At 42.0% G+C, this 72,089-nt stretch overlaps 1 long non-coding RNA gene and 1 other non-coding gene across 2 annotated transcripts; both read right to left on the minus strand.

Annotated features, from left to right (window-relative positions):
• Positions 1 to 27,974: 27,974 nt before the first annotated feature.
• On the minus strand, positions 27,975 to 28,048 carry trnat-cgu (transfer RNA threonine (anticodon CGU)). Its single transcript has one exon. It is a non-coding gene; the product is annotated as a tRNA-Thr (tRNA).
• Positions 28,049 to 36,866: 8,818 nt separating this feature from the next.
• On the minus strand, positions 36,867 to 50,576 carry LOC115252400 (uncharacterized). The gene is made up of 3 exons (XR_003890849.1): positions 50,514 to 50,576; positions 38,973 to 39,097; positions 36,867 to 37,119 (listed from the first exon to the last, which is right to left on the minus strand). It is a non-coding gene; the product is annotated as an uncharacterized lncRNA (long non-coding RNA).
• Positions 50,577 to 72,089: the final 21,513 nt, after the last annotated feature.

Genomic DNA, 72,089 nt, shown 5'->3' on the forward strand with positions numbered 1-72,089 from the left:
GTAAATATTTTTGAATGACCAATGTCATTAAAAGAAAAACTGTAAAAGAAGCAAAGAGAACTCAACATTCCAGTTTTGGGAGTTAGAATCACGAATGTTCAGTCTTTCTTAGTTTTACTCTAAATGTTTTAAAGTGTTTTTCGCTGTTTACCTATTGGAATATGGATTCTGTATACTGAATATTGAGCAGAAGGTCATTTCATGTTAAATCTGCAAATGGGCTTTAAAGTCTAAACAATAAACATCAGATCTCAAGACATGTTGTTCAAGGACGGTAATCATTTTAAGCAGAATGTGAAGATCAACACCCCCTGATTGAGGAGTTCAGTCAGAGTTATTTATTGTTTATTGTCATATATTGTTTGCTAAGTTGAACATATACTTATTTTCAAAGACAAAACTGTCATGATGACATTGCTAAGAACGTTCCAAGGGATCATAACCAAAGTGATGAGTATTTCTTACATCTAATGACATTTTGCTTGAATTTCAGGCAGCTTATCCAAGCATGACTAAACTGTCCAGCTGTACATTCAAGCATTGTGCCCTGCCTGGGGTGGCAGGGAGAAAGCCAATAAATCATCTCAGCTCCTGTCGGACACCTGTAAGCGGCACATCAAACCCAGATAAAGCTGGTCAGCTTCAAAAAGCTTTCCTAATCCTTCACAGGCATTCTTTCCAGCAACTCCCCTGAGGTTTCGTCTGCTAAAAGTATAGTTACCTACATGAACAATAAACCTGCAAAAATACAATCATTGTGGCATCTACCCAAGGAGCAAAAGCGATGGAAAAGCACAGAAGAGTGAGAGTAACAGAGGGAAAAACAGGGATTGCCACTCCAACACCTCCACTCAGATTCTATCACTGAGAACGTTCAAGCTTTAATTAAAATGTATGGCCTTACATCCAAAAGGCTGGTTCATGCCGGTTCATAAAAAAACAATATATATTTACTTCCTTCATTTTGGGATATGGACCAAAGGTTGTGTGCCACAGGATGTGCAAAATAATTTGCTAAAGGTCAACTAAACTCCTCAAAAACTGTCCAATGTAAAATTATGCCAAATTAAATGCACATATGTCCTTTTCTTGACTGTTTTATCCTTTTTGGGGGTCACTCAGAGGGTGCTGGCATATCCCAGCTGCATATATAGACAGAGTACATCCCTGAATGAGTCGCCAGCTCATCCCAGGGCCCAATGTGAGCGTTTCAGGCTGCAGTACCTTGCTCAAGGGTACCTTGGCGGCACTATGACGGTATCCTGGTACCTCACCCTACAATAAAACACCTTCCATTGAATCCTCTGCTTCTCAGCCCAGTGCCCAACAGACTGGCACATATGTAGTTTATGCCAAATGTAAAGTCTAGTCTCTTTGGGCCTGTCAAGACAGCATTCATTAATGCTTTAAATATTTTATTCAACTTGATGCTCTAAAGTAGGGTTCATTGTTGTTTTGTTGTGTGGGGCAGATCGTTTCTACTCTGTCTAAAATCAATTAAATATAAAATGATCAACCATGACATAAGGTCCACCTATTGTGTTGGACCCTCTTCTGCTGCAAAACATGACTAGAAATTAGACTCCTGAAGGTGAGCTGTTGCACCAAGATGTTAGCAGCAGATCCTTTAAGTCCTGTAAGCTGTAAAGGGGAACCTTTATGGATTGGCCTTATTTGTCCAGCACATCCTACAGATGCTCCACTGGGCTGAGGAATTTGGAGGCTCAGTCAGCACTTCAAACTTGATATTGTGCTCCTCAAATCATTCATGGACCATTTCTGGCGGCGTCAGCAGCTACGCAGGCTCATCCATATACTGACGTGTATTCTGACACCTTTTGAGCATTGAGTTCTATTGGAGTAACAATAAAAACCACCCTTTGCTCTACACAGACACTGATGAGCTTTTGCTACCCATGAGCCTGTTCCCTCACCCAGTCTTCTAGCATCACGACTCAACTCTCTTCAAAGTTTAAAGCCTTAAACTTTTCTTTTTTTCTACTTCTAACTCATCAACATTGAGAACAAAATGTTGCCCAATATACCCCGGATGCCAGGATGAAGAGAGACTCGCTATTATTCACTTCACACCTGTCAGTTGTCATAAAGTTGTGCGATATTAATATTTTTTTAAAGAAATAGTTAAAGTTTTGCAAGTAGCTTAGAATACCAGACAGTATTTCCTAAGTGATAACAGTCTCCTGAGGTCTGAACTCATCATTTGAAACATGTAAAGATGGACAGTGATTGTTTTTTGGTAACCATCGTCGTAGCAATGCTTTATTCCACCCAGAAGCTCGGCCTGTTTCCAGACCTCAAAGTCAAACCACAACATGGAGCTGTGTTTCAGTCTCTGAGCATCACTCAACATGGATTATCCCCAGATGCTAAAGTATGCGCACCAGCCGACAACAGGGATTGGGTTGTGACCTTGGCCAATCTGCGACGAGCTATTTTCTCCCTCACAAGTCAGGTTACGTTGAGAGTTACGTCCTGTGCCAGGCAAAACTTTCTTACCACCCCCAGATCCATCAACTTGCTCTTCTCTTACCCTTCCTCCCTTTAGCTCCTGCTGCTGTCACTTTGCATTTCCCAGTGTGTCATTTTGGTCAGGACATCGTATCCAGCAGGGGCAAAAGTGAAATCTCCTCAGACTGCAAGCATCCTGTGAAGTATGAGTGCCAGCTTTAGCATCTTGTTCTGCCAAAAGCCAGTGAGTGGGAAGGGGAATAACAATCTGCTAACTCTCCTTCATTGTACATTTCCTCCATGCTCATTTTCTCGAAAGCTCCTCGCGTGTTTTGCCAGCCAACTTCGTTCAAAGAGGTTGCCTTGTTAAATTAGGCAATTAGTTTTGTTGCTGAGCCCTGAAATATTACTGCCTCTTTTTATGTGTGGCTGTGAATTGAAAAGCTGACCTGAATGTGTGGAAAACAACCCAAACGAAGGAGGCTTCCATGCGAAACAAAGACCAAATCTTGATTGTCACTAAAATTGCGATTCGTCATCCTAAAAGTGCTTCTGTTATGATGCTAAATCATAAAAACAGGGTTGGTGGGGAAATGTTTTTTTTTTTTAAATCCCTCAAAAACCTTTTCAAGCACTTGTTTTTTTCTCTTAGGTGGAAGACATTAAGATGAAGACGAGAAGACGAGAACGTTGAAGCTCTAATGTAGCCAATAATGAGCTCGTGTGATGGTTGTTTCCACTTGTTTTGTGCGCATAATTATCTTGGCATTTCATCTTCATCTTCTGATAAGTGCACACATGACCGGATCAGAGGACAAACACTGGCTGCCAAAAATAAGTCAGCCTGAGTTTGTTTGGCAGCCATGTTTTCTCTGTAGTTTTTTTCCATTTTGGGGCTTCCTTGACTTCTTTTAAATTAGATTTTATCACAGTCATGTTCCCCATCCAATCAAAATGATCTTTGTTGGTGAATTTTGGATATTTTTATATCTTTTGTTGACTATATTGATTTTTTTCCTCGAACATCAACTTATTAAAATGAAAGACTCATGCATTATTCTGCTCAGCTAAACAAACGTTGAGTCAGTGATGACTGCCTGTCCATGTCGCATCACTTTCCACTGTGGTTTAAACCCTTTAATATCCTTTTGTTTCTGCACCAGCCACAAGACGCTCTCCTTTTTTTAGCCAATCACATTTCTAATTTGCTACCTCATCCGTGGTCATCCAGCCCAGGAGATATACTACATTTTGCACCTACATAAAACAAAAAGAGGCAGCTTTGTGATTAATTTGGGGTTTGGGATCCTGCTCAAGGACACTGTGAGAGGAAGACTGCAGTTCCCTGAGACAGAGCCAATGACTTTTGTGGAACCTGAGCTCCCATGCTAACACCTAAACCACAACTTGTGGACCAACCAAAGTGGGCCTTTATTAGCTTCCAAATTAAACTTTTATAGTGTCTCAGCAAAGGAGGCCTGAGCTGTGTCCCAAATCACGCACTAGTTTCCTATTTCTTACTTACTATATAGGGAGAGGATGTAAGTGGACAACTGTGTGTTCAGTGATAAACTCAGAATTTGCAGGCAGCATCATACTGTAGCGTTACATAAAGAATACGTAGCAGATTTATAGACACACAACACTCAGTGGTCAATAGTATACTGGCATGCCCTTAATGATTTACCTTTTTAATAATTAATGCAAGTTTCTGATATGTGACTGCAAAGAATGATGGTAAATATTGCTTGGTTACAGAGCATCGATTGTGCACTACTTGCCACAGTGCATTATGGGATACATTGAGTGTACATTGAGTGTACTGCATAGCAATCCTCATTTAACTTCACTTGACACCCATAGAAAGTGATGTATAGCGACTGTGATATATAGGGAAGTGGGATCCTTTTGGACACACAGATGTAAGGAAGCAAAAGCAGGAAGCAAAGCCTAATGCATCATTGGTAAATGGTGGTTAAAGTTGCGTAACCAGGACAGCACTTGTATGAGAGGCAAATGTCTTATACAAGCAGATATAGACAGGTAACAGCTGCAGAGAGTTCTGCTCATACAGCCAATGAAATAGGTACGAAATTGACAATAACCGAGATGTGGACCACAAAGGAGCAGAATCACATGAGAAGCAGATAGCCACGGGGTTAAGATTAGGTCAATGCTTGTTGAAAGCTTTCTCTGATACTCTGTGTGATGTACGCAACTGACATTTGGAACAGCTGCATTGCCTCCTCAGCTATCACTCATTAGCATTCTATTCTATCTATGCTTTCTTACTGATATTGATTTGACGGTAGAAATTAGCACATGTTTTTTTGCAGCCCACACTCTTTCTTGTCTTCCATTATCATGCTTCTAATTCCACACTGTCTCTCTTTTTTTTCTCCCTCCAGCGCTCCCCCTTTGTCTCTCTGGGTTAATGCAGTAACATTGGTATTCTTGTGCTTAACACAAGACAGAAGATGGGATATGTACCGGGTCAAATTTGCCTTGCTTTCATCCCTGTGTCTTTGAACTGATAAAGAGACGCTAATTACATTTGCATAATCATGCCAAGACAAAGTCACACACATTCTGAGCACAGAGACTCCTCAAGGATGGGAAGGACTGTCTTGAACTCTTACAGAAGATAATTCATGAGCTGGTGTGCAGGGACTCTATGAAAAGAAACATCTAAATATGGTCCAGCTCTGTAAATGTCTTTTTTAATGGTATGTTCCATTTTATATTGGCATCTGAGAGTAACCTTGGGTTAAAAAAGATCCCAGAAAGGCTGCCAGATACACATTATACAGACGAATGATGACTAAAATGTGTATATCGCACTGTAATAATGTGTGTGTGTGTGTGTGTGTCCAAATGTGCCCTTTCTCGCCTTTCTGATGTGTTGTAAGACTAGATTGATTCAAATAAGGGTTACTGTCAAACTTAAACACAGTATTGTTAAAAACTGTCCTGGTGTTGAAACATGCTGATACTCTGTGTTAGTGTTCAATACCCTCAATACCTTCAACCCTCAAGTGGCTGAATTTGGTTGTTCCTCCAAAAACTGGGTGGGTTTAAACTCTGAGAAGCTCAGCCGTCGGAGCTGAGATCATGGAGAATCCTGACCAGATGCCCTGAAGCAGCCGAGGTGTTTAGAGGAACCCGGGACACTCTGGGGGGATTATACCTCCCATCTAGCTGAGAGGTGGGTTAGTGTCCTCCCAGAGGAGCTGGAGATAAGACAGATTTCCTGCCAATACCTGCCAGATGCACCCAATCATTTTGCATAAGCCACAACATTAAAGGTGACTGGAATCGTCAGCTCAACACGCAGCAGTTGTCTGAACCTTCAGGAATGCACAGAGCACATTTACATAATCACCACATGGATTTTAGCATGACTGCTCTCCTGCTAGCATAAAGAGAGAGGAAGTGGGCCAGTTACTGTAAATGACCAAAGGTTTCTTTATCTGAATTATTTCGCTAATAATTTGGCTGTTGACCACGTGTCAAAACAATGTGTCAAAGCTCCTATATACCTGTCATTTCATTCTAAAAGAATAATAGCTACACTTTCACTTCATATCCCCAGGTAACTGTAGAGTTCGACGCCATTAACTTTTCAAAAAAAAATTGTCATTTAATCATGAAATGTTCTCAATGAAAGGTCAGAAAATTAATGGAAGGAAGCATGTCTTGGATTAATTAAAATTATCATAATATTTAAATAGACTACCAACCTAATTAAGATAATAGCCGCGTCCATAGAGGCTTCTTAAAGTAAAGGTGTCTAACAAAACGTCTCAGTCCGAGCAGTCAAAAAGTCACAAATACTCTGGCCCAAATACACTTTTTCAAGTTCAGGAAAGGACATGAACCTTTTATACCCCTATATGTCACAGGTGTGGAACTGTTGCACAGAAACCTTTCAATCGGTCCCACAGCAGCTGATTTAATAATCTGACATTTTCCTGAAGCAGGAAACCTTCATCCGCAATCTCACACAACCACCAACTCAAATTTATCAAGAAACTTTAATACATTTTACATCTTTCATCTCTCCACAGTCTCTGCAGATACTGACTGTTTGGTCCAATATCTATGTTTTCACAATTGTAGCCATTTTGGGATGATCATCACTCAGAACAGTCAGATTTAGACAGAGCGACTGATAATTATCACCGTTGCTGCCGGATGCTCACATGCTCAGAGACAGGAGGAAAACAGAGACACAAGGGAAAGAGACTGTGGGTGAGCACTAGAAGAACATGTGAGGGGTTACCACGTCATGAAACATCACGATTTTCTAGATCAGGTTTACAAGGACATGATGAAGTGGCCAAAGACAATGTGGTAGCCCAGTCTTTTGGGAACTGAGTTGAGAAGCAGAGGGGTTTTGGGGGTTTTTCGAGCCCCAGGGAAGACTAAACATGGAAGGTGTTGTTGTAGTAGTAGTAGGGGAAGGAACACCTTAAGAGCACTGCTGAGGTACCCTTGAGCATGGTACCAAACCCAAAAATGCTTACATAGGGCCCTGTGATGAGCTGGTGACTCATCCAGGGGTGGACCCGCCTCCACACATATGTGCACCCTCCCCAAGGCATAAAGGGGTTAAGAAGATGAGAAGAGACATTAATAAGATCCAGACTGGCTGCAGATTTCCTAATTCTCACTGTCCTCATCCTGCTCATTCTCATTGTTCCTTATCATAATTGTGGTCAGTATTCCTGTAAAATAACATCACAACTATCCACAATCAAACGAACTAACCTGATATGCTCTACACTCTGCAGATCTATGTTTTCCACCCTGAATGACCTGAAAGGTGAATCTTTGTCCTGGGGGAGAGACACTGAATACTTCTCCACATATACAAATCGTTCCCGTCAGGAACTAAACAACCGTTCTCACAAGAGCTTCTTTTCCCTGGAAATATTTACAGTGTGAACCAAAGGAAGCTCCCAGCTAGAGCTCAGTACATCCCAATACTCTCTGGCGTGTTACTGTGTCCCTGTTTTGGTCAGTTTTCTGTGTTACAGCTTTGTCACAATCACAAAAGCAGCCAACTGGCCTACTCAGCAGTTCTCATTTATCTTCTAGTTTGTGTTTACATCCTCTTTCCCGACATCCTCCTCTGGCCGGGCACCGAGGTGCAGAGAGAGTGGTGATATTTTAAGCCTGTTAACCTATTAAATGATTGATCACCACATTTAACTGTGTTTCATTTTTAATCACCGCTCCAATGATGTATTTAATGGGCCTGGACCTTGATGAAGATGCCTGTTAAAATAAGGTGGGTGTTTGGGGGGGGCGGGGGGGGGGGGGGGGGGGGGGGGGGGTGAGAAGACTTAATATGCAACGCTCCTTCTTCACTTCATAATTCACTTCATTATTTCACTACCAGCAAAGTGTAAAAAAAAATCTGGTGGAAATTTTATGACCTTACATGTTTATCTTTCAGTGCCATCCATCCATCATCTATGGCCATTCCTTTTATCTTTTCCTGGTGGGGAGGGGGGGGGCTTTCCCAGCTGCCTTTGGGTGAGAGGCAGGACACACCCAGGGACAATAACACTTCTGACGTATAGAAAAGTGTTAGAACCATTATAATAAAGTTATCTCTTATTTGCTTTTACCTTGTTATATTCTTTATTCTTGTTATATTGTTTCTCATTACTTAATGTTTCTTATTATTTGTTAATGCTTAATGTTCATGATGCTTGATGTGTGAACTCGTACTCCTCTGGTCAAGGACGACAGAAATGCAGCTTCTGTAAGGAAGTGACTTTGACTGGAGATAGAGCTGCAGAGCATGACACAGGAGGTGTTCTTTTAATCTGTCTGATATGGAAGAATGTGCTGTGTGCGAGCTAAGCTAATCAAATCAGTGAAGACCTATGTATTATCTCACCATTATGATTTACAGTCTTTTGATTTGTATGGGACCTGTTATCTTGTGTTTCCCCCTCCCTTTAGGCACATTTGATTTCTGTGTAACTAGGGACCTCCTAATTTCAATAAAAGAAGGATGGCGGGAGGTGTGCGTCAGAACATGCTGGAGATCTGTAACTGAGCACATCTCTCCGTCCTCCTCGCTGCAAGTAAAATTCAAAACTGCTGTCTTTGCCTCATTTGTTTCTGTCATGTTTTAGGTCATTTGAACCTAACACTTTGGTCCTTCGAGCCGGATTCCAACACACCTGAAGGGTCCAGTGGGTGAGGCTGAACCTCAGGAAAGACCGTGGCCACGGCAGGTCGCCTAGGTGCGACCTAAGAGATCCTTTCCGGGACTGGGCTTCAGGTCCCTGCTTGGACCCTGACGGTTGACAGATATCCAGGAGGAAAAGGCAACAGTGGTGAGCATGTTTTGAATTCTAAAGTGTGTGTGTGATGATTGTCATTCACAGCCATTCACACTCTCATTCACACCTAAGGTCAGTTTAGGGTCACCAGTCTGCCTTTCCCCAAATGCATGTCTTTGGAAGCTGGAGAGAATCCAGACAGACACGGGGAGGACATGGAATTCCTCACAGAATAGGCCCCTGGCCCTAGGGCGATAAAAACCAGGGGAAAAAAATCTTCCTTCTGCCTCTCACACACTTTTATTCCAAGGCTGTCCAACTGTAATCTTCTCTTTTCTTTTATTCTGAAGGCAAATTCAAAAAATGCAATCTTTTCACTTTTCTCATCTCTTTGATCTCCACATTGGCAGGTGTAAAGCATTTTGATTTGCACATCAAATGTCCAATTATTTGACAAAATGTCCGTAATCTGCTGTTCTAATGGCAGCAGAAACTTTCACCCCAGAGAGCCATTTTTACTTGTTTCCCTACAAACATGCGACTGGTGTTTCCTCCTGAGAGCTATGATGTCATCACTACCATCCGGAGCTACTGCTGCTGGCTCGATCGTCTTCTCAGTCCCCAGCAGGGACATCGAGACAGCAGCTCCTTGGAAAACGTCGCCTTCTCCCAATCTCATCAACCGGCTGAGTTGTTCCATTAAATATTTAATGGGAAGTTATTTGTTTTGTAAAGTAGCAACGGTACTGAGAACTAATCTTAAGATTGTAATGAGCCAGGTCACTGTCACACACACACACACACACACACACACACTCTCTCTCTGCAACCGCAGTAGGGGCCGTTGGATTTGGAATGATTACGTTTCACTCTTAATCCCACCTAAATTCAGCGTAATAAAGTTCCACTGCTGCCACCGGTCCTCCTGAAGTGATGAAGCCGGGCTTCAGTGACTGCTGAATCCTGGCAGGATCATCACTCTTTTGTCCATGAAATACTGCCTTCCTCTCTTCTACTTGGCTTCAGTCCTTTCCCAGATGATGCTGGCACTTCTCTTCAGCATTCATGTGACTGAAGTCCGCTCTCTTCTCTCTCACTGCTTTTTCATGGTGAACAACTGTGACAACAACAACGAACAAGTGACTCATTGCTCCTCCTTTCTGTGGACCATTTGTAAGATCTTCTGTGCTGTGTCTGTCTCCTCTCTCTCATACTCTTTCCCTGTTCATCTTTCACTCACTATTTCTTTCTGTCTCTCTCCCATTTCTCTGTCTGTCTTCTATGTCATGAGTGCATGTGTGTGTGCTCACAGTTATTAAAACAACTGTACATTTACTCTAATGTGGCCATGTTGCTTTCTTGTAACAGTAGAAAGCATCATTAAGAAGAATGCGCAGCACAGTGGTGCAACTCTTCCATCATACTCCTCCATCCCAACAATGTCCTTCTCTCCCCTTCATCTCGCTCTGATGAGAGCTCCTCGCAATGGCAATGACAAGACGGAGCTGAATGGAGGCTCCCACCACTCGGCGATTCTTGGACGTGTTCCAAAATGAATCAAAGCTTGTTTGACATAGTAAAGCTGCTCCTGCTGGATGGTTTAGTTGTGCACTTAATGTCAAGTTAGGCTCTGGAAATAAACAGAGGACGAATCTTTGGTCAGCACTGCAACGTACGGGATGTTGGTGCAGTCTTTTTGGGAAGTAGAGCTTCCAGGATGTTAGATGCGGGTGAATGTCAGGGAAGCGCTCATTTGAAGGTCCCTGCTTTTTTATTCTAGCTCTTGACAGCAACCCTCCAAAACCGCGTCGCTTATGTTGCGATGAATATTTTCTTCAACAGTGATGCTTTCTCTTTCAGGCGTGTTTGAACCAAGACATAATGTTTCCTACTTCAACATGAAGGTTTTGTCATCGAGCAAGAACGTCTCCTTTCCTGCTCTCATGTGCAGCTTGAGTGTACATGTTCTCTAAAACTATTATACAACATTCTACTGCATTCACTCTCTTGGGTGTTGTTCCTCAACCCAACAACCAGACAAGTGCTTCTTAGACCTTTGATAGATATATACATAATTTCCCACTGGCATTTGATGTCGTGCATGGCAAACATTTAGACAAAATGTAAAATGTTTGCATCTTTTAGCATGCATTGATGCATTGATATTTCTCTTTCTATTAATGCACACGTTTAATGGGAAATGTGGAGCAATTTAAGCTGCTGGCTCCAGGTGTACTGTAAAGTTTTCAGGAAGGAGAAAGTGGAGATATGGTGCATGAAAAAGTGTTTGTGACTGACTGCGTCCGCGATGCCGCGGTGAGGAAGACAACTGCCACAACAGCCTCACCCCCGAATATTTGACATTTGACAGGAGAACACACAAACGCACCCCGCGTCAAAGACTCTCTGCAGATAAAGGAACAGAAAGCGCAGAGAAGAAATTCTGCAGGTCCCTTTTGGTTCAATCCAGCTGTAATACAAAATAATGAGGTTCTCTTGAAAGTCTTCTCCACAGTAACTGTTGAGAGGAGGATGAGAGGTTAAAGGAGTCTGGAGGTCTGTCACTCGAGATGCTGATGATGAGACGGACTGGTCAAGTGAAGATGACAAAAGGAATGGATGAGGGAGGAGATGCATCCCTCTGAACAATTCTCTCTTCATACATACGTACATGACACGCATCACCAGAGCCATAGAAGAGAGACTGTCAAAGTAAGCGGAAACAAACAACCTCATCAGACCACAAATATAGTTTTTCCTGCATTTATTCCACTTCAGCTCCCTCATCCAGGGTTTATTCAGCATGGGTATACATGTTAATCCATTGTTATTTATGTCAGTTTGGGTCATTATTAGGTAGAAAGTAGTAAAATATGCACTGCTACTGTGTTGCTTTTCTTCATATATCCAAATTCTTATTAATTCTTTTTAATTAAGTGAAATATGTAGAAGTACAAAGTTTATTTGAAAGTTGCTAGACTTCTGCAGCAAACAGGAAATATACGTTCATGCTGAATGTTATGATTTATTTCCTTTTCAGATAAAAATACAGCTTGCTAGATAGTTGACTTAGTTTGAATCCGTACAGCTGCGTGCCGCTTCCATCATTTCCGTCTTTCTCCTGCCTCCAGCCGCAGGCTTCTTTGTTGGCTCTGTTCAGAAACGAGCCCGGTGTCCCACCCCTCTGCCGACTCCAGCCTTTTCACCGGTGTGTCCTGTTCTCCTCCCCTTCCTCTCTCTTCACTTTTTCGCTCGCCCCCTCGTTCTCCTCCTTTGCTGCTCAGATGCACAGCCTGTGTATAACTCATGTCGTAGATGACTAAAGTCGCAGCACCCTGACACTTCACTTGCTGGCATGAATAGGAAAATATAGGGCAGTGGAGGAGCGAAGCATTCATCAGAGGGCTTTCATTCCTATAGCGGTGTGCATACTCACAGAGAAATAACTTTTTCTTTCACTAAAGCGGTTCTGCGCTTGCAGAAATGAACGCTCATCAACTTTAGATGAATAATCACCAGTGAATGCAGTGAGGCTCACAACGGGAGTGGAAATGGAATATAGAAAAACAAAAAATTGGAGGGGGGGAAACAAAATAAAGCATTCCATGAAGGCGCAGGGAGGTATATCTAGATGAGGAAAGGAAATTGCTGTTATGGAGCACTTTTGGTCTGACTCCATGCCTGGGGCTCAGATCGTCTCCGAAGGGCTCGTTCGTTTCTCAACCTTATCATATTTCTGTTGCCACCGAGGTGAACACATACATAAAGTCAGAGTAAAGGTACACAGAACATGACAGAGCCATAAACAAGCAGGAGGAAATAATAAATGTTTCTGAAATCCAATACCCCGTCTGTGGGGGCTCAGCGCCGTGCTCGGTGATAAAAGCACGGCGTTTTGGAGAATGCAATTCAATTTATTCACGTTGACACACACGTACACGCACGCAGTGACCCCTCAACCTTAATCATAATGCACAGTCTCTAAATACATGCACCCCCGCCAATCCCACATTTAATGCCCAGCCTCAGGGGCCTCAAACCCAATTAGCCAGGAATGTGAGCTACATATACGATAATGGTGGCACTGTGTCACTGTCGGATGCGTTAACATCGGACAAACACAAAAACAAGGGGAGCTGGTTTGGAAACTAGTCACCACAGCCTGAACAAAGACACCTAAAGCAGGCACGGTTTATGTCTGGCGCTTACGTTTTTATCTGCTGGCCTTCCTTTGGACCTAACTTTACATACAGAGAGTTTGAGGACATGTTATAATAAATGTGGCCCCGTTATTCCATCTAAAAGCATGTCCTGAAGTCTACAGTGCAAATCCATATGAAGCGGGGCATCTCCAAGCCTATAATTCCTAAATACTTTGTCTCTTCATTAATCAGGGGTGCTTTAAGCATAACATGCAAGACGCCAATCGCTGGGTCCTCTTCATTCCTTTTAAAAGCCGAGTGTGTCTTGTGTCAGCTTTAATATTCAGTTTTTCTTGTTTTATTAGACGTGAGTCAGCACCTACCCTACTTCGCATTGACCTGCATTGATTCTCTGTTTTTGCATCAATGCATCACATGCAGCCAAATCCCCCACTGTCACTGATGCTGTGGGACTAAATGAATGGCAACGGAAGATTTGAGTGCGCGCCTTGCCTTTCCGATGATGAATTAAATGACCTAAGCGTTGCGTGTAATTGATGGTGTTGTCACATACAATGGCTTTGCATTATTATGTAGATTGGTAACGCAAAAGCTTTTGGAGTTATTATCCACTTGTGTAATGTAATTGCTTTTTAGGCATATATTCACCGCGTTGTTTGAGACAGACCAGCATCCACATGTGGATCGTCTTGTTGTTGACCACTAAATTCATTCAAATGTCTACTGGACTGATTTGTTTTGGGCTGGAGATGCTCCCCTCTGGGAAGAAAGTCACAGTTTCTGTGCCCACATCAGTCAATAAGCTTAAATCCCACAGTGCATTTCCAGTCTTCCTGCACTGACGGATGATTTAATGAAGGATATCCAGTTTTACAGATCTTTTTTTATTAATTCCATCCCAATCATCGAAAGAGTCTTGACTGTGTTGGAATAGAACAAGTCAAACGCATAAATCAGCAGTTATTTACCAGCCTGAGCAGAAAGAGGGCATGCTGGTGTGCGCGGTTGTTTGTCTCTGCATGTCAGCCTCTTGGACAAGTGGTGACTCCTCCAGTGACTCGCAGCCCACTGCTCACCCCAGTGATGAACAGTACTGGATTTCCTTGTCATCCTTACCTTCCATTTTGGCACTTGGGTGAGAAGTGTGAGCTGAGCAGCCAGCAAGAAGGCAACAAAAGGAAAGAAGCCCAGATGAAATGACAAGCCCAGAGGATACGCTGCAGCTTCTTCCGCCATGCAGAGCAAGGCTTGGACTTCTGCAGCAGTCAAAGCTCAGTCTGAGCCAGGAGGACTGAGAACTTTATTCTCAAACCACAAGGTAAAATGTTTCATTGCAAATTACAGATATTTGTGCCTAAAAAGTTCTTTGAAGCTTGACTGTGCATTTTAAACAGATATTGCTCAGCTGCCCTCGAGCAGTCGGAACATTTACATACATGTTCAAAGCAACTGGCTGCCCACAGGAGAACAACAACAACCCAGAGAGGCAGATGTTGAGATCACAAAACCTTAACCTTCAATGTACTCAGACAAAGTTCTGCCCAGAGTCAAATAGCAAAGAAAGATCTGAACACAGGCAGATCAGCTTTTTTTCCAGTGTAGCACAAATGAAGAATAGAGACCCCACAGACCACATCTGGTGGCCGGGCCCTCTCAGAAACATACATACATACAGATGGAGGGGGGCCCGAGACCATCCCACCAAGAAGTACCCGCAGAGGGTGTATTAGCAGAGGCTGGACAGAGCGAGACCCTCGGGATGTGGATATAGTGTACAGGTCTGTCACTTTGATGGACAGATTGTGATACTTTGACCACTGGGGGCAGAGAGGAAACCTATAGACAGACGGAAGCACAAGAAGAGAGTGATGGATGCTCCCTCTCTTGGGTCCACAAGGGTCAGCCATCTCCACGTTTGTCGCGTGATGAGTGCGGTGCAGGCGGAGAGAAACCTCGTTTACAGGTGGACACATTCGTTCCCAATGGGGAGCTGGGAAATGACGGCAGAATTTTTCTGTGCTTCATTTTGTCTATTGCCCTTTTGACATGATAAAGAGCTTTAAAGCCCAGGGAAGGACTGAGTGCTCTCCAGAACTATTACAAATCACGCAGCCGCCATAAATCTGATGGTGCTCACATATACATCAAAGCTTGGTGGCGATACTGATTTGATGGATGAGACAATGATCAGACAATCATAAAGTCTATCTATCAAGCTATCTATTTACTGTTATTAGAGTCTTCGCCACACCAAGACTTGTTTTAACAAGTTGTTTTGTGCAGCGCATTTATTCAAACACCACCTATATTTTTTTAAACTATAGTTTCCTCCTATCTGCTGGGTAATATAAAGGATAAAAATGATGGTTATCTTGTAGAATCCGACCACCTGGAGAGATCATTTGTTGATAAGGTGCATCGCAGAAAGGTGTTCTATCAAGCTTAAGGAGATCTCAGCAGTTGTTCTGTTTCAACACCCCATCCAGAACCTTCTGAACTTGCAAGAACACACAGTCATTTTTTTTTACTTTAACAAAGTTTGGCTAATCTTTTACAAATGTCAATTTATATTGGTGATCTGAACAGCAGGAGAATGATGAGTCATTCCAAAAATGATTTTCTAAAATAAAGGAATTTCATTTTCAAGATTGAAATCAAAACACCAAACCTGATTGAATTATGATCAACACCCACTGCTCCAAATGTCTCAAGCAGGTTTTCTGAACGTTGGTATCAACTATTTGACAATGGGCAAATTAACTGAATGTCATCCAACCACAGCGTGGACTTCAGCGTGACCCAGAAGACGAGTGTAAAGTCTTCACAATCCACTGGAACCTTGAGACACAGCACAATTTATCAATACCAAAGTATTTTATTTTGATGAGAACAAAAAGTGTAATTTGATACAGTGCAAAGAAGAGCGAATATCAGACCACCTTTTTCCGATCTCAGTGCTTGTGGAGTTAGCTGTGACCTACTGATTCTTCTCTTCCTCCTTCATTCACTGTGGATTAGGAAAAAAAATCTCTGTGACATAAGCTCCAATGGATATACTGCACAAGTCTGTGTGTGTGTGGATGTGTGTGTTCCTCTGCACCATTCAATGGAGGGTCTGCATTCAGGCACCTCAATGTGATGAATAAAGAAGGGAGGCTAAATTGAAAGAAATATGGACAGTGGAAATGAAATAATATTGAAAGTCAGAGGAGATTTGGCAGAGGGCTCATAAAGTGATTATTCTTTGAGTCCAAGCAGTTCTCTTTTGTAAACCCTGCCTTATTCATAGACCTAATTTAGGCTTCTTCTTTTTTTACATCTGTCTTTGCATTAAGCACAGTTGATGGCCTTTTGTAAAAATCATAAATGTTGTTTATGAAAAAATCATAAATGTTTATGTATGTGTGTGTATATATATATATATATATATGTGTGTGTGTGTGTGTGTGTGTGTGTGTGTGTGTGTGTGTGTGTGTGTGTGTAAGAAGTTGGAAAGGAAAAGAAGCGCAAACTTATATCACATTCATCATCACTCAAAGAAAATTAAAGTCATCTTTACATAGTTGCCATACTTTTTTGACAGTGGTGTCAAAGAAGCCGAGCTAATTGAGGACATGGGCTAAAGGGAAGAAAACCTGGATAAATGAAAGATATAGAGGATGCCAGTAAAAGGTAGAGGACCTGGGGTAGAATTGGCAAACAGATGAGGGGCCTCCCAGTGATGAATGAGTGCCCATCTCCGTTTTTTTGCCCTTCTTTTCTTTCCCAATAATGAGGACTTCTTTAATGGTTTCACAGAGTGTCAACTCCCAGTCTGCATCCAGCCGAGCCTGGCGGTGTGTGTGGGTGGCAGACACCACAAGGACGGGCTATGGGAGGATGGAGGGAGAGGAAAAGCACAGGAGAAAAGAGTTTGTGCTGGCCTTGCACACTCTTCTAATGAAGTAATCACCGCATGTTTAATGCTGTTTTACACCAACTAATCTTCTTTAGCACGACCGAGCAAAAGGGGGTCAGGTGTGTGTGTGTGTGTGTGTGTGTGTTTGTGTGTGTGTGCATTTAAATGAAAGAAAATTACAAAATGACATACAGTCAAGGACCAATATGTGAAAAACTATTTTGATGGACAGCTTCAGTTTAAAGGTTTTTTAATATTATTATTCTTTCCACATCGCTTGGTAGCAATTTAAAAACTAAATAAAACAACCTTGATTATAGCCTTCACATGAGAATATTTTATTCTATAGTTGTAATAGTTTGTTCCTTCTCACTCTTGAAGTCCAATCAAGTCAAAATTGCACACTGGTTCCATTTTATTCAATGTTACTGGGAGGGAAAAATGCAAAACTAGTGTGGTTAAAAGGAAGAACAGGTCAACTAATTATATATCAATTGTGATTGCCATACTCACTTTTAATATTAAATGTGGATTGCAGATGTTTTAAAGCATATTTTGCCCTAACCTTCAGTTATTACAGTACTGTACAGACACAGGCCCTGTAATTCATTTTCAATTTTCTGGTTAATCTGGTTCTTTTTTTTCACCACTGGGGAAGAAAATGTGGCTCTTAACTGTCAGTCACAGAGGTCAGTGGAAGCACTGAAAGACAAAAAAAATAGACTTTAGAAAGGACACAGTTTAATGAACCAACGAGGGATACCTCAATTAGCTTCTTGAATACGAATTAGCCCCTTCACTAAGAAATGTCAAAATCCTGCAGGTCTAATGAAGATACACAGCACCACAGGGCAGGATTACGGTCTGAAATCAGATGCTTAAAATGTTTTTACTACACGCTTTTATATAATCTGCTGTTAAAATTTGTAAAGTTGTAATTTGGTATGCAATCATGTGTGTGACACACATGGGAATATTATTACATTAGCCTCAAAATGGAAAAAAAAAAACTGTCAACATGCAATAAAGACACACACCAATGCTGAAAATGATTAGGGTTGATTAGGATTTGAATTAAAGATTGCTTCAAGGATAGTTTGAACCATGAGTGAAGCAAGCAGAGAGAGAGTCCAAACTATAGTTTGCTACAGAAAGACCCCCATGCTTCTGTAGGGGTGGTAAAGCTCTTCAAAGATGGAGGAAACCATTTTGGAGAATGGTGTAACTTTACTTCCTAACTTCAACAGCACTCTTTTTATTGGACAGAACCCAATGTGGGTCCATTCCAAATTGCAGTTACTATGTTACTGTGGGCGGCTTGTAGTCAGATCATCAGGTCTCCCTCTCTGTGTGTTAGTGTAATGTACACACATCTGACCCATCAAAACTCATTAATTTGCAAACTGGGACAAAAAAATTAAAGAGCACGCGTGCGCGCGCACCCACACACACACACACACACCCACACCCACACACACACACACACACACACACACAATGTAATCAAGATGCCTGAAAACTGTGGTGCAGAGAGGTTTGGACAGAGAGAATAAAAGAGGCCACCTGCTTCAATTAGTTTGAGGGAAGAGGGTAGATGGAGCGAGGCAATGAGTGCAAAAGAGAGAGAGAGTGGGCGGAGAGACGTTAGAGGGAGACAGAGATTGAGTGAGTGCTCCAGGGGGATGGAAAGGGAGGGAGGAAGGGAGGAGGAAGAGCTACAGAGAGATGTTTGTGGGCGAGAGCACACAGGGAGTAGCTGTTAAGGGTTTTTTGGAGGCTGATAGTCATTCGTCCTGATTTTAAGTGTACTTCAGAATCTCCAGTAGGCCTGCTCTGATTCTTAAACAGAAAAAAAATCACTTTTTGACAAAAAAAAAATAGGTGGTGCATTATTAGAAAAGGTCATTTTAAGGTAGTTTTATAAAATCTATACCTATTCCTGTCTGTCTGTCTGTCTGTCTGTCTGTCTGTCTGTCTGTCTGTCTGTCTGTCTGTCTGTCTGTCTGTCTGTCTATCTATCTATAGGCTATTGTGGAGTCACTCCATCCATCCCTGATGACTGTTGCGTGGCAATGTGGAAGCAAACTGAATGCACGATTGTTCTTGTTTATTAGTAATCTATAGAAAAATAAGGCGTCTCCTCTATTACAGTTCCACTGTATCAATACTGGACATCAGTGCACGCATCCAGACGCTGCCGCCCGCGCCAACGTAATTACGAAAGCAATAATAGTGAGTCAGCACTTCATCTCCATTAAACAAGAGTCAAATCCAGAGGTTTGTTAATCAGGTGATCTGAACTGAGCGATAAAGGTTGTGGCTGTCCTAATAAACACACACACACACACACACACACACACACACACACATATATCACTGTCTTTTTCACAGAGGCCAAGAGATAACTGAAAGCAGACAGTGTCTGGGGAAAAAGCCTCATGAATCTACAGTGAGCAGATCAGACAAAAAGGATCTGGTCTGGTAAATTATCAGAATGAAAGAGTAACCAATTGCTGAAAAAGAAAAATGTTTAAATGAAAAGGTCTAAATTAAGCCAACTGCAAATTCATACCATCAAGTTGGCTGAAGGTAGAGATTTCGTGTGTGTTTGTGTGCACATGTGTATGTGTGTTCCTGTACTTGTGTGTTCCTGCATTCTACTAGCAAAGGGAGAGGGAAGAAAGGACATTTTGGCTGGTCCTCAAAAATTCAAAGGACAGTTTGAAGGTTAATACACATGTTTAAGGTTGTTGTTGTGGTCAGTGTTATGGTCAGAGTCACGGTTAGGGGGTTATTTGTGACGTTAGGGTAGGCTGGTGGCCGAGTTAACCCCTGGCTTTACCCTGGGTTACAGTTAGCAGGTTAGGCCTAGGGTTAGGATTAACCCTACCCACCTCTGAGGGGCAACAGGCTGCTGCTTATGAGCAAAGGCAGCTAGAAAGAAAGCATTCAGAAAGCTAGAATCTAAAATAAATGAACAAACAAAGAAAAAAATCTGAAAGTATTTTTGTTTGTTGGGAGTGAAAATATGAGTTATAATGGAGACTTGGGTCATACAGTTCTGTTTTGCCACAGCTCCCTGATTTCATTTTCCATATCCTAAACATGAACCATTTAATGAGTAACTCACCAAGAGGAAAATTATAGCCTCATGGTGGAGGTAATTATTATGCAGACCGCAGAACGATATTATTAGAAGTAATAAGCAAGGATTATACTTCATACTTGGTGAATTGGCATGGACGAGAGCCCTTCAAATTAAACCAGAATGAGGAGAATTAATCACTGAGAAGTGTCTGTGCTAAATATCAATTATCATCAATGAAATGTTTCAATTCATGCATTTCAACTAAATTCGGTTCACGTTGGTAACATCAGTTGTGCTGATTGTTATAATCAGAAGCAGCAGCACGGAGGATCCACGTGTGCATGCAGGCACCTGGTCTGTCGGCGCCCTTCACTGCATACTTCCATCACGTTAGATCCCATTATCTTTGAGTCAGAGATACGTCCTGTTCATCCTAAAATCAATTTAGTCCATCCACTGTTCCAGTGATGATGGGGAATTCAAATGTCTTCTGTAATTGTGATGATCCAATTTTTGGGGAAATTTCTAGTGTAGCTTGTGTGGATGCTTATAATCACCGACGATGTGTTTATTTCATTTTTATGCAGCATCTTGCTTGGAAACAGGGTGGATCAAGTCAGTTTATCGTCATTTATTTATTATTGTCAATACAAATGAAAGTATCACGTTAGAGTTCATCCACGAACTTTCCAGATTGCTGACTATTTTTGTAGGTTTTTAATCACATATTATTCACCTTAAAAAGGCAAAATCCTGCATGGTGAGGAAGGAATGAAGCAATATGTTTCCTGGAATTACAGGGTTTTATTAGAAAAAATCGCATGTTCACAAAGTGAACAACCAAAACTATTCATTAATCATCCACAACGAACTCATACAGAATCAGAGCTCAAGTTTCACTATTCAAACGAGTCTCTCTAAGAATCTGGACCCCGACTGTAGTTATGGATATGTTCTTATACTGTTCTCGGGAGGACAGCCTCACATAACTCTTGTCTTCCAACTAGCAAATGATCCACCACAGGTATTCATGTACTCTTGGCCTCCCCAACCGATCCACATAGTGTCAACTATAGAAATACCATGATAAGGAACGGATACATAAACACAATCATTATTTCAACGCCACAATGACAACTGATTTCCCATTACACGTCTATTATTCAATATGAGTGAAAGTGTGTTCCTCTAGCTCCAAAGGGCTGCCTGGCCCAGCGTGAACAGCATCTTATTGGATGGCCAGAAGAGCTCAAGTGAAGGATTCGAGGGCAGGCTGTCTTCAAGACTTTCAAAAACTTGCTGCTCTTTTTCACTGTCGCAAATGTTTCACTGTATATATGTTGCTTTATTAATGCGCCTAGTTTATTGAAGACATCTGGAGAACACCTGGAGCTCAGATGATCATGACCATTTGCTTGGACGAAGAGCGTAATCAAGCAGAAAATGTGATACGCTTGAGCCAGAGCTGTGGACAGCTTTGTCTTTTCTCTCGGCGACAGCAGGTCATATTTTGCAAATTGAATTTTGTGCAGCCCGTGAACGTCGTAGATGTGATGACTGGGAAATTTCTGGAGCCTTATTTGATTTCTCTTTTGATTCATTCTAGTTTACTGCCAGGCTGATTTGGTTCATGTTTCTATCCGTCCATGCTCTTGAGTTTCATCTGGTCTCCTCACATTATTTCACACCAGTTCGATATCAGCCGCCACTGGTATTACTGCGCCCACCCCCCCACCCCTCCCATTCAATCATATTCTATTACATCTCATTACTGAATCCAAGAAGCTGGGTGCCACATTTCTATTCATGCCAAAATGTCACCCATGTCCCCGGTGGGTAGATTATCCCTTCAGAGTAAGACATGCTGCTGCTGGCACAGACGCTGCTCTGTTCAAACACGTCTATCTCTTCTTCTCAGCTTTTCGACGTTGCACATATATTTTGTCCCCTTTCATTGTGCTGATGGACAAAGCTGATGCTTTCAGTGCTCCAGATCACAGGAATGACTTCCCCAGAAAGATTCATTAAAAGATCCTTTCCTCCAACTTGAATTCTTTCATTTGAATATCTATATTGCTTAACTGACACTATTATAAGGCTACACTCTGCCGTTTATGGCGTGACCGTTAAATGACCTCCAGTTTTGGACGTGACAGTGTTTTAGCGTTTCAAACCGTGAAACTACTGTGATTAAGAACTTTTTATATTGCTGCCAGGACAAAACAACCTATATTATCAAGACCATACCAATATTTAATTTGATATTATTCATTTTCTACATTTCACACAAATGTACAAATGTGTTTCATCAGCATATTTTATTTAACACTTTCAATTGTCAATTTAAAGGTTGGTAGACAGGAAAAGACAGTAAAAGCTACATTGACAAAAAAACAACCACATTGCAGCTATGACGAAGATCATTGAGCAACAGCTAAAGACAGAAGACAAGATGTGTCATTTTCCACTCAAAAATACCAGTTATGTAGAACTCATGTGTTCCTTGATCCATTCATCTGACAAACTGTTTATGTCCTGACAAAAGGAACCATTAGAACCAAACACTAAATATATTCTGGATGGTACATAAAAAATATTGGAGCGAAAATCAAAGAAAATCCTGCAGTTACTATATGGCAGGCTATGTTCCTGCAGGGGTGGCACACTGTGACTGAAGACAATAGAGACTCAAATGGAAGAAGCAGCAGGGACAAAGAGTATTGTGTGGGCACGTTTCGGATTTCCCCAAGAGGGAATTGTGACATTATCAAGTTGCAATTGGTGTTTGATCATTGCTTCTAATGCAACAGCATTGTAAAAAACTAATGTAAGAAATTCAAATCATTTTTGATCAAAGTCCATGTTTCAGCTTAATTGAAAAAAATGTGGGTAGATCATTTGATGAAGAGTTTTTTTGTAAATACCGGCAAACTGTTATATTGTCTGCGTAAACCGATATATGCACGACTTAAACCGACATGTGGAGAACAAACACACAACTGCACAACCCTGGCTCCCACATGCTTTGTGCTGAGAAAAGATATCAGGTCCTCCTAAAAGACATAAATCTGAAGTGGAAAACAAATACAGACTGAACCGGGTGCAACTGCAGAAAACAATCCAGATGTGAGTGGGTGTGTTTGGTTATCAACACAAAAGACATAATTTACCCATGGTATTGTCGTTGAAATCCACAACCAGCAGTCTAAAAATGTGGTTCAATTCAAAGCAGGTGAGCTCATCTATTTTTCATTTTCAGACAATTCACAAATGGTATCTGGGAAGCTGCTAGAACACAGGAAGCACCGCTGCCCTGATGCCGACAGTATAGACTAATATCCAGGAGGCTGCTCCGCCGGGCTACAGTCGAGGGAGAACTGTCAGAAGAAGATCTTCCTACCAGCACACAGTCAGATAAGACAGATTATTGTCACCGGAGATGCACTTGATGCCAAAGTCAACCAGACGAGATTAGGAGTGACAGCACTTCTAGCTTCATCCATGCTAGAGGAGCCGTCAAGGTTTTGTGGCCTCATCACAATTAGCATAACACAGCAAAGGAAACCTGGAAAAATAATCCAATTTTAAAAGTTTCAAAAGAGACATTTTCTCCAGAGGTTCACAACACAACAGCAGGCGAAAGGTCAAATGTGCGTCGGAACCAAAGGCCCAACTTCAGAGCGGATCCAAACTTGATGGCTGCCCAAGGTGGCTCTCAGTAGATCCACTCAGGTTTAACGTATCACCCTCCCTCTTCAGTGCAAAAATACCTTTTTGAATATCAATATCCCAAAAGTGGGAAACCACTGAGCTGGAACCACTACCGGATCCTGCCAGTCGTCAAAGGGAGATGCTCAAGCAGGGTTGCTCCAGTGGGTCCAGGGAGCCCCACACAGACCTATTATCAGCAGCAACTGAGGCAGTGGCGACTGTCAGAAAGCGATGGAAGCGAGATATGTCCTCGCAGTTTGCTGGAACGCTGCCTTTTTACAATCAGTGTCAATTACAAGAAAGGTTCCCACAGGCAACAACATGGTTGCGCCATGGGAGACGCCACGTCTATTAGAAACACTCACCCACAAGCTAGCTACAGATACACAGGTGCCACCTTAGTCAACATAATCACTACAGGCCTCAACAACCCAGTCGAGAACAACATCAAGAGGTCAGTAGGTTAACTTTCCAGTACTGTATGGTGCCTTCGGAGTAGACGCACGCACAGACCAGTGCCGTCTTCACCTCTTTGACTCCCACAAAATGGGGTAAACAGAACATTACAGCACTGGGCAGAGAGTGTTTCCTGTAAGGCAGAGGGTAATATAAAGGATAGCAGACACATGAAGGAAGCACTGAGGACACAACTGGGCCCTCATCAGGTCACGGACGAGGGCATAAAGAAAGATGTCTGCTCTTGGAGCTAGCTTTTACACCTTCTTTTATATGGAAAGGGGAAAAAATATGTATGACAAAACACTGTCATCTTGAAAAGGTCAGCGTGATAGCTTCATTGGAATCACACAGACCTCAGCTGAGTTCTGACATTCTTGCGCTGATTAAAAGGGCGACCTACCTTAACAAGACTTTTTGTCTTCCTCCGAACTGTGTTTGTACAGCCCACTAAAAGTCACACAATGGTTTAATCAGCTCCACACAGCTAAGGATATCTACCACTGTGCCAAAAGTGATGATCTCGCCTTAATAACCTGCGCGCTATTATAATAAGATCTATAGCAGTGGCGTGTTAAATAGCAGCCACCCTTTATAATTCATGGAGTTTCTCTGCTCTGAGTTTAACTACAATCCTTTTCTTTTAATTTAGAGAGGAAATTTGGCAGTAATTTATAGATTTGCAAACTTTTTTCCAGCAACTAGCTTTAGCAATGCTTTCTTTGGTTATCCCTGAGCGCTCCCCTCACCAGTTCTTTTATTTGATGAAGTGATTACAATCGAAGCGTATTGACAATTGGCATCTGGAATGACTTAAATGTACTTTCTTTATTTGCAATTTGGAAGATGGGCTGTCAGGAAGGAACCCTACTGCCAGGGAAACATAATTTGGTTTCCATTGATAATGGAGATTATTAACATTACACCCACTGACAAATTGTGACAAAGGAAGAAATAAAAAGGCAATAAATAATAGTGTTAATAACAGCGATAGAATGAAAAGACATTTGATTAGAGTTTGCAAGTATGAGTGTGATTAGATGATGGATTTTGCATGTACTTAGTAATGGCCAAAAGATTGATGGCTGTTCCATATTATCCTCTTAATTATGCACATTGATTCACCCACCCGCCGCAGCCTTGTTTACTCCTGAGCTGTAATGCATTTACGTCCACCGCTGCATTGATGAATGTCTCCTAATCTTAACTTGCACATGGCAACATCCATTTGACTAATGCAGGACTCCGGGACAGATTGCTGTGGTCCTGCTCCAAGAGTTGCCGGATGACTACCGTCCCTCCGGTCTCTCTGAGACTTCTGTCTTCCATCTCTTTGTCTTCTGTTGCCAGGAAGCCTCAGAGGCTTTCCGTGCAGACAAAAGGAAAAGAAAAAACGAAACTGGGTTTCAGGAAAGAGAATGTGAATTTCAATTTGGTATTGAGTTGATGATGGAATGAAGACAGCGAACGGCAGCAATAGAGGACAGCGCACGCTGCCGTCTGGTTGTGGATCAGCCACGTTCAATCTGTGATCAGATGATCATGTGTCGCCATCATTTTCTCACAGGACATGGCCAGATATCCACCCCTCCACAGGGTTGATAGCTGTTTAACAGCTGCAGCGCGTATCGGGTGAATATTATAGCTGCTGTTTTACGATCAGACTTTGATCCCCCAAGAAAAATGGAAACAAATTAACTTTATTAATTGAGGCAAGGTGAAGGAAATTGGCAAAACATCAAACCCGACATTAAAATTCATGTATAGTACGACTGAAGGGGAATTGCTGTAGCTAAATGTTGGAAAACATCTTTATTTCTAATGAGCTTTGTGATGTTCAGATGTTGAAACAGATCCCGTTGTCTGTCTGCACTCACAGCTCCTCAGAGATCAATTCTCAGTTCTCACTCCTCAGAGAACAAATCTGGCATGGTGTAAAACCAGTTTCTGTTTCAAGTGATGAGTATCGAATCAAAAGAACGAGAGAAATGAGCTGCAGCCCTTGAATAGAGCCTAACTGTTAAATGTCTGCGTGAGCTCTCGTGATCCGGCTAATATCAGCTCTAAAAAGGGCATCACAGGCAATTTTCCAGTATGACCCCCCGCACACCCCTAATGTCTCTATCATTGCTTGTTTATTTCCCTCACAGCTGAATCAATTGAGATGGTTATTACAAAATATTAGTGTAGACATTTGCTGTAGTAATTCTCCATAGCAGTAATACTAGCGGACTCAGCCATTTTTTAATCTCTTCCTTTTTCATGTGTTCTTATTATTGAATCACTGACTTGCGAGCCTTCAAATGGATTTCATCTTTATTCAACGCACCAGTAGCAACGCGGCTCGTGCGTGCGCCAGTGCACGTGCACGTGTGTGTTCACCTTTAATAAAAAGTCAGAGAACGAAATAGGTGCATAAAACATGAAGCTGTTGAAGCCACATTTTTAACATGTTAATGCTGTTTTTCATTCATTTAAATGTGTATGTGTGTGTGTGTGTGTTATTATTGCATGTTAAGTGATTTATTGACACATTGACAGTCGTGGCCATGGAAAATACTTCCTGTGTGTGGTTATGGTAATAGAGAGATTAATTTAAGCGAGTATCAAAGTGTTCTTACGATAAAAGATAATTTATGCCTTTTAAATAGTTCAGTTTGTGTTCTGGATGAGGAAATGCTTTGCTCTAAAGTTGGCCCTCTGTTTATGTGTGCATGTAAATGATGTGACCTCTTCTCTGAGTGCTGGAGCGTGAGAAGAGATCATTCCGATACACCTCCTGTAATCCAAACGCGTTCAGAAGAAAACGAAGAAAGCGAGAGACAGTTGGAGGTATTGACCTCAATATTTAAAGATGAAGACGGAATAGCTCTGCTCGCGACTGATAGTTCCGTAATGTTTGAGCCCGTGTGTTTGTATATTTTACTGAGAGAATGTCTAAAAAAATCAAAATAAGCAGCGGGATGTGTCGTCCTCCTCTTTCTATGTATTGTCTCTCCTTCATCACCTCATCTATTGCAGTGTAAAAACCTCATTACTCACACAGCTTTGCCTATATGGGCCAAATGTATGTGGAGAGCTCTGCGGTATATCTTCTGGGCCGTGGATGTCTGTGTATTAAAGTGCATTAAAACCTTTACTTACTCCTCGGTGACTCTGATAATATCGTATCTCCCTTTACTTTTCTCACACCTGTGGTATTTGTCTGTTTGCACATGTCCAGAGATGATGAGGATCAGTAGCTATCACACGACATGAGACTTACACATCCACACTTATTTTTTTAACCCCTAAACCCCTTTCAGGGTCATGGGGAGGATGCTAGAGCTGATCCCAGCTGCACATGGGCGAAGGCAGGTACACTCCTGAATGAGTCGCCAGTTCATCCAGGGTCTACAGGAGCATTTGGGGATCGTGGACGTTGCTCGAGGGTACCTTGGCAGTCCTCTGAAGGTGTCCTGGCACCACCTCCTACCACCAGAACAGCTTCCAACCTTCCAAACCGGGGCATGAACCCACAACCCTTGTCGGTCCAGACCCCTGCAGACAGAGTTATCACCATGTGCTAGTTCTTAGCTGTCAATCAAATGTTTTCACAAGACGCTTTCTAAAATCACAACCTACCAATGACACAAAAGTGTGTTTCAGACAAGAATTTAGACTCCAGACATGAAATGTGCCATTCGTGACGGACATTTGAAAGACGCCACTTAACCTTTGAAGACATTTTAGTAACTCATTATATTAGCACCAAGAGAACTCAGTCTGACATCAGTTTAATGACATTTGTCCTTCACAACTATCTGAAGAATAAGAACCAGCAACCTCCTGGTCACAAACTCACCTCTCTAGCCCTTCGGCCACCACTCCACCCAAAAAAATACTAGAGACACTGCTGGGATTCAAACCCAGGCTCGCCTGTTTACGAGACAGGCGCTTTGACCAGCTAAGCGACAGCGCCACACCTGTTGCTAGCACTGTGAATTTTAATGGCTGAATTAATAAAACATGGATTCTCTATGGTGGTAACTATTTCTACAACTTCCTGTTGCAGCAGAAATTGTTGAAACACAGCTGAATACACATTACCCATGCACTCATGCACAACCTAAACGTAGGCAAAATAAAAACCAGCCGCTGACTCCTCCCCCAGCTGGGTCAGCTGTGATCAGTGCATGTAGCTGTTGTGTGTTTTTAACCTCACTCATTTGACTCTGCAACAATTACCGTCCCTGATGGAAAAAACAGGTGTTAGTGTATTTAGCTGGGATTTTTTTTTTTTTTTTTTTTCCATTTGGGGCAGTGCAGACAAAAGGCTCAAGAGATCCATTTCATTATGCTGCAAACAGCTTAAATTTCCACTTAAAACTACCTGTCACACATTTATCAACACAACCAGTGGAACATCTCCCAGGAACACTGAATGATCTGTTTGTGTGTACTCTCTGTCAATGGATCTGGTGAGGTATTCCCAAGAAATCAGAGTTTCTCCACCTCACTGAACAGGAATAATGAGTTACTGGTCCGTTGAGAAAAGGGACAGCTCTCCTTGTCTCGCTCTCCTCAGTCCTGCCCTTATTTGCCAATTACCAGCATGTAAAATGTCATACAGGTACACACCACCAGCAACCACACTCTTAATCTCATAATAGCCTGTAATTTACCAATTAATTGCAAGGATTTAAGTCATTATTTCATTAGCTACTTCAAAATCATCAATTTGAAGAATAGGAAAGCTTGAACAAGGGTGATTCACTTCAATTAAACACTTTACCAACCTTGGCAAAAGTCCCAAGTCCCAAATGTGATTATGCTTTTTCCATTTTTATCATTTGTATTTTTCTCTTGTTATGCACATTGTTATATCAATCCAAGAGCCGTCCTCTGCGTCTACACTCCGCAAAGCTTTAGCAGGAGTGGTGGGGGGAGCATTTCCATTACCATTGAGATTGGCTAGGATAGCAAACCATTATCTTTTTGAGAGGTTTGCATCTGAAAATATCCCCTTGCACAGCCGTGATTTACCAAGAAGCATGTTCCACTCTTCTGTGCAGATAAATAAAATGAGAATTCTAATGAACCTCTGATGCTGTAACATGCTGTCTTAGATTTGAGCTTAGAATAAAGACATTATCAAAACAAACCTTCTTGCAAATAATCTAGAGGTTTTTCAAATATGTTAGAATATAAATAACTGATAAGAAAACATAATAATAGAGGCAATATTTTTGGATTCTTTCCATTAACTTCTTTAAAGTTTTATTGTTGGAGTTTTTATTTGGTTTAAAGCAAATTAAAAGTCCAGGAGGGATTTTGTCTTGTAAAATTGTTAAAAAACATAAACCATGATATCTCTGATTTAATTTGTTTTTTAAGTCAAGCAATGTGTTCAATAAAAAACTCTTTATCAGTTTGCTGCCTTTTGGAGTAAAACTGTCTTATCAGAGTTTAAATTGTGTCCCGGAATCTTATTCACATCAACATTTGTATTCATCCTTTTCATTATGAATATGGTTTTAATCCGATTCCCAGGAAAAATAGTCCATTTGGGGCCAACTTGGGTACTACAGATGCAAAGTGTCACTTATTCGAGTCTTTCAAACAAAGGGGAATTGAGGTGCTATTTAAGGGAAAATACAGAAAAAATGCCTGGGGTAAGGGTCCTGTCAAGGACCATTTTCCATCTCATTGAGATTTGCAACCATAGAAGATCCAACTTTGCTATTGTGCTTGTGTTTAATGACAACTCCTTTGGCTGACCACAAAGGCAGTAACTGATATTAAATGCTTTGAATGCATTGTCAGGATGCGGAATCTTGCCTGCCACCCCTCTTGATGGAATAATGTATCTATATTGCTTGATGAACCAATTATTTCTGCAGCACTCAATATCAGAGCTACTTTAAATGATTAGCTAAAGCCACTATGTTCCAACCGGTCCATTAGCCACATCTTTCAGGGCCATTTTAACCATCACGATGATGTTGGACCTGCATCACCTAAGTTGTCAAATATGCATTAGGGAGAATTTTGATGGATAATTATGAGTTTGTCATAATGATAGGGTTGTATTTCTTTATGTTTATTTAAAAATCAAAACCAAAGGGAGACCACAGACATAAATATGGTTAACGGGATTCTAACATTTTAATCCTCTGATGGCAAACACTGAAATCATTTGGCCAGATGACAATTTCACACCTCCTGGATGTAAGAACAATTTAAATAGGCACCGGATGCTGCATTAGCTCATGTACTCAAACATGATTTCAAGAGTGGAACAAGTGCTTGTTAGTGTTCTGCGTTAAGTAGCCAACCTGTATTTAGAATGCAGGCAAGATAAAGACCGTACCAGTGTGGTTTATACCTTCAGAGTATGACATCAAGATGCTTCGGCTTGCTCTCATGGACGATTTTCTAGACTTGTAGATGTCAAGATCTAGCAGTCTGAAGATGAAAACAGCCTTAATGACGTCACACAATTGGACAAATGTGTCTGGTTTGCTGGCAGCCGAAAAAGCAGCTTCAGGTTCAAAATTGACAGTAGAGAAGTGTGTTAGGTTAACACAATCAAAGGTACCAATTAGTCATGTTATGCTTGGGCCGCTTATATTTAGTACAAAAATAGAGTGCACACACACATGTTTATCATCGGCTCATAACCATAATTTCTAATTTAGAAGATTTTTTTTTTTGGCCTGTTTAACAGGGAACAAAAACAAACAAATTATTCGCCAGACTTTCTGCTTTTTTGTGGTGTTAAACAGAGTTGCTACAATTATGTTTTGTTCTTCCTCACATCCTTTTGTGAAATATGATATTTAAAAAATCCTGGCTTAAGACAATTCAATTTTCGAAGACATTTCACCTCGTATCCAAGAGGCTTCTTCAGTTCTAAATGAACTGGTGGGAATCCCAGAGTTCTATGTAGTGTGCTGCTTAATTGAACGGTGTCGTTACTGGTGGTCGGTGGTCATTTGCATTATTAAAGAGGCGTGGATCGTCCCGGTTCATGAGGTCCAGTGCAGTGAAGAAAGCCGCTACACAGACGCATGGCCCAACACAGAAGAGCCAAGTCCTCGAGACAGAACCTGAGAGCCGTCCGTCTCCACCAAAAAGATAAGGGACGCTCATTTAAAGACTGCATTGATCAGGGAAGAAACATGGTTTGAAAGAGGAGCAAAAGAAGAATCTTTATTTAACTGGGAAAACATTCACTGAACAGAGGAGGAGTCTTACAGCACCAGTTACCAACCAACCTACAACCTGGTGTCCTGGGATCCCTCCCTAGAATATTTCACAATTGTTTAATAATGCAAATGATCACTAACGACAGCATTCAGTTAACAAGGACAATATCCAACTCTTGGATTCCCACCAGATAGTAAGTAGAACTGAAAAAGCCTCTTCAGTTTGACCTGGATGACATTCAGTATTAGTTATCTCCGCTTGTTTAAAGTACATGTTTTGGCTATAATGTGGTTACATTTGGGTAGATTCTAAAGCCAGCAGGACTGAATGTAGAGCCATTAGGGAGTTGAACGGACAGATAGTGTCTGAAGTGAAGCAAATGATCCAGCTTGCATGAAAAAGCCAGAATTCCCATCACTGCATGAAAGGCCAGAGAAGGAACCAGCACATGAAGCATATCAGCCAAGTGTAATGGAACCTGAACTCATGTAGCAGGGAAACACAGTGGAGCGGTCGCTGCAGCTCCACTATCGAGCAGGCGTACAGAGCAGCAGCTCAGCCACGCAGAAAGAGCCCACACGGGACGCAGAACAATGCAAGTGTGCTGGGTGGAGATGATGATACCGTCCAATTTTAGGAAAACATGGCATAAACGGGCATGTGCCACCAACCAGACGTCAGACTACGTCCCTTCTGGGGTGACAGGGAGGGTTCTGGAGCCTATCCCAGCTGCATATGGGTAGGTGGGGCAGGGTCCACCCCTGTATGAGTCGCCAGTTCCCCTGGTGTCCTGGCACAACACTGTCCAGATTTTGACCACGCCGGGGCTTGAACTGAGAACACTTTGTTTTTCACCGTGAGCTACCATCGCCCCAAACCTCCTTTTGAATAACCTTCACATTTCAAAACTCCTGCTTCATCTTTTGATCCTGTGGAGTTGGAACCTTCTTATTGTCTTTATTGGCCATTTACCACCAATACACAAACAAACCAGACGGGCACAGTTGCTCTCTCTCAAAGTCTAGAGAGCAGTTTTAGATTCCATTTAATTTTAAGGATTCTTTAAGAAATAAAAGGGGCTGTGTTTCCTCTCAATCGCTGTTGTTTTTTCAGTCAGGATTAAATGGAGTCAGACTCAAAGTGAAGAAGAAACAGAAACTTTTGTGAGATTCTCCCAAGGAACTTCTTCATTCCCAAACTTTCGTAACAAAAGTCGTAGTTGGTATCACAAACAAAACGATGATACAACAATAAGGCTGCCAGTGTCTGATTAAAAGCCTCTGCTCTGTCACTCTGCCAGCACCCACTATCTGCAGGGCACTTGCAGCTACACAGCAATCCTAAAATCTTTAAATCTTATTTTAATTGCAAAGATGTTGGAAATCACAAAATTAAAGTTTTGCTGATAGACGATTCCCAACAGGCAGAAAGAATTTGGGAAGCAAAGGAGCAATGTAGCAGAGCGTTGTTTTCTCACAACTGTTCGAGGCGCATGTCTGCTGGTGACAAACCTGGAGTCAGATCACCACCGACACCCCCCGCTGCTCCAGAGAAAAGGGGCTGTCACAAACAAAACATGAAGGTGTGAAGCCATGGTGGGGGTAATGATTTGAAAGTGCCTGGGGGCAAATGTTTCGGCTTTCTGACTGTTCCATATCTGTGTGTGTAGGGGTGTCATCATGGGAGCCCCAGGTTAGCTTGTTATTGAAAGGCGGCAAACTAAGGATGTCAATGCAGTCAACATAACTTAGGAGAAACAAATCACCAACACACACTCCAGTCAAGCTGACAGACTGCTGCTCCCTGATGCATGCATGCATGCAGACACTGAGACAGCTAATTAGACTCCTTCTTTAAAAACATCTGTAGGAGCTTTTTTGTGCACCTAACAATGTAAACCGTGGGTGTGGCTCCACTCTGCTGTCACTTACCCACTTCACAGTGTGTGTTTATGCCTTGATGCTGTAAATTTCACCTTCTAGCAAGTTCTGTACACACAAACACACACACACACATCTCTATTTGAGGGGACTTTCATAGACACAGTACATTACCCAGTCTCATCCTAACCCCTAGCCATCCAAACTAACTGTTCAACATATATTTATGGCACAATGATAATAGGAATAGTTGTTTATTGATGATGTTTTGATACCCGTCCTTTTGACGATACAACCCGTCTTCATTAGGTTTTGTTTACAGAGTCCTCAATCTGATGTTCAGACCATGAAAACTCAACAGCATGCCCAAAATTACATCATGACAGTGGCCATCATTAAAATGTTTTCTGTGAGTACACAATATATCTGGCTCTTCCATCCACTCCGCGTCCTTTAAAACCTCCAGGGCCCGTCCGTGAGGGCAAAACTGGGCGAGCTGCATCAGCGACACTCTGCAAAAGGGGGAAAACATCTGAGCTCGAGTTTAGCCCTCCAACAGCCTTGTTCACAATTTTAGCTTCACTTCTTCTTTTGAATTTTAACGATTTTTGTTGTTGTGTAGTTTATTTCAAACCTGTCTCGTCTTGTCTTCTTAACTGCTTTAACCCCTTCGGGCTTGCGGGTGGGGGTAGACGTTGGGCGAAGGCAGCATCCACCCCTGGATGAGTCGGCAGTTCACCGCAGGGCCCTATGCAGGGTGGTGGCTCAGTCTGTAGAGAACTCGGATCAGAAGGGTTATCAGTTCGAGCCCCAGTGCAGGCATGTTCTGATAGTAAAGCAAGGTGCCAGAATACCTTCAGAGGGCTTCCAAGGTACCCTTGAGCAATTTACTGCACCCACAAATGGTTAGATAGGGCCCATAAAACCCATAAATAATTTATTGAAAGAATAATAATAAAATTGTGGGCAGATAAAAGCATAAAAATTGTCCCACTCCTTATTCATACGTATAATCTGCTCTTTGTTTTGCATCCTCATCTACAGTGGGTGTCTTTTCAAAATGTAACTTTGTTTGATTTTTCTAAGTTCCTTGTTTTTGTAATTTTAATTTAATTGGAAATTTGTTTCAAACGTTGTAAAAGTGTTTCATGATTGTTATTTTGTATTGCGCTTCTCCAGCAGCTTAGGAATTACACCAAGCACAACACAACACCGAGTGCTGGTAGCCTTAAAACATTTTTTCAAAGGATCAGTATTGGATTTTTACTTTACTTTAACAAAAAATGAATAAATCTTCAATTCACCCCTTGAAATGAATGTAAATTTAAAAAAAACATTTGACCAAAGAATCCAGTGTTAAAATCTCTTACAAGTTTGTGTCTCCCTTTGTGGAACGCAGACACACGTAGACTGGGAAACTGGAAAAGCAACGATTCATCAGTACTGCAATCAATCAATCAATCTTTATTTATATAGCGTCATCAAGGCGCTTTCCAGAATCCCAGGGCCTGACCCCAGACAAGCAACAATGGCAAGGAAAAACTCCCCTTTAACAGGAAGAAACCTTGAGCAGGACCAGGCTCATGTAGGGGGACCCTCCTGCTGATGAGAGGAGAGGAGAGGAGAGGAGAGGAGAGGAGAGGAGAGGAGAGGAGAGGAGAGGAGAGGAGAGGAGAGGAGAGGAGAGGAGAGGAGAGGAGAGGTAGAGATCAAGGAAATGCATTAATTATAACAAGCTGTTATTATAAGAGTTGAGTGGGTCAGTGGGGTCGGAGGTCAGCAGGTCAGCATGCAGCTATGAAACAATGAATATAGCTAATTCTGTTTCTACATAAGATAAAATAAATATCTGAATATTTTCTAGTGGTTTACAAGTAGGAATGTATCAGAATTTGGCAACAAAAGATGTTTTGGATTAGAGTGGAAAAGAGGAGTGAGACATTGGTTGTGTGTGTGTGTGTGTGTGTGTGTGTGTGTGTGCGTGCGTGCGTGCGTGCGTGCGTGCGTGTGGATACTCTCGTATAGCTTATTTGTCCAGGTGTGTGTTAGCAGGCTGTGATGGTAATCTGATAGCATGAGAGCCGGAGCTCTGCCTAAATGCTGGCATGGTGCAAGCAGTGAAAGATATTCAGGAGCCTCTGGGTGGGAGGCCGCTTGCCGGCTGACCAGCCAGGCTGCTGAGGGACTCTGGGGCCACGGGGCCAAGCTCATGAAAGATGCATTTTTTGGTCTCATTGGACTTTGTTTCTTTTCCCTTGGGGTTTGTGTCTGTAATATTACTCGCATCCTCTCGCCGTGTGTGTGAACTTGTGTGTATGCATTATTCATTTTTTTTGTTGTGTTGACACTGGCACCTTTGAAGTCTTTTCATGTGTTGATACAGGTGGATCAGCAATGCATCATCCTGCTTTTGCCATTTAAATTACCAGTGAGCTCTGATTACAAGTTAGAGGAGCAAGTCCAGGTTGCAAAGCAGGTAAAACATTTTCTTTTCGTCTGTGCGTGTGTGTGTGTGTGTGTGTGTGTGCATGTGTGTGTGTGTGTGTGTGTGTGTGTGTGTGTGTGTGTGTGTGTGCATTGTCAGAATAAGTGCTCAGTTCACATTGCCAGTTGTAAAGTCTTTCCAATTCCCAGTAAAGGTTCTATCCGGGATGCCCTTTGTCAAGGGTGCTGTTCATAATTTTTATGGATCAGATTTCTTGCTGTAGCCAAGCTGTGCAGGATGAGTGATTCAAGACGGTGGCATGAGCACTCTGTACCTGCTTTTGGCAATAAATGGAGCAGATAGAAGCTCTTCTCTCAGCTCTTGCTCAGAGTAGTAGAATAAATCCACCGCCAGGCATCAACCCAGTCCTACAAGACTCGTGATCCAGCCACTTTTCCTGCCCTACAAGGAAGACGACTTCTTTCACAAATTAACTCAGGGCCGTGTCTGAAAACACGCACACATCCCCTGTTACCTCCTCCCTCCAGTGGGAGATGGCTTGAGTGCACCACTTATTGTGCCCTTAATTCCTAACTTAATTATTAATAAATAATCAGTGTCCACTTCTCATGTGCAGCCACAAAGGATGATGGGATTGGTTGCATTGTTAGGGAGCATTGGTGGTACGCTGTTTTTCACAATGCATTGTGGGAAGCACTGAATCCAATTTATAGGCTACAAGGATCCACTGTTAACAGTCAGACAACCCTATAGAACGGCTTAAACCCTAATGAGTGCACTATATAGGGTATAGTGGGTGACACATTGTTGGATCCCAGTTAAACCCAGCGTCTATTTGGTATGACAGAACATCCAACTGCCTGCTAGGACTAGGTTGAGAACCCCTGAGCTACACCATGATTCTGTGACTGACTTTTGAAAGAATTTTTTTGAGCTTAGTAGAATGGGAGGAATTTTAATTTTAAAAGAAAATTGTGCTCACACGTGTGTATATGTTTTTGTTTGTGCAGGTCTCGTAAAGCCACATTAAGGAACAAAAATAAGAAATATGATTCTGCAATCACCATCCCTGAAATGTTTGGGATGTATCTGTACATTCAGACGCAATTTAAAGTTGTGTAAAACTACAGAATGAATAGTCTATAGGAGAAAAGTATGCTGCTCAAAGAAAAGCAATATGAGATGGAAATTGTGCTTTTCCTTCTAAAACTATGTAAAAATACATATCTAGTATGTCCATCTGGTTGTATTGAACAGGCATCAAGCATTTATTTTGGTGGAAAAGGTTTGTATAGACAAGAAAAAGAAAAATGTTGGTTTCTTCTTCCCTCTCCTGTTGGCAGCTGGGAAAGTTGAATCGTGTGTCTTCACAGTGACGCGTCCAGCAGCAGTTATGCAGGGTTGGTCCATCCAGGCAGGACAAACCAGAGTGTTTTATTGACAGACTCGCTGATTGGTCCTCAGGGAGAGAAGCTGTTATGGTGGAAGGCAGGGCTGGGCTGCATTTTCAAGGCTCTAGGGATTTAACATTGCAGAGAAGACTTTAATGTCTCTACTGGGACTTTGGGGGTTTCTGAATGAATAGTGACCCCAGTCACTAAAATTAGTGGCCGGGTGAGACATCACCCATGGGACAGTCGTGTCTACCATAGTCATAGGCATGCAGAAAATGAATATGCTGATGCGGTTTAAGAAGAAATAAGTATGCTAATAACTATGTTAATGCGCGCTTTATTCCACGAAACCTGCTTGTCACTGAAGAGATTTGAACAAATCATTATAGCCATGGATTATATTTTAAGGCTATAAAACATCTTTGTTCCAAGTTAAGGCACTCTTCTTAAGTAAATTGATGTTTTTCAATATTAGAATGTTCAAATTTAATGAGTCCAAGCAGGTATTTATACCCTCAGAGCTCCCCAAACTGTGTCGTAAATTGTGATAAATTAAGGATGAAAGGGATCGTGTGCCTTAAATATCAGGAGATCAGCATCTTAAAATAATAATGCATCTTCTATGAACCCGTTCTTTGTACCCAGAACACAGTTATTTGATATTCTGGTAACAGACTCTCTAGCAAAATGAAAAGAAGGGGCAGGGGGCACCCCTGGAGAGTTCCTCAGTCAAAATCAAAAGCTTTATAATGTTCTCTTTTCTTCCTGCTCTTCCTTTTTTCACAACTGAACGCTTAAAAGGAAAAAAGTGTGACTGAATATATTAAGAATTCGCCAAAATTTGACTCTCCCTTTCAAGAAGTTGATTCGCTCCATTGTACGACAGTCAACCATTTCGAATTATGGACGAAGGAATTTAAGAACAAAGCGGTCTTCAGACAACAGCGAGTGGAAGTGAAAACACAGTAGCAGTATTGTTGCTGTACACACATACATACGTTAGAGTTTCCCTGCAGGATAACCTGTTTTTGCATAATCACACGTGTTTAGATTTATTGATCACAACCCCTGATGGACTAAAGTATCTGTTTTTGTATCTTTCCCTGCAATCACTGCCATCATTTTTAGGTTTCAATCACTTAAAGCCCCTTCAGTTGTTGTAATTCTTGTTTTTGTGGCATTTCAGTTCAAGCTGCTGATTTGTTCTTTTTCAAAATGATTTTATTTCATTCTGAAGCAGTCACACTAAATACTTTCAGAATAAATCAAGAATGGGGCACCTCCGTATGGGGCAGCTTAAGGGACATTTAAATCCATTCTTGCGTGTTCTCCTCCCCAACATAAAAAAGAGACTGATCACAATGTGAAATATGGTCAGAAAAATCTGGTTTTGGACTGTTGATTGTTCTTATTCCATGAACAGTCAAATATCAGCACAATAAACATATTTGAAGATGTCACATCAGATATAATTTTAAAATTGTATTCCCTCTGAAAAGAAAAATAGTCCTTGGAAGAGTAAGGCTACTAAAACCAAACTAAAGCGGAAGGTCATCCTCTAGTCAGCCAAAAAGGATATTTTATTTATTTTTAAAATGGAAATTGGTTAAAAGGTAATAGAAACTAAAGTGGAGTACAAACTTTAGCTCGTACAAACCTCAAAACGACTCCATTCATTAAACGCAGCATCAAATAAAATGATTAGTTTAGACCCTGAACGTCATTGGTTTGATTGATTGTGTTTGAAAATTAACTCGAGCCCAAATGTGGTGACTCTGAGGAGTAGCTCGACACTGTGGAGGTTAATCAGGTCCAAAGAAAGGAAAACAGGTGAACTGAACTTCTGTTGCTGGTTTTCGAACACCTCACTGTACCCACTGAGCAGACTTAACCCACGGAACTTGGCTCTGATGTTCTCTAAGTCTAAATGCATCAATGTTGAAGGTTTTAACGATTTAAAACTGCCAGACTCACCTCAGCAGCAGTGGAAATCTCTGAAAGCTTGTGAAGATGGAAGTGGTTGAGAATAATGAGCAGGACCTCAATCCTATGCATTTTGGATGGAGAGCAGAGCGAGGAGCCGAGGATGGAGCAGACCTCTAGAAGGGATAAAAAGACACATTACACTGCTTTTATTGCCTTCACTTTCTTTTTTATCAAGATTTAAGAGGACTTTTCAACCCACAGGCTGATGGACTCTATAGTCACAGCTCGATTAGATAGAGCTCCACTTCCCCAAATTCCAAGTCATGATATGCATCTAGATCAGGGTGAGACTGCATTCACCAAGGAAATGTTTCCCGTCTGAGAGCAGAGGGAAAGCCCTCATATTTGGTCTGATCTCTGGAGTTCGACAGTCTAATATTTGTTCGTAATCCCTTTCCAAAGTGAATTAGGATTGGAGCACATTACCATAACTTGTAACTTTATCATCACAATGTTATTTTATGATGAGTTGAAAATTCTTTAATGAAGCTTAAAATAAATGCATTAACCCTTGTGTGGTGCTCAGGCCCGTTGGACCCAATTTCATTTTTAATCAAAAGAGAAATTATACACTTAATTGTTTTTTTTTTAAGGGAGACTCGTTGGCCTTGGCTCATGCTCTTTGAAGAACATATATCAGATCATATGTTTAACTACCACACATCCTACACCCCCCCTACTTATTTATATTGTGTGTGTGTGTGTGTTTGTGTGTGTGTGTGTGTGTGTGTGTGTGTGTGTGTGTGTGTGTGTGTGTGTGTGTGTACAACCCCAGTCGTGATTTGGGGGTTTGATACAATAAAGCTTTGCCAGTGTATTCCCCATCACAGTGAACCTTGATGGCTAAAAGATTCTCTGCTGGAAGAACCTCGCAATTGATTTTGGTGGAAAAAGAAGCTTTTGATGATGTGCAAGAAATTTCAGAGTATGATGTGCAGTCAGAGTTGGAATTGCTTTGAGGAAGAGCATGAGACTGAGCATTCGCTAATTTCAAAACAGCAGGGGGCCACTGGACCGGCCTATCAGCACCCAGGTCCAGAAGCAGCCTATCCGCAGTCAGAAAGTGAAGAAATGTTGATGTTAAAAAAATAATGAAGCTAAATTTTCCTTTTGCTTTAGAAATGACCTGCCCAGCATGGCTGTCAGTGTGAGAAGGGAACCAGGGCCAACATGGACATTATGTTTTTATTCTGGATCTCAGTATTTTAGGCACTGGTGACACCTCAGAGACTGATGCACCGCCCACCTGACCACCAAAAAACCATCTGCAGCCAGCAGCAACAAAGAGAGCAGTTGAAAAGCGTTTGGACCCATGATGGTCTGACAGACACAGACACATGTGCAGAACTCAGATTCACCAGATTCTCCTCTGATCTGCGGAACCAGTGTGGAAATGTGTGCATGGAAATGTGTGATTTCGAAATTGTGTAGTATTTCTGTTTGTTTTTGGTCATTTGTCTGTTTCTTTTTTTTCCCCCAACTATGAACTAAATGAGTGTTTCGAATAAGAGTTTGAAATGAACTGAATGACATGCATAGATCAAGTGCAAAATGTGTACACATGCATTACATGCAACACACAAGCAGTAAAACTGTAGCCTCATGAGCTGAACAGGCTGGCAACATATTAAATGTGTCCAGACCGGTCGCACCGGTCGGCTCGGGTTGTGTAAACACCAAATGAAGAAATGTGTGTGTGTGTGTGTTTGTGTGTGTGTGTGTGGCTGTGTGTGTGTTGGTAAACTGCTTGGAATTGGGATAAAGTAAGCATCTTTCAAGTAGTGTAACACAAGCGTTAAAGGATGTTTATAGAGTTTAGAACCAGTGTTTAAATCAGAAGACTGGTAGTATTAATATAATTGACAAGCAAGTCTTACATTTCCAGGCTACTCCTGTAAGACAAAACCTGAAGAGTCGTGTAAATAATCCGCTATATAGATGTGTTTGGGGGTGAGAGGGACAGGACGCTTCTCCAAGCTGTTGTGGCTTGTCATCCAGTGTTGGCTTTGTAATGTGGCTTGGCTTGGGACATTAATCATTAAAGCCTCAAGGATGCATGACCCTGTGTGTGTGTGTGTGTGTGTGTGTGTGTGTGTGTGTGTGTGTGTGTGTGTGTGTGTGTGTGTGTGGGTGGGTGTGTGTTAGAGAGAGAGACAGAGTGAGAGAGACCTTGTGTCATGCATTATCTCATGGGAAATCTGAGCATTCATATCAGCACTGACTTCATTTTATATAGGTACAACACACGCACACACACACACACAAACACACACACACACACACACGGAGGTTATAAGGCAGGGGTAACCGCCTGGGCTGTGATCAGGTTTATGAGGAACCACTTGGGTTTAATATACCCACCATGCTGTGCTCATAACCCCCACTGATTCTATCTCCTGTAAAAGGTAAATAAGTGCAGGTTTTACATCCATAAAACACAATTATACCATTCAAAATTAGAAACCGAGCCCTGACCTTTTGCATTATTTATGTCACCACAATCCCTTTAAAACAACTCATTCCTAAACGTGGACCGCAAACATCTACATTATTTAAGCAACAGCCAGGGTATAAGGATCTGGGAGTGGGGGCTGTGGCAGCCTGGAGTCTATAGGAAATGTACAAAAGAAAGCATGTAAACTTTCCTATCTCTACATTATTAGCATCATCACATCCTTAGACCCTGTTTTTATGAGACTCTTGTATTAAAAAGTTGTATAAATTCAAGAATATAAATAAGGCCCTTCGGGGAAAATGTCAGTGTTTCATTTGAATTCATATTAGTCATAAAGTACTTTTTAGAATGTGTCAAAAAATCCTTTCCTGGAGGGAATAAAGGTTCTGATGTCAGCTCATACTATAAATTTGTTTATTTATACCTCATTTTGCGCAGGACCATGTTTTTTCCAGGTCATTTATTTTGTGGTTGCTCAGTTTTCCACATAATGACGTCTGTCTTTGTATAGAAGACTTTCAAAGGATGCCTTCCATATTCTATAGTGTGTTGATTATTTAATTAAGAATGCTGTTAATATCTAAAGCTGAACAAAACTAAAACTGATGCAGAATTGAGCTGGAGCTTTTGTTCATAGGCGCAAACACTCAGTGGCACCTCTCGATCTACATACAGGTCATATTTTTTTTTTTTTTAATCATCTAACATTTTGTTATGTCAAAGGCAATTTAAGATCTATGTGTGTGTGTGATTTACATTGTCATCATGTTCTTTGCTTTGATGCTTCCAGTTCAGCTCTGTGGGCTCTTCCATTTTTCTCAATCACCTTTGAGATATTTCGGCACCTTGAGCAGAGTCCACCCTCAGTAAACTCAGCTGTTGGAAATGAGTCGGACAGACACACACCTGTGACCAGACGTGAGGTGGCGGCAGCATCAGGGTGCTTTTTTTTTATCAGCTGGGATAGATAAACGAAAACTGGATTTAGAGCTCCCAGGACCTCGAGCTCCACTGAAGTTTTTCCTTCCATTACACTCCCAAGACAACGTTTCAATTCAGGTCAACATATCTTGATTTACAATCCAAATTGTCTCCTGACGCGTCACATACACCCAGAGCTTGACCCCCAGCATGCAACAGTGGCAAGGAGAGGCAGACAGAATGAGCAGGACCAGGCTCGCATGGAGGGATCCTCCTGCTGATGGTTGGCTGGGAAAACCACAGGAGTGATTGACAGGGGGGTACCACGCCTCCCTGATGACCTCTGAACTATAGTGGGATCCGTCCTTGATTGGTCAGAGTCAAATTCGCAGTGTGATTTTATGTGTTTAATCTCACATGGTGATTATTGTAAAGAAAAATAGTCATCAGGTGTTGTGATCCAGGCATTAGGGACAAATATCACTTCATCTGCTTGTAAATGGGCTTTAAAATGATATGTATCTGAGCTAACCAAAATATGAAATGCAGCCTAGCAACCTCACAGGTAGACTGCTGTGACAATGTGGTTTTAGTTGCACTCCTGTTTGCCTAAATCACCGACAGCTAAAGATCCACTGGGGAGAGATTTTGTAGTCAAGACCTCGCAGGGCTCGTTGGCTGCCTTTTTAAAGTAGAGGACTTCATCCAGAGTAATCCTTAATTAGGCCTGTGGCATTTTAGAGCACACTCACCTAGCCCTCCTACCAGTACACAGCAACACCTTAAATAGTATTGATCTGTGGCACTACAGGGAGCTGCTGCCTGTGCAAACGCATTGTGTGTGACTGTGTGTGTGTGGGGGGGGGGGGGGGGGGTGAGTGGGTGGGTGGGTGAGTGAGGAATACACACACTGAAAGGAATTTGAAAGCATGATTACAATCTTCTCACATTCAGTGACCCCTCTTCTGCATGCACAAATGCAGGGCAGCTCAGAATAATGATTGGCTAACTCATTTGAATCGAGCATCGGGACTGTACAGAATTGAAAGGTAACTTAATGGATTTTGAGTGGGATAGTGTGACAGATGGGTGTGAGATGTTTGTTTGCGAGTAGTTGCTGTGGGCGGACTGCCAACTCCTGAACCCTCATTTTCACACACTTGTCTACAGCAGCGCATAATGGGGCATGTGACACGACATGAACGCTGCATGCAAAGGGCTTTTGGATTGTCAAACAGTTGAATAACTGGGAATTGTGTCCAAAATGTTTTGACTAAACCAATAACCCTGCAGTCACAGCACCATGTGAGGAATTATGCAGGACTGACCTTTCGAACAATTGTTTTTGTGTGTTCAACAGTCGCACAAAAACAGCAACTGTGACATGTGTATTGATGATTTGTCATGTATTATTCATGATTAAATCATAAGCCGTATTATGAAGTCTTAGCCTAAAGAGCTTGTCACTTAATCACCAACATCTCTGCAGAAGTGGCCTCACTTTCATTAAAATGCGAGGACTTGATAAATCTCCTGGATGCTGATGCTTACACTCCGAAATAAAACCCTCCAAAATAAAACCGGGCATTTTTTTCTAATTCGGTCCTTTTTTTAATGCTAATTGCATGCTACACATTTTAATGCCTTCGCATGTCACTCACCCACGCTTTTTTCTCCCGCTTTGAAGAGGACTGTAGACAGGCAGGGGACACGCAGTCGATGCCATCGGAGCATGACCAGCCCCCCGCCATCCAAACACATCAGGTACCACCTGTGTGGCCTTGACATCAGTATATCACCAGGACCATGGAGGGTGCTAAAATCATGTGCCCAGGTTGATGTAGTATTCCCTCGTGTCTTTAACCGTCTGCTACAGTCCCTGAAAACTGCCAGCATCATCCCCGTGCCCAAATTCTCCGCCATCACAGCGTTGAGTGATTACCGTTGAGTGATTACCGGCCTGTAAAACTGACACTGGTGGCCATGAAACGTATGGAGAGACTGGAGCTACAGCTACAAGGTCCATGTTTTACCCAGCTGCGACCAAAGCCAGTTTACCTACAGGTCCAACAGAGCCACAGATGACGCTCTCCATCGCCGTTTACACCGCTCTCAGCCACAGAAAGCCCCTAAACATACATCAGGATGCTTTGTTGACTTCAGCCTTACATTTAGCACCAGCAGCCCAACAAACTGCAGACACTGCTACTTCTTGACTAACGGACCCCAGCACGTCAGGATGGGCACATCCTCCCCCGTCATCCTGTAGGCTGGTGTTCCTCAGAGCTGTGTCTCATACACACTGTACACTCCCAACTGCGTTGCCACCCACGGCTCCAACGCTGCGAAAAATTGCGAATGACTCAACCACCACGGGGCTGATTAACAATGATGAGGCATTATACAGAGAGGAGGTCAAAGCACTGCCGGCCTGGTGCAATAACAGCCACCTCAACCTCGAGGACAAAGACAAAAGAAGTCATCTTTGACACCGAGGGCCGTGCTGCACTCAGATCTAACAATCACTGGGGAAGAAGTAGAGCAGGTCACAAACTATAAGTTTCTTGGACTGCACATCTCAGAGGACCTGGACTGGACTGTTTACATAATTAAGAAGGTCCAGCAGCTTCTCTTTTTCTTGAGGACGCTGTGGAGGAACAAACTCTCTCCAGCCCTGCTGAAAAACTTCTACTCTTTCGCAGTAAAGAGTATCCTGACCAATGGCTGTATCGTCTGGTATGTCAGCAGCAGTGCACCCGAGAAGAAACGACTGCGGCGGGTCATTAAGACTGCTTGGCGGATCACTGGCTCCCCACTTCCAGGCCTAGAGGGGATCTGCTCCTCTGATGGGCCACAAAGAAGCAGGACGACCCCTCCCACACAAGACACTCTATTTTCACCAGCGATCCCTCTGGCAGGCTTGGAGTCATGGTGTTGTAGTAAAGCCTTTTAGCATCGGAGAAACAAGCAGTCACCAATTCAGGAAATGAAACTGATGCAAATGCTTTGGACGAAAGATCTATCACTGTAAACAAACTGACGTCGCTGGAAACGATCCGTCTCCACCATCGGGACAAAGCTTGGAAAGTATAAACCTGTTGGCATCCACGCAGAACAAAAGTGGGTCACCAACATCCTGTCATTACAATCTTGACAATGTTGACCCAGTAAATAGCTCACAGTATTTAATCATCAGACTTTGGGATCCTCACCAGAGGAGTTCTGTTGAATCCTTGTCTGTTCCAAGAGTTTAACTGTGTTACTGTGCGTGTGTGAGCTTTTAACATCATTCTCTAAACTTGAGTGAACTCAGTGAAACCTTGCTAACATTACGTGAAATACTTTAAAAGTGAGAGACAGCATAGTCCATATATACTTTAGCGCACACATACACACACGTTCACACACACTCAAACACTCACACATGCCTTAACAGCAGGATGGTCTTATGCTGCTTTAATCCTGTATCCATGGAGACCAATCTGTCCATTGCCCAGGGGAACAGAAAAGATCAGCCAGCATCTGTTTCACTGTACATCTCTGTGTCTACTTCTCCATCTACCCATCAGACCGTCTGTCCGTCAGTCTGTCTGGGCATGTTCCAAACTGTCAAGCTCCATTTTCATCAGCTGCCAACTCCATTTTTGTAATAGTAACTAGTGAAATCTTTAGATTAACAGCTGCCATTTCTCTCTGTGACATATGACAATAATTGATAGTATAATTACAGATTACCTGTTTACAGGTAATCGGTTTAAGTGATTCCTATGTAAACAAAGGTGTCAAAGCTGCAATAAAAATACAAAGACAACATCAGCTATGAGAATGCAAGTTGATAATCAGGACAAGGGAAGATTTAAAAAATCTTAATAAAAATGCCTTCAGGTCAAGATCAAATCTACAAAATAAGGTTTTCATTACTTAAATAGAATTTTTTTTAAAACCTACACACAAACATCCAATAGTAAATAATTCAAGTGAAGTCCAGCGAGCTGAGGTTAAACCCAATGTATAGAACATAAAGTTTGACTGCCCTCATTTCTGAAACTATGTGCGAGATTTTACTGATCTCTAATTATATTGAAGGTTCATTGGGGGACTGTCAGTGACAGAGTGTGATGACAGCATGGAGCATAGATGGGACGTGCCAATATTCTGACACAGTGTGACACAAGTAGTCTCACATTTTTTTAAAAAGATCAAAAAGAAATCCTGTCAAAGAAATAATGTATTCATTAAAGCCAGCCAGCAAAGTTAAGCACTGTTCATCTCCTTATCTGGCATTTTGGCATAGCAACATGTCCTTGTTACATTACTTTTGTACTTGCAGTTTTCTCTATGCATTTTTTTTTTTTAAATCAAAAGACAAATGAGGCAAATGGGAGACTTATCCAGTACAGAAATTGTGTGTTACCTCAATAAAATCAAGATAAAATACATACAGGATGTATGTTTTATTATCAGCTGTAGCTGTCTTTATTCCGCATTAATCAAAATAAAGGTCCTACAATAGTAAAGTGAACACATGAATGCGTGCAACAATTGGCTGGATGTCTGAATTTAGTTGCTCAAAACGAATGGAGAGAATATATAAATATTCAGATAGATGGATAGATGGTCAGGTTCGAAACAGGAAGTAGTCAAGGTGCAGCTTTGGTTCTAAACTTTTTGTGAGATCCAACCATCTCTAAGGAAGCAGCACAAACAGTTAAGAGGGAAAAATGTGTCTTTGACTCCTGGGGAGTTAGCAGCACGTCCTCAGCAGATGGAGAAGCACTTTATTGGGCTCAACTCTAGAGTTGAGATTGGCCACCTGTTGAGCAGGTGCCCACATCCCGAGGATGTTGGTTTGTATTTTACTCAGTTTGATTGTATATTCCTGACATAACGATCATCGCGATTATCTCTCAGGTAATACCGCGATGCTGGTAGCTTCCTCCACCAGGACACTGTCTGAATCTGAAGGGAGAGCTTTTCCGAGCTCACTTTTGATGGAACATTTACCATCAGTGAATCCATCCTCACTTACTTCATCACCATCTGGTAACTGCCGCCTCTGCCAAGGACAGGGGCAGACTGCAGTGTCGGCTAAAAGATGATTGGCTGCAATCTGCTCATGCCTTCAGGGGTTACACAACTCCACAGTTCCACAGACGGTTCACTCCATAAACAATTGGTTCCTCCCATCTGTGGATGCCCTAATCATCAGCTGGTTGGGAAAGCCTCACTGACATGCTCCCCTCAGATACTAACATCTGTTTTCATGAATTCTATCACCCATTTGGGCAATCTTCTTTTTTAAATCATTCTTATGGAGTCATAGATTATAGGGGGACACTCACAGATGCCCCGTCCACACTTCACAAAAATAGCGAGTCGTCCCAGGTCGATGTGGGTTGTTTCGGTCACTCGTGGGTCCCCTGTAATAGGAAATCCATCCCTCCCATTAAGTGACGTCGATGTTCCTGCCTGTGAGTGTGTCTGATGTAGTCCTGTCCACAGAGGCTGAACTCCGAAGGACAGAGATTTTTGCCCCGTTTCATTTAATCGACAAAATTAAATGCGTAGCTCCACGATCTTTAATTAAAGCGAATATGCGACGTACATCGCGCTCAGGAAATCCCACCGATCAGGACTGTTTATATCCAGCTTGTGTTGAGATATGCCAGCTTTTTATCAATCACTACAGTGAACTTCCCCGTTGATGATCACTCGATCCACAAGCTGCTCAGCTTCAGCAGAGCAGAAGAGATTTGGAGGAAGGTTTTGGCCTTCACAGTCACAGTAACAGTTATTTATGGTGATATTAACAGCCTGGGACGCACTGAGTAGCCTTATAATGAACTTATGAAATATAGGGTCCCTCAGCACTGACTAAACCTCCTGTCCATCTCCAGCCCTTCCAAAGACACAAGGTGTGCGTGAGATGAGCTGTTTTTAAAATGTAGATTGAATTAGCCACTGTGAGGACAGTATTCATCTTTTCTTCAGCAAGATCCATTTTAACCTCCTGCTGATAACTAAATGAATCAGATGCAACATATTTTTACCTGTGCTGATCTCGGTAAAGCCTTCTCTTGGCCATCACTTGCTAATACTTTCAGTTCAGCCTGTTAAAAATGTTACCTTTATACATATGGACGCTTTTGGTGTCTGTAATGAAATAACGGGTGAGTTCATGCGGTGAATCTTTTAACGACTGCATTTATAAGCTGCTTCCATCTTTGTGCAACATCATGTGATGTTCCATGTCAGGCAGAAAATTGGTGGAACTGCCCTCCCACTTCCTCCAGTGCAGGAAGGGATGTGTTCTGCCACGCTATTCACAAAACAACCGCCTTTTTTTACTCAAATGATTGTGTAAATGCAAGAAAGCCATATTGCAAATGTGTGCATAAGCAGCGGTGGACCATTTGCATATAAATGTGTTCCTCTGGGTCTATTGTATTGTGTGCTGGTGGTGAAACTTGTGGAGACTTGATATGCATGTCAGGCAGACTGAGAGATGATGGGATTCTTTGTAGATTTTGTGTGAGTTGCAGCTTGATCAGTGACGTGCAAAAGCAGCAGACAGCATGTGTATGGACCTGACTATTATCCCGCTCCCTGTGGTTTCAATTATTATGATTAGAATTTAAATCTTTATGAACATTGGGATCCTGCATTTTGTGAAGCCTTTTTAAGTTGCTTTTAATGGTCACCAGTCGGTCCAGTGGGTTAGTCGGTGAATGTAAAATAAATACGTTTGACACCAGCTTAACAGAACTATGGAGCTCACCGGACTGCTGTCATCTGTAATCTTACAGTACTGTTATTTGAATATGTGTCTGATGTATATTGTCTGATTTAAATAATTGTATGTTTGGTAAAATTTCTGAGGAAGTAAAGTGAGGCCAAATGAAAGAAACGGCATGTGAAAAGAGGAGCATTATTTCAAGGGAAATCATGCCTTTCGCTTTTGTTTTCATGTCAGGTAAATACTGCAAATACAGCTTTCACTTTAGTCTAGAAGCTGAGCTGGGAAACAGATAAATGTGACTGACCTTTGTGTGGCATGAAGCCTGCTGTAGGGCATCGTTTTGAAAGACTGAGCCTTACGTTGCGCGGTAAAGGGCCTGACCCAACTAATTGCCGCTTGCAGCTATATTTAACAAGTAGAAGTCTGACGAGTGAGTTTTAAGGGAATATTATAAAGTGTGAGCTGTTTGACCCTCTTTTAATGAATTCAAAACAAAGCGGCAATAACCCCTTGAAGGCATTTGATAACCTGGGAATCCCAGAATTACTTAGAATTCATGACTCACCACTGATCTGTAAATCACTGGTCAACAGATGGGCACATATAAGCTCATATGAAAGCATGCTGATAATAACAATAGAGAACTACTAATGGAGACCTGCTACCTGACAACTGAAACTATGCACAGAGGAGGAAGAAAAAGAGGGTTCTTTTAAAAAGTACCAGTCTTGTAAAGTACTATGACCACTATCAGAATGAGTTATCCCGTGGGCTGAATTAGGATGGCACATTTTTAATATTATTACATTTATACAAATATTTTGAGCTAATTAAAACTAATGTTTAACTGCTCCAAAGATTAAGTACATTATGACACATCTACTTTGTGGAAAAAACATGTCATTTAATAGAGAAAAAACAGGCTTTCCAAATAAATTAGATTTGTTTTCAATGGGCATTAATAAATAAAAGAAATAATCCAGCAAACACACATAGGTTTAAATGAATGGTAAAATCAGCAGTCTGGGATAGACAAAAAGGGCTCTGGGATATTTGTGTCTCGAGCTGAGGGTCATAGTTATGTCTCAAGTCCATATAAATGTTTTAACATACAAATGTATTTATGTGTACTTACAGTACTGCAATTTGAAATCATTGCACTTGAAATTAAATAAGAAACATCTTTCCAGTTCATGGAGGTGTTGAGTTTTAACTTGTACTAAAACAGCAATACGCCACATGGATTTATTGATTATTTAAATTCCCTTTCATGCTGAGGGGATTGGGTTTTTTCTTCACTTAGCCCAGATGCTATCCCATGATATCAGACAGCACAAACACATCGAATCACCAAAATCCATCCCCGTAATCATTAAAATGCATTTTCAACAACCAGATGCTAAACATTACTTACCCCGGCACGGGCACTCATATAGAGACTCCCACTGACATGTTTACTGGGGTTAGAAGTTGAACTAAAGGTCAAATCTAGAAAAAACACAAAACAGCATGTCAGCAGAAACTGTTGAGCCATCTGTGTCAGGGAGAGTGGACATTGCTCACTATAGGTCAGATCAGAATGCTTGGAGCAGGAATTGATGTAAGATGAAACTGCAAGACAGCAAATATGAAGTGAACATATAAAAGTAGGTGGCACTTTTCACCTTACCCTAATTAAGTGGTACTTCTTGTACTTGTACAAGGACTTGTGCAACAAAGTGCACAGAAGTAAATATACTCAATACTAGATGCTCAAAACTAGACAGGAAAAGATTCTGCCTGAATTCTAAATAAATAATTTTTGAGATTAGTGAGGTTAATTTGATTCCAGTTATTGATGCCTTCGGGTCTCGCATGGAATGAGGAAGATGTCCACAGTTCAGCGCTGGAAGACATAGACTAATTCCAAAGTTATCAGTGCTACATGAGGATCTTATGTGATATTTGGATGTAGGATTTGTAAATAAACTACAAACCTAAGGAAAGCATTGTAAAATACCTGATAATACTGACTAAACATAGAATTAGGACTGGAACTAACCAATGTCCAAGCACAGTTTTCTCCTCTGGTTACAGTTTATGGTACTGTGGAGTTAAATTAGGCTGTTGTCACCACGCCCTGATAAATTCCTCAGTAGCTTTGACTCATCGGTTCATGCATCTTTACAATAAAACCAAAAAATGTTAAAAGTTGATATTGTGTGGTTGGTGTGCCTGTTTTTAACCATGCCAGGATCGTGGATGATGTGTGTCTGTGCGTGACACAGTTTATAAAACTATGTTTAATCCACTTTAAGGGAGACAAGATTCAATTTTTTGACCACATTATCCCTCTCAAGGTTAGAGGGACGGTGTTGGAGCCAGTCCCAGTTGCATATGCGTGAAGGCAGGTAAACTGCCAGCTAATTCCGGGCTCTATGTAAGTATTTATGGGTTCGGTAACATGCTGATGGGTTCAGCACGCTGAAGGTCCCCTGGCATCGCATCCTGCTACCAGAAAGCCTCCCAAGTTTTGTCTGTGACGGGACATGAACCAACAACCCTCCGCTTTTCCGTTTTTCAGTAAAGTTTGGTCAGGATCCCACAGTCTCAGAGCCTCTCTACACTGACCCAATTTATGGTTGAAGGCCGGATGTCTGATTCCCTCCTCCTGAAATCAACTATCAGCTCTTTGGTCTTGAGGGTGTTGGAGATGAGAATGCTTGAGGAGCACCATGCTGACAGCTTTTCCACCTCCTCCCTGTATGCAGTCTTATCCCCTCCAGAGATGAGTCCTGCAACGACGAGGTCATCCGAGACCTTAATGATTGCGTTGTTCGGGAGGGTGTGGGTGCAGCCCTCACCAGGGCTGAGGAAAGATGACGCTCGCCCTCTGCGAACAGTCTGTCAGGAAGTTGCAAATCCAGGTGCAAATTTGTTATGAGAGCTCCAAGTCCAGCAGTGACCATTATGTTTTGGTATGATGGTAATAAAGGTAGAGCTAAAGTCTACAAAGATCAGCCAGGCTCAGCTTCCCAGCTGTGGTGTGAGCTGCAGCAGAGGTATCTTCTGTAGACATGTGTGCCCTGTATCCATTGGTCAGATCCTGGTCAGACATGTTTTCTACCTCCACGGCTTACCGAGGAATTTTGTGTCTGACCAGGGGCCACAGTTCACATCATTTCAGGTTTGGAGAGAACCTCAGTTAGTCGCTCTTCTGGTTACCATCCACAGTCCAACAGCCAAGGGAAGAGAACAAACCAGACTTTGGAGAGTGTCCTCCAATGTGTTACTACATCACAGTTAATATGCTGCTGGAATTTAGGGAGCACTGTCTACAAGTCAGTATGGTTCATGTCACCTCGTTATAACATCAACTGCTTTTGAATGGGTGTTCTGTTGAAGGCTGAAGGTGTTGTGCAAGTAGCTGAGGGCTGCATTTGCATAGCATCCGGTGGGATACATACGGTAGCCATAATGACAACAGTAAACTCTGATGGAAGATACTGTATATGGGTCTGCCTTCAACAGCCACGTACTCCAGGTCTGGGAACCAGATGGTCGTCGTAGTGGTGCACCAGTTTTTATACACATAAATACATGGAGGGGGCTGTAGATAGATCTCAGGTAGGCAGACAGACGGACAGAAACATCGATCCCCAGAAAAGCTCCTCACACTATTGTTCAAAGATACAGGGCATATTTTAACAGGTGAGCTAAGGTGTTGCACATCTTTCTCCTCCTCGGGAAAAAAGCGATGAACTGAATTAGACACTGTTTTCCTATTGTTGAAATGAAAGGCTCTCCGAACAAAGGTTTTTATTTTATTACTGCCATACTGTGTCTGCATCAACTGCTGGAACAATGGGATCTTTTCATGTAATGTGTAATGGAGGCGCTACATTCCAAGCATCCAACTGTAACGAGATTATATTTACTTCACAACTACTTTACAACAGTATTTTAATATATTTTATTTTTACCCTTAATATACTGATGCATTCAACGAATCATTCTGTATGCCTTTTTGCCCCTGGTGCAGGCATTTTATCTGTGGTAGTGGGCGCATATGTTGCATGCACGTGCGTGCGCATGGTCTCTATTGAGCTGCCAGAACATTTGGCCTCATTCTCAAAGCCAGGCAACCATATGTTGATTGGAAAACAGAGAGGAAAAAGACATCAGCTCAGAAAGAAATATACCAAATTACTGAAGAAATTGGTTAAAGGCTCGGTCGTTCGTGCATTAATATTCATTTCAAAGATAGCGAGTTGACCCAGCTGAAGCCTGCACAAGTCATTTTGCTAGTGTTTTGCAGAAACAAACTTTATGTCTGACAGGGAGATAGATGTTCTCAGCTTGGATTCACACAGAGATAAAGGAAACAGGAGGGGGTCGTTTAGTGGGCTTCATATTATTGTGGTCAGGAATATCAGAGTGTGTGTCGATGTACGGCACAGTGTGAATATGAAGTAATGAGGCATGTTGGCCCCAGGAGAGGCTCTACCAGTCTGTGATATGTTTTGCTCCTACAAAGGACCCTCAGCAGGACAAATATTCTGTTAATCAGACTCTGACTTCACTAGGGAGTGTCCACATGTCTTCTCTGAGACAACCAAATTTTTCTACATTCTTGTCTTTATGTGCCTTACATGACTCTGTCATTACAATTCTTATTTGTGGTTATTTTCTGTAATTTACTGTAATTTTCTCAAATGTACATCTTCAATGTATGTTCACTAAGAAACCTCCGGACGAGCCTCCAGAAAGGAACCGATCCCTTAACCAGCACAACAAGTTACTGGCATTTGTATAGAGCAAAGCCTCAACAGAGCACACATCATTTAAACGAATCAATAATTGCATTTACATTTTGAAATAGGGTCAGATAATGAATAACATGGATCCTAAAAAGATTTTAAAAAAGAATAACAAAAGCAAGAGGTAAAAATGTAACTGATTTTAGAACCATTGATGATGAATAATTACTCACAATAAGGGGCCAAGTGTTTTTTATTAATGTCGTTCATCATAAAGATTGCTAACACATCACAGTTATCTGTATCATTTAATTCTACATTACAACATTTCATTTGCGCTGATTTAAGGGTGACACAAGTCTAGTGTGGTGTTGCGCAAACAACTCCTGTACATCACCAAGACCGGAGATCTGATGAGGATGGAGGAAGTGGTTTGTATTCTGGATGTAAACGGCCTGTGGAGAGGTTGGGTGAATTTAAGCTCCTGGACGATGACCTCTCATGGAAGATCTGCACCAAAGCAGCTGGTTGGGAAGCACAGCAGGGTTTCCACTTCCTCTGGATCCTCAGGAAGAGTCAGCTTACTTAAATTTTTTTTGCTACCATTTACATTATCTGTTGGTTTTCAATGAAGCACAGGAGAATAAAAAGTCTGTCCACCACAGTTTCTTTTTCAAATTGTATTTAACAAATAAAAGAAAGAGAAAAAAAAGATGTAAGTCATCACACCGGTGAGGTCAACTCAAATCGTTTTGCTTTGTCCGATCATACTCCTCAGCTCCTTCATTCCATTTTTCCCTCCACCGCCATTCACACATACACACATGGCCTACTTCCAGAACCTTCCCAAAGTGACAGGCCCACATAGTGTAACCAAATAAGTATAACAGAACTTAAATATTTAAAAAAACAAAATCATGAAATTAACACAAAATCCCAAATACAATTACCATGAATCTGAATGGCCGTGGTGTAGTGTCACGGCCTGGCTGTTTTAGCCATGACGAAGGAGGGAGACGCACTGTGGTCCCAAATAGAAGAGAAGAGAGAGAGAGAACAATCACTAGCCTGGTTTTGATAACCTGCTGAGCACTGGGCCCAGGTGTCACCAGCAGGCCTTGATCAGCGTGACTAGCTATTAGCACAACCCCCACCACTGGGGTCACCCCATGGCGTGGAACAGGTGTCAGACCTTGCATCCTCCATCTCTGTATTAGGTGAGAACAATGAGACTGACTCCACAGCGAACAACTGCTTGGCACCCATGTCACGCAAATCCTTTATCGGCACATGTCCCTTCCTGCCATCTAAAGACACATCTGCATCAGAGATAAAAGGTTCAAAACCATTATCAATACCCAGATCAGCACGCACAGGTTTTAACCTTGGGACATTGGAACAAGTAAGAGCAGGTGAGAACGATTTATACTTATTTCTGGACCTCCAAAGCCCGGCGCCTCAGCAATAATTACACACTCTGCCTCCCTCATCTTTGCCCCAGGAGGCTTTAAAGGTGTACGCAATTGGCTAGATGTTGATAGCTGTGCACTATAAGTTACCATAGTTACTTCCCACATCACTCCCCCGAAAACACCTACCCCAGATTGTAAGAACAAAATCGTTAGCAACCTCCACTACTTTAAGCCCAGTAGTTGCTTTCTGTTCACTCACATAATGAAAGTCACAATCCGCTGAGGACTGGAATTCTGAAGCTGTTTGAGTACAACGGATTCACAAAGGCTCTCAGAATAATCAACATTAACAAGAGAACGCCAAAGGTTAAGGTGGGACAGCTCATGTGCTTTTATTTCTCGCTTTTTCCCATTTCCCAAATTTTGCCGCTGCGCTTCATATGCTTTAAAAACAGCAGATTTTACCTTTGAATAATCCAAACAATCAGTGGCACTTACTGTGGAGTAGGCCTCCTGGGCCCTCTCTGGCAGGAGGCTCCTGAGCATTAATGTTCTATCCACATCCAGCAACCGCTTTGAATCTGTAATGTGCTTGAACAAAGTAAAAAAAAAAAAAAAGTATCGGGGTCCTTCTCATTAAATCTAGGCATCAACCTTAAATTGGTACTAGTGTTGTTTTGATACCAGCCTTTTTAAACGTTTCAGATCGGATCTAACACACTCAATATTGTTCTTAAACAACAGAACGGAAATACAGCAGCTAGGGGATGTTTGTCATGCTATTTTAAGGCTTACTTAAAAACTAACCTTAAAAATGGCAAATGGTTCAAATACTCAAACTGGTGAGATCTGGCAACTACCTGCCTCGTTCTTGAATAAAAGTGTATCAAGGAACAACTTGGATGAGGTCTTTTTTTCATGTCATTCGTCTGGTAAATGTAGCTGCTTTGGTATTAACAACTTGATGGTAGGCCTACTTGAAGAGGGCACTGCAAGAGAAAAAAGAAGGATTGGGACAACCCCCATTTGTACCAAAATCCAAAAAATACAGCCTCTCTTCATGTGACCTTAAGCTACTGGCCCATGACCCACAAGCTTTTCGTCCCACCTAACCAAAACTTACCGAGAATTCAGCTCATCTTCATACTTGTTGCCGTGGGAAATTCTCCAAGAGAAACACAGCAAGTCTAGGCAGCAACCTGCATGCAGGCAACCCCAGAATACCCCGAGGATGTGCCTCCGAGACAAATGCCTGAAGACAATTGACACTATGTTGCTGCAACACTACAGAAAAAAACATTGACGTAAGGGAAAACGCCATTAGCCTAACAAGGGAACCACCCTAAACAGCATCAGGGGGTAAAACTTATCTCTTCTTCAGAACTACCAACTCACATAACTGAGCAACAGAGGGGAAAAGGAAGAACCTTCCACTTTCATCACAGCCTGGCTTACAGCCACGACAAATAAGCTGATCACAATTACGAAAATATATATTCAACAGAAATAACCCATAAATCACAAATCAGGAGCGTGAATGTTAGCAGATACTGTATGTGGAGAGCGTTGGTTTTGTGGATGGAATATTAATTTGCTTAATGAATTTGAGGTCTGGACTCTGAGGGGGGCAAAGAACAAATGAACCTTCTTAATTCTGGCCCCTACAGTATATATGGGATAAATGTAATATGAAGTGGCACTTGGGAACATCACCATCAGCCTCTGCGATCGTGTGATGATGTTTGGATTGACATCCCCCGGAGTATGTGTTGACACCTACGGGGGTTTAGTCACCACAGCTCAAACTGTTTACGTCATTTAAATATTCTCACGTTATCAGTTTGGCGGTTTGTTTCTTGATGGACCGAACGATGAAATCAGAGAAGAGAATAAAATATCCCTAAACTGCTGTTTATGTTTTCAGGTTTTTTCTTTATCCCTAAAGGGTTTGTTGTTGTTTTTTTAGTTTGTCCTGACCTGGTTGGAGAGTCTAAGGTCAGGGGGGTCACAACTGTGTAGCTTGTAAAGCCCTCTGAGGCAAAGAGTGTTTGTGATTGTGGGCTCTAAACAAATTTGATTTTGATTTGATGTTTGGATTAAATTTAGTTCCAGGACTCCTTTGTAAAGGGGACTTTTACCCTCGCTGGGATTTATCTTGGTTAATTAAAGGATAAGGTGGTGCGAAGGTGAACAGCATCTGAAGTCAGATTAGCTGAAATGCTTTTTGTAAATGATGTGTTCTACTGCCTGTTGGGCAATGTAGTCAACATGTGAGGCAGATGCTAATCCAGGATGCTAATGAAGCACCCACATGCATGACAAACCTGACTTTCAAAGTACTGCCTACATGATTCTGATTTCTGTGCTGAAAGCAGAAAAACGAAGTGTTTTCCCCCACCGTATGGGCCTAGCAGGCTTCACTGATGCTTTCCACAAGTCAGGAACAGTTATGTGCAGGTTCAGACTGAACATGTTCCAAAGAACGGGGATCTGATTAGCACATGCTGTTCTGGGAGGGGATTCTGGGACTGAGACCATCGGGGCCTGCAGCCTCGCCCTGGTGTAGGTGACTGAACTCTCTTCCCACATTCCCAGTGGTGATGGTAATTGTGAGGACAGGGGAGCTGTGAGAGCCCCAATGTGTGGGAGCGAGCAAGACGGCTGGGAGGGGAAAAGATCAAGGGGATTAGGGGATGATGGTGGTGGGTGGAAGAGCTCAAAGAGAGTTGAAGTGGCACGAGCACTGGTCTTGGACAGAAAACGTTCCTCTTTTTTTTACACAGGCAGTTAAAGAGGAATCTGTTTTCTGTCTTGGCCCTGCTTTGTCCTGTACATCTGCCGTTCTCTCCCCTTTGTTGTTTCCTGTCATACTGTCAAATAGGTTGAAGATCATATTTTTTTCTATTTAAGCGGGTTTTAAACACAGTTTTCAATCAGTTGTTTGTTGTTGTTTTTTCCTCTTTTAGCTTCGATTGAAAGTAATGTGATGTTTAGCTTTCAGACATCCAACCGCAAGTAAATAACTTTATTAATGCACCTCTGCCAAGCTCGGATGTGACGTGTCACACAAAGAGTTTGCACTGAATAACTGCGTTGGCTGATGTAATTTAATGGTTTTGTTCTGATGGTTGACAGTGCAGCTTCTTCTCCGTGAGATAAATGACTGTGTTGACTGAGCCAACATAGTTCCAGCTCTGCCTCACTGCATTTATTTTGACAAGAGTTGACTAACGAAGCAGACATGTGCCCACAGCCTCTGGAACACGCATACCTCACTGTATAAAAGCTACCTATGTGCATCTAGAGGCATTGTCAAGAGTCTGATTTTGATCTGTTCTGGAATTTCTTCATTTTGAGCTCTTTCTTTTAAAGATTTCTGCATTTTAAAAAAAGAAAATAACTATGCATGTATTGGTGGCCTCACAAACACTTGCAGCATGCTGATTGAGAAGCACAGAGGTCTTTTTCACAGACCTGGATCCCCTCTACAGCTCAGTAAATCCTTCACTATTCCTAAGAGAAGCATTCATAATAAGAGGGATAGATGTGCACGAGCCTGTCCCCTCCATGCTGGGCTGCAGTATATAAATGACAGGGGCGCTTCTCATCCTGTAATGGGAGAGTCGGTGGCTGAAAGCTGATGGCGGGCCTGGTCATTTTTCACGCCTGCTCTGCTTCAACTCTGACATGATTGATGCCGCGACCTCCCTCTGCTCTGATTCACCACTCCAGCGGCTCTGGATTAAAATCCATCCTTGCTGACGTTTACATATTAAAATTGGTAGTTAGGGCAGTTTTCCATGTGGAAACAAAAGGGCCTACTCTGCAGCCGCCGTTATCGATCAACCTGACAATACATTTATGCTGAGTAGATCAGGACAAGAGGAGACATTTCTGTATGCCGAGGATTCTGCTGTCCATGTCTGTCACCAGATTCCAAACCGACGTGTTATATCACAGTTTATAACAACCACTTTACATGCAATTTCAGATCTCTAGTATTATTGAGATGTTTATTGTGTTATCGCCAAAAGCTTCATTAGTTTTCTCACCCTGGTATAGACTTGTAAAAACTTGGGAATAACCTTCTAAATAAGCTAATATTTTGCCTCTATGATGTCAGCATCATGAAATCAAGGGAGATTTTCATTGCTCATTCTGATTTTAAAATGACTTCAAAAAGACTTCAAAAGTCCTGAAATCCTTAAAACTTGTCACATTAAAAGAAACTGTTCCTTTACGCATAAAGGGAGGCTCCATACTGTACGTTTTTTTTTCATATGTTCTACCCCTCTAATTGACAATTACACAGAGAGCAGTATTGGCAACATTCTGTTCATTTAAAATGACTCAGTGTCCTTTATCCTTGTTCCCAACTTGCAAAGCATATTTGTTTTTAGTCTGACAGCAGCCAAGAAAGTGGTGTAACCCTTTAAAAGTCACCTCATTTTTTTGCCATTAGACTTGGATTGTGTCCTGTCCTCCTGTACATACATTAGACCTCTCAACAACCCTGATTAATTATGCTCTAAAGGATGATGTAGCTCTGTTAAAGCCTTGCAGCAGGGCCGCATCTGTGTCTCTGAGTGCACGCGCGTGTGTGTGTGTGTGTGTGTGTGTGTGTGTGTGTGTGTGTGTGTGTGTGTGTGTGTGTGTGTGTGTGTGTGTGTGTGCATTCATAGCCAAACTAATTATTAAAAATGTATGAAAATGCTTTATACTAGTCTACAGAACATACATTGATTTTCAGAAAAGTTTAAATGTTAATTGATTGACTGTCCATCAACACTTTATTATTCTAAATATAAAGTCCTGTTTAATGCAGCACTGACTACATGTAAAAACTGTATTGTGAATTCAAACACACAATTTCTGATCATTTATATACTCTTCTGACTCTTGTTTCATTGCTGAAGAATTTCCTGACTGTCTAAGAGAAATACATGGACATTTATTCAGAAAAGGGAAAAAGAAAAGAAATCTAATTACTGCGTCATGTACTGAACTGTGTGAGACTGATGAGATCTAACGTAGTAATCATGTCTGGGGGGTTTCCTACTGCTCTACAGTAAATACTCCTGATCACAGTGAGACTGAGGAGGAATCCAGCTGTAGTTAAACTCCAATTGACATGTGATCATTTATTTAAACTAATGCCAGCACAGCAGAATGAGACCGAAAATATGGCTTATTCTTATATATAATGTTTTCTACAAGAGCCTCTGATCTTTTGTGGGGTTGTTAGAATCACTTCACGTCTGCGTTTTTCAATTAAGAAAAATGTACATTTCAATGGATCATTGTTCATTATTGTAGTTAAAGAGTATTTACTGTGAGAATTTAAAGAAAAAGATGGACCTGTCATTAGCAGATGGAGAAGGGAGTCGAGTACTTGTTTCTTGGTTTGCCATTTTAATTGAATAAATTCCGAGCAACTGTTTTATCTGATGCACTTTGCTTCATTTCTAATTCCTGGAGTGTCCGAATCCATTTTCATCGTCTCTTTTGTTCCTGGAACACAGCAGGATACAGCTAACATGTCTGCACATCGCTTCCCGAAATCATGGCTGTGTGCTTGACTCAACACGCAATAACCAATCAGAAAAGTCAGCTCTGCTAACCCTGAGAACACGAACACCTGTGGAGCAGCGCGGCAGCAGAATGGCAGCAGCATAATTACCAGGAGATGGAAAACAAAGCTCCCTGGGCGAATTTGGCAAATTTGGAAGGAGCAACTTCTCAGGGTTTCCATGCACAAGCTGCAGCCTGTCAACGCTTCTCTTTCCCACTGAACCAGAGAAGAACGTCCTTCGTGATTTTCTTTCATTACTCGTGATGTTTCATTATGTGATGGTTTTTGGGTTTTTTTTTCACAGTCTCCAATGTTTTGATTTGATTTGTTGAATGTAGAGCCTGGGAGCTTGAGAGTGTTGAAAATCGGTTCCAATTTTCACACTGAGTGAAACCAACCATAATGCTCTCTTTGATGATGAAGTAATCCAGAAGGCAGGAAGTTTCCCTGCCTCTCTCGCACTGCTGATATCTATCCATTGTGGCTTCCATCAAAGCCTGCCTTCCTGGAGTTGTCAGCGTCATACGCTCCCTGATTATTTTAACCTTTAAAAATAACTCACTGCTACATCCTGTTTACTGTTTAAGATGGCGCTGCAAGTCTAGATTACAATACCAACCAGTTTTAATGAGCTGCTACGATGGCGCCCAGTCATCACAAAATGTTCCGAGATGTTTTGGGATGCAGTGAGCGTGGTCTTGATATTAATTACATATTACCAAAGCTTTGAATTTTAGGAGAAGGGCATTGTAGGAGGACCAGGGCAGATTCCTGCCAAGTCGAGAATTCTCGTGGGTCATTCCTTTTTTTCCACCCTCTCCGTGTCCTCTGCGGAGCATATTGCTGATATTTTCTATTCTGCCCATTTGTTAAAATGATTTCATGGGCATGGACCCAAATGTGTTGTAAGCTCATTATTCTCACCTGATTACAAAAATACCACATGATGTGTGCAATGGCTGATTTGATTGCCTCCAAAGCTTGTTGTATCTGGCTAACACGTTCCTGCAGCTCACGAAACATGAGAGACGATGCGTTGAGTGTCTGTGCCAGCTCATATTGTCGGGAAACAAAAGTGATTTATAGCTTTAGATGAGATGCTGTTTGCACCTTGATTAGTTCTGCGGGCTCTACATTGCTTTTGTCCCTCTTTTTTAATGCTTATATGTAATTTGAGTTGTAACGGTCAAAGAAAAAGGCCCGAGGAAGTAAAGCATTTCTGCTGAAAACCGGGTCAGCGCATCTCAAACCAGCTCAGTGATTTATTTTAGTGTGGTCGTGATGATAAAGAAGCTCTGAACTGAAACCAGGAGATTGGCTCTTTTGAAAGCAAATGCAGATTGACAGTCTGTATAGGCCAAAAGTCAAATAGTAAAATAAGCACGAGAGAAGCGTTCAGGAGCTTCAGGGTGTGACAAGAAGGAGGGCGACGAAGGAAATAAATAATAGGAGACAGGAAAGCTGGAATAATCTGTGTATGGCTCCTTCTTTCATTATTCCACTTCAAAACAAAATCGAAAAAATAGTTTTGTTTTGGGGTGTTATCTGTTTCAAAAGCAGAACAGAAATACAGAAAAACAAAAAAATGACATTTTTTCTGGTTTGAAAATGAAAATTAAGGCAGAAAAAAAAATTTGTGCAATATTTTGATGTTGAGCGTGTGGAACCGGAGCCCCAATAAAGGGATCCACCCGGCAATTTTTCAATTTTATGGATTTTGTTTTGAAATGGCATAATTCAAGAATGAACCATGCACATGTGAAGAATAAAACTATAAAATGATGTGTGTTCTTTAAATGTTAATGATGACACAGATTTCTATACTCCCACACTCCTCAACCACCTAAGACTCTGGCAGCATTTAAAAGTGGAGCCTAAAATTTAAAATCCAAAACACTTTTGATCATATTTGCTAAACCTGTCAGTAGCAGGAGTAAAATGATCTGTGGAAAAGATCAGGCCTCTCTGGGCCGTTACATGTCTCTAATTTGATTTGCAAGAAACCACCACGTGCACGAGGAAGAGCAACCAATCAGAGAGAGGAGACGTGACTGACGAGCTGTCAAACGATTCTTCTGCACTTAAAGTGATTTTACCAACGTGGCAGCCATGGCAACTTCGACTTTTTTACAGTGGTGATGTTAGCTTAGCATTGCTAGTGCTACTCTTTTGTTAAAGCTGTATGCATGTTCTCTATGACGCGTACTGTGAGGCTGCATTTAAATCTTACTGGCAGTTTTAACACTGCATAGTCCAGCTTTTAAAGGAGTTCTTAAGCTGTCATCAGACACTTGAAAGCTCCAACTCAGACCTGTTGCTTGTTAAATATCCCAGTATGACCATTTTACTTCCTGGTAAAGGAAAAAAAAGATAACCATTTCTGCGCTTCAACTAGCGTGACACATCAAAGAAACCCAACAACATGAAAATTCAAAGGAAAGCAATTGCATACTATTCAAACTGACCTCCTCTCCCTTATTTGGCCGTGTTTGCATTCTAACGCATCTAAATGAGCTGTCATCTGTATCTCTGGGCCCGATAACAGCATCTGTGCTGCTTTAACAGCAATCTGTGAGTAAAGACAACAGGCAATTAAGAAAAGCAAATCTGACAATCCATATGCTTATCAATTTAAACTTCATTCTTTTCCTCTTCCCTCAGCTACTGGGTCCATTGTTATTTGTTCCCGTTAAGTGGCTGTCAGGTTCTGGGCTTTTTAATTCCCTTTTTTTCCCCCATTTTCTTGGTTTGGTATACAAATTCTAAACTTGTTTTTGGAAATTCGATTCAACTGCCTTCTATCGACCCTGTACTAGTACAGCGTGTAATAATAGTGATCGGACCTCCTACTGAGCTCCCGTCTTGTATCTTGAGCGACCTCAGAGGGTCCTAGAGGTCGCATCTAAAGACAAGTTTACTTAAGAGGATATAAAGCTAATGCGTAGTTGGGATTTGTGTCAATTGGACAGGCAGTGGAGTGAAACTGCTGTGTCAAAGACTAACTATAAAGGGACTATTTGATATTTGAAATGATCTTCATAATTGTGCTGTGCCCATTCGGAGCCCTACAAGGAAAACTGGTCAGGAGAATACTTAAATGAATTAACTTGAATGACTTGAAATCTGTCAAGTAGCTACAATAAAACCGGCACCAGATCCCATTTTGAGCAGTAACGTGGCTGGACACACCGTCTTTACTGTAAGACGCATCAGTTTAGAGCATTTTACCTAATACTCTTCATTTAACTGGTCCTCATGTTAAATACTTTTTAACCAAGTTCACATCCCATCATGAAACCTCTATAATCTATCGATTGTTCACCCACGTTTGTTCGTCCGGTTGGACACATGATGGGCCGACGGCTGTTTTTCTGATGATTTGTGTGGAGACCTGACACAGACTGGAAATTGTGTGTCAGTTACGGTAGAAAGAGGTGGTGACTACCTAAATCACAACAAATAAGTGAGGTCCTCCTTCTGGGGCTCCTTTTCTCATGCTTGGAAAAACAGTAAATCAGAGTCCCGCTGACAGAGTCATTATGTTGATAAAGAGGGCAAATGGGGAAATATGGGGAAATAAATGGGGAAATATGATGCCAGTAGTGAGGAGAGTGGAGGACGGCGACAGAAGCCCACTGATGTTGTGAGAAGATTAGCGCTTGGATACAGGAAGACAGACATGAGCTAATAAGTTCACCTCTTCAGGCATCACACCTCCTCCCAAGGCTTTACTCTTTCCTGTAATTTTTACATTTTAATCACACGCCTGTCATGACTGTCAGCCGTATGAGAAACATCACAGCAGCAGAGCCACAATCGCGTAAGAACAAGGTCTTGATGGTTCTTGTGGTCCACACCATGGAGACGGCGCGGCGGGAAAACTCAGGCCGATAACTCAATCAGTCTTGTTAAAATGAGCTTCTCTGCCCCCAAAGTTTTATTAATTACAGTAATTAACTCTTTTTGACAACCTACTATGAAATTAAGTATTTTTTCTCATTTCTCAACCACCACTCAGGGCTTATGGCACCAAACATTAGTAATACTAATTAAGCATGTTGGCAGTTAATTTAACATAATTAATACAAATACTAATATTAGATGGCACATAATTGGCTCTAGACAGAATGAAACTGAATGCATTTCTAATACCCCTCAAAGGAGGGAGGGGGAAATTCCTTTAAGAGGGTTCCATATGAATATTTCTATTAAAGCGTTAACTCTCGCAGCTATTTTCACTGCTTTCAACCTCCCAACAGAACTACCACCTCGTTTGGTTTGGCAGATCTGGCCGCCCTCGACTTTGACATATTTTCAAATTAGATTTGAAAAGTTCATCCACTTTTGTCCATTATGTCTGTTTATAACCCTCTACTTTTTCATCTTCGTGATCCTAATGAGCAATTTACTATTTTCCGCGTAGTAATATACAAAAGCTGTGTAAAAAATGATGGTCCAGTGGTACAGTTCAACGGCTATAACGGGCAGGCCAGATGGTCCATTTGGAGTGCAGGAAGATGTCTTAGTGGGCTAAAGACAGAGGGGGAATAAGTCATTGTCGTTGCCTTAACTACCAAACACATTACCCCTGAAGTATACGCCATTTGGAAAGCCAGACTCATTTTTAACATCTCCAAGGCCACTTAGCTTGATCTTCTACTCTGGAAAAGTCCAAAAGATTAACACAGTGCGCTCCCCGAATAGTCTACTGCAGTCGATATAGCTCAGTTTATTTCAGGAATGCTCTAAGAGTCCCTGGAGCTATTGGAGAAACACTGAGGTACTTTTTCACAGTGGCTGTAATGCGGGGGGACTAGGTACAACTAAAGACACAAGTTGACAAAGGGCAGACAAATTTACACAGAGCTGATTGGAGCAGGATACAGTTCATCCATCTATCCAGCTGTTCTGCATCGTGAAGGCCTGGAGCCCATTCCAACGCACAAGATGATACACAATGAGAAGGTGGCCAGTCCCTCACATGGAACACACAGGTCACCGGGCTGTTTTGTATCCTATCAGGATCAGTTCCATTTCCCTGCACTGTGGGAGGACAAAAGAGCACTGTGGGGGGGTGGGGACCCTGACGTGGTGATGGTCTGAATACCCCACACAGAAACATCTCTCTTCAAAGTCTTCTTGCAGAGACCCAACAGAGCTAATGTGGCGTTGCACACAAAGAGCTGTAGGGAAAATGAAGTTCAAAAGTGAGTGTCACTATCCTTTATTTGTCCCACAAGAGGGAAATGTTCTGTGTTGCAGCAAGAAATGAGGGATACACAGCAAAAATAAGAACTGCGCATTCTGGAATAGATACACAGCTGTGTATACAACAACTTTGCAGAAAATGACTTCTTTTTGTAGGTCATTATGGTCCTGTTGCAGCATCTAACTGTTTTCAGACCATTACTGGGATGGAGCTTAATGGCGAATGATGGCGGTGCTTAAACCAAGTTGCTACTGCAAAAAGTCCCAGATTAAAGTTCCTCATCGGTGTGCTCATTCACCGCACAGACTCGGGAGGCCTACGATCCTGCTATAATTCACAACAAAGTCCTCCCGGTACATTTTCTGTAACCTTGCTAGCTGTTGAGGTGGAAAATTGCACATTTTCTGGTTTTCCGTGACAATTCTGGATCCTTCCAGGAAAAAGTGTAAATGAGGCTTTTGACCTTTTCCTCTTGTTTCCAAGTATCCTACAAATGACTCAACCCACCTCACGTCTGCAGGGCCTCGCATCTATTTGCAATCAAATCCTCTGCTATTAAATTACACCAAGTGAAGCTGGTTTTCCAAATCAAGGACAAACCCAAGCCCACAGCCTGCATCGGTAGCTCTGTGTTTGATGTGTTAAATGACTCTTTTTTTACTGTGACTTCAATTCCTGTAACTTATTAAAAAACTCAACAGGTTTGGCCACCAAATGTGGATGCTCAATATCAAAATGGTCTCATACTATCAATCACTAAGGCCTCTTTCAAAATAATGGAGCATCACCAGAGCCTGTGCATGAAAATCCAAACTTTACATAATCGGGATGGTAATTCTTGGTCACTTCGTCCTCAGCTCTGCAGTTTTTCTCAGCCTATTCATTAAAAAATAAAAAATGTCCACTCTGACCTGTTAGCTGTCCTAATGTTTATAGCTATTCCTCCTGCTATATATTTTTTTTCATGACACGCCTCCCCAGAACCTCTCTGGCCTCACACTAGCCTGGCCTAGAGTGATGTTTCTCTCTCATGTTTGTAACGTACATGAACTCCAGGCAGCACCCGGATAAAATGTAACTGCTGATCACAATAAATTGCCCTAAAATAGGCCCTTAAGGTCTCTGATAGTTTTGGAGGATGTTGTACATGCTGGAGCGGAACTACCGAGCTGCTGGTTGGAGCAGACGTCCGGCTAACAAGTGCTAAATATCTCATTTAAAAAAAACAACAAAAGTGAGCAGAACAGAGGTAGGTTGAGGTGTCACAAAGTGACCCACAGGGAAGAAGATGACAAATGACACAACAGATGTGTGGAAAAAGAGCTTTTCCACCTCTCTCTTAACCTATCAAATTCTCTCTCTCTTTCATTTCTGTGTCTTACTCTGTGACTTGGTTGTCCTCCCACAGAACCCCCGAGGAGTGTGTGTAGAGGCCCAAGGAGGCCTGTCTCCTTAGCTGAAGGTCAGTGTCAGGACTTGTTTTACTCAGGCCTGACCACCTCCAGCTCCTGGCTGAAGGTCCTGTTTGGAAACCTCCTCAGCAGGACCTTCGGGTCCTGGGTGACTTTGGATGTTCATTATGGTCAAATATCAAACCAAATCTGCTGCTGCAGGTGCTTTAAAAACCCATTAATATGATTTATCACCAAAATTGACTCACATGTCAGATAGATGGTCATAACTTGTAAGCGATAAAGTCAAATGTTGTTTTTAGAGTGACTGAGTTACTGAGCCCCATCAATTAGGCTGTTTCACAGTGTTTATGAGGTGATTTTTGATTAATATGGCAGCAAATAAAACACTAATGCTGTAGAAAGCCGAGCTGGTGTGAGTGCGAGAGCGCTAAGTCATTGATTACTTCCTCTAGAAGACACATGCCACCAAGACTGAGTAGGGACTCATGTAATAGGACAAACTGTACCCACACCTTGGCTGGTGAGTGACACATGCACCCTGTGGTAATATCCCAGTCTACATCTTTATTAAAGCAGCAGTTGTTTTGTGTGTTTTTGTTTTAATAAGTATATGAATATTATTTTAAACTCAGTCTGCTCTTTCTGCAACCATGATGGCAGCACAAAAGCATGTTTAACATGGAGAAAATAATAATAATATACTTGTCAACAGCATGCTGACAGAATGTTTGCAGAGTGGGCGTGACTACACAAGTGTGCACAGTTGAAATGAGTATATAGAGCTGCTGGCATCTTAAGCCCTTTTCCAGGTGATCCCAGATGTTGACGGATCCACAGATATCCACAAGAGTATCTGTCAACCAAGAGCTGCTGCATTTAAGCTGTTAGGAGCTATCTGTTGCTATAGGAGCACCAGGTGTAGCTTCCCACTGACAGCGGGCCACACCACCTCGGGATGACGAGTTCCCAGAGACACGTGATGTTGTTTGTGAACAGCCCTCACCCCTCCAGCTCTCCTCCTTCCCTCCATCACTTTGTTTATGTGCGTTCTGATGCAACCAACTGCAAACACTGATGCCAGCTCGGGCTTTGATGCCACAAATGGGCTGTATGCCTTTTTGAAGTACATCTTTCGGGATATTCGAAAAGATCGTTGTGGGAGGATAAGGAGGTGTGAATGAAGGGCAGTTCAGGGATCAGAAGTGATTATGTCTGGTGTTATTAGCTCTGTGAGTTTCCTTGCCAAAGCTTACATCATGGCCGTAATGATGTTCAAGAGAACTGCGGGGAAGCAGCTGCACATTTGTGAGTGTCCCCCTTTGTGCTGTCAGTCCATCTTTCTGTTGTGAAGTGAGGACAGAGTTCAAATGTGGGATACTAGAGCTCATCCAGGATCTAATGCAATCCACAGCAGATGCCGTGTGTAATCCCGACACTGCACCACTTGGCTCAACACATCAGCCTGCTACTGTCATATAACGCAACAAGGACGCTTTGGGTCGTGCTGCTGAAACTTGAAATCATTGATTATAAGATTGTATGTGGTGGCTGACGTCTTCTTCTTCTTCTTCTACATTCGTCTGCCACCTTCAGGGGTCTTGGTGACTCGATGTTAAAATAAAACCACTCACTGTTATGGCTGAACCAACCCAAACCCAAAAGCTAATTCAATGAAACACATGAAAATGGTCAGCGCCTGCATACGTAGTTTTAGCACAAATTAATATTTTGGCACTTTGTTATAGCAAAAGTAATAAAATGGGGTGAAATGAAAGTTAAAAGAACGCTTCGGATTGTGTCCTCTATCTGTATTCCAGAGTCTTGCCAGACAACTACAAGGACATAAGGACAGGGTCACACCCGCTGTGACCCTGTCCTCATGAATAAGTGCAGTTAATGGAAGGTGGGGGATTAAAAAGGTTTGCCAGAACCACCTGTATTTTCATGGTTTTTTTTCCATTAAACAATTGACATTGTTGTGTTTCGATTGTATGAATTATTTTCTCTGTAGCTCTACTTTATAACTTCCATGATGGATCACTATAATGAACAACAATGGTGAAGGGTTTTTATTCACATATTGTTGTGAAATAGTTGTGTTGACTAGTGTTCGTATTTAAAAGCATCGTTTTAGAAGTGGGATGGGATGTAATGAAGAATGAAAGACACGTGTGTGTCGTGTGTCAGCACTGACTCACAGCTGCCGAGGCCACAGGTTGCGTGTCTGTTGCACAGAGAATCTACTGTTTAATTACCTTTAGAGGAAGCAGTGGAACATAATTACTTTGTGTTTGAGTTTTTCCTGCATGATTGAGCTCATTGGCATTTCAGCAGCAGCGCGCAGCTTTCATCATGATGTATGTGACAGGTAAGATGGAGGCCACTTCTGCTGCGGCTGCCTCTAGATCTGCCTGGGTGGATGGGAATTGATGGATCGAGGGATTCACACTCTGAAGCAGACACCACGTTCATCTGGGAAAAGGAATAATATATTGTATATTGAGCTTGGAACTCATGAGAGTTGGGTCACCATTTTCTTGTCTTTTGTTAAGTTTACACAGTGCGACAAAAGCCAACACAGAGCATCAGGGCCAGTTTGGTAGCAGCAGGGTTTCTAGATGTTTATTTAGCTGATATTACAGCCATCCTTTCTCGTGCTGTCTCTATCCGCCGCTGTTTTTATACCCCATTCTGCTGTATCTAACCGAGACTTAGCCCTAGAACCCTCCTTCAGTAATGATCACATACTGGTTGTTGTCCCTGAAATCCACATGAAGGTGCAGGATGCATCTGACTGTATATACAGCAATCTAACCATCCTCTTAGCAGTCAGCGTCTCTGTGCTGGATGCACCCCCTGGTGCGACAGCAGCAGCCAAAGGCTCAAATGTGCCGCTATGATGTGGCTGCTCTTTGAGGAATGTGACATGCCACTCTCGAATGTCCTGGCCTGTTACATTTCATCATAGCACCAAGATGGAGACACATCCAGGGGATGACAACATCTTTGTCAACCTTTGCACCGCAGATAACTCGACGTTGTGCACCACTCCCCTTCTCCCAGTCTGTCACACAAGCCGATGTCTCTTGTCAGAGAATTAGTCTCTTGACAGGAAACATTTGTTCCCATCTCTCCTCGCATAGTTCACTTGCACTTTTGTGCAGTTTGACTTCCGGGTCGAATCCCAGGTGGAACTGTGAAAGAGCTCCAACTCCAATTTTGAGTTTGAACTGTGTGATAAATTATGAATGCATGAAGTCAGTCAGACTTTTAGAAATATAATGTTTTATTCAGACCAGAATTTTTCACATGCACTTTAAATAAAACTGTTGTGATGTCAGTGCGAGATGTTACATACACAAAGGACATATGGCAACTATGGTCACTAAATGCGACCTCAGACAGGTGTGTGGTGTTCTGTGTGTAGATGACACTGGAATTAGTCTAATTTCTCTATAGAGGGCAGAATGAGATACTAAATGTACTCTCCAAATAATCAAAAAGAACAAAACTGTGTGCCTAACACCTCTTAACAGTACAATGTTGAACCATAGCATGCGCCGTAAGGAGACCGGCTCTTATTTGGAGAGGAAGATTGCTTCCACAGTCTGCTGAGGAATCTGCCATTTAAATCAGCGCACACTTTTCAACATTAGCCCAGCACAAACCGCACAACATGTATAGGTGCACTGCACACACAGAGCATGCAATGCAACCTCCTCGGTGTCTACTGAGCTATTGTTTGCAGGAGGAATAATGATCTCAGGCGAAGTGAAATGATCCTGATACATTTATGTTCAACATGTTTGCACAGGTAAAGCATATGGGGGGGGGGGGTCAATGTCTTTCGGTATGCATGCGTCCATCACTGTCAGCCTCCTCTGAAGGTGATAAAATGCACAGAACATTGCAGTGAATGTGATTGTTGAAGTATCATTAAGTAATAATAACACTATCGCACATAAAGTGCAATAGATGTTATGCAAATAGATGTTGCATATAAGGCGTCATCCTGTGATTCCCACCACAAGATGTCATCCTGTCCAGAAGCTGTAAAACTCTCCAGAGATCCAGGTTTTGTCCCAAATGACAGTGAGCAGCTGTGAAACATGTCCACTCTGGGTTTGCACAGACAGGCTCCACTGGAAATGTCACATCTTCAGTCTGACAAAGTTAAAGTGCTGACTCGGGAATGCTACTTTTTAAAAGAAAAAAAATATTTACAGAAAAAGCTGGCACTTAAATGCCTTGTTGAGCAAGTGACGTGCCTCAGCCTGTTCTCTGGAGTTAGGAGCCCATTTACTGAATAAAACCTGGACAGAAGAGGAATATCAGTATCTCCTTTCTGCTGGAGTCCATCCACAGTCCACAGGTAGGGAGGCTGAGATTTCCCTCTCTGGGGAATTTCATTTCTCCAAAGACCTTTTCACTGACGTCTGGAGATGCACTTTTCCAGAAGAGGCTGGCATCAATTGTTTCATAGCTAGGCCCCATGATGTGAGTAGATAGTGGGTGGTCCCATTATAATAAAAACACACAGTTTATTCAGATAATTCATTTTTATGAAAAGTAAGGTTCTCTCTCACTGTCCTGGTGATAAACCTTCTTGGTCACTGGCGATGAACTTGTCCAAGACTGATGAT

This window comes from Takifugu rubripes, chromosome 14 (assembly GCF_901000725.2).
Source record: "Takifugu rubripes chromosome 14, fTakRub1.2, whole genome shotgun sequence".
NCBI lineage: Eukaryota > Metazoa > Chordata > Actinopteri > Tetraodontiformes > Tetraodontidae > Takifugu > Takifugu rubripes.